The sequence below is a fragment of the Rhea americana genome, unplaced genomic scaffold, assembly GCF_003343005.1.
Source record: "Rhea americana isolate MKP2758 unplaced genomic scaffold, rheAme1 scaffold_110, whole genome shotgun sequence".
NCBI lineage: Eukaryota > Metazoa > Chordata > Aves > Rheiformes > Rheidae > Rhea > Rhea americana.
Genome location: NW_028185151.1, coordinates 594,235 through 666,323, shown reverse-complemented (window position 1 = coordinate 666,323; position 72,089 = coordinate 594,235). Strand labels below are relative to the sequence as shown.

The window sequence follows — 72,089 nt, the reverse complement described above, 5'->3', positions numbered from 1 at the left end:
GCATATGAAGTTTTTGATATTGGTAAACTTTTCTATCAGTTCAGTGAAAATTTAAAACACAAATTTAGTTCAACTAGCATCATCTAAAGTGTAAGTACTTCATTTTACAATCATTTTGTCAACTATACATCCCCCATACCATATGGTATGATACTCTCAAAGAGAAGCTAATTTTTTTCTGCACAGTAATTGTTTTCATTTCTATTAAAAGAGAAAGGCACAAATAATAGGTAGAGTGAAGGCATGCAATCTTTGGCATGTCAGTAAATTCTTGATGTCTATTAAAACCCCACCTAAACTTGCAATTCCTTTGACAGAGCACGTAGGAAGGCCTTTCTCCATCTGCTGTTTTTGCTGATGAGATGCCAAATGTCTTTACAGATACTCTCATAGAAAAGGAAGGAAATGCAATTACAGGAATCCTGCTCTTAAAAGCAGCATTAAAAAAAAAAAGTGAAGTGATTTGATATATACTAGATCACTTCAGAGAATGATTACAGATGATATTCATTTACAATGGAAAAGAACATTAACTGATTTTTATATATTGGTGTATATAAAAGATGATGTTTGAAATGTCCATCATCCTCTGCTAATTCTGTTGTCTTCTTACCTTTAAACTTGCAATTTAGCACAGAAGAAGGAGAATTTCCTATGGCTTTTATCAAATTTAAAATAAACCTATTGCAGCTCACTGAATCTAGTTATTTCAGTGGCAGGACCAGTGCTTTAAGTACTCTGAAAATGTTAACTCTTAAAATAATCTGAAATATTAGCCTCAACCCCATCTAAAACGATTTTATACGGTGGTTTTGTACCGTTAGATGTATGCATTCAGATGTGCTTGCAGAACAACAGCAAATTGTTACAAAAGACACATTTTTTGTTTTGCTGCTTTGTACTGCACTAGAATGGAATTAATGCATTTCCTTAGAGACTGAAATGATAATTATAACTTTTTTTTTTTTTTTTTGGTAGCACATCTAAATTAAAATCTCCAGAGCCAATCAGCTGGCATCTTTTGACGTTCGTGTTGACTTATTTTTTCCTGCACAGAAGTAAGCACGACAAATGGAGTTCAAGCAGTTTTACACAGGGATTTCTTTCATATTCATAACCATTTCCTTGAATTAAAGTACAGATCCTTTCTTAAAAGCGTCAAGTTGCTGAAAGAGTGTCTATGAAGATAAAACTGTCTTTGGGACCATAGATGATAACATTTGCTGTGTTCTCAAATACAGGTGTAAATTGAAACAGAGTAAAACTAGCAAGAGCAAACAGGGAAAGAATTAAAACACTATGTCTTTGTTGTTTCATTTCCTTTACTACAGAGTGCAATCAATGCTTTACAACGGGGTTAATACGGTCTCTTCAAACATGCTATTATTCTTTCAAAATAGCACAATAACTTTATTAGTTATGCTGTCTGCAGTCTTTCCAAAGTGACGGGATTGTGTGGGTGTGCAGAGTGTAAGTAATTTTCTTGGTGCCCTCTGTTGGAGTGTTCTCCGCGAGCGCTGACAATAGCGGCGAGCTCCGCACAGCTGCAGGAAACGCGAGTGGTGGAAGTTCTAATTCTAATTATACTAATTAACACAAACAAMAACAACAAAAAAAGTCCCGCACTGAGCGCTTACTGTTTCTGCTTCATAGTTAGTGAATATTCAGATCCCACATCTGCTAGTCCTTTACTAGGCAAGTGAGGCTTGTGGTGGTTGATTTTTCACCACCCGCCTTGGTTCCAGTGATGTTCAGGTGCACTGGAAGGTGCTTTTAAAGATAGCCTAGAGATTAATCTGGCAACTAGCTGTGTTCCTTGTCGTACCTTACTTTCAGAAAGCATCTGCTTTATAAGGAAATAAATGTAAGCGAGCATTAGCCCCATTTGACGGGGCAATGTCACTTGCTTTGGGCTTCAGACAAATTCCATGTTTGCAAGGCAAGAAYGGAGAAGGCTGCCTTTATGCTAAAATCAAGACTGAGCAAGTATAGATATATACAATAATCGCTGTGAACAGGGCACACCGTTGTATGCTTTAGTGAAACAGCCAAGGTGCTGATCCAGCCTTGGGGAGGGGAGGAAGGATGTCACCAGACTTACTCTCTGAGGAGATTCAAATATCCTGGTGACTTATTCCAGAACTGGCTTGGATCTCTTGATCCTTGGAACCATCCTAGGTAATGTTATCTGCACACATACTAAGCCTGGGCAAAAAATATATATGTATTTTTTTTTAGCTTGGCCAGATCTTGGCATATAGATAGCCTGAACACCACTATTTCACCTTATAATTCCAGAGTGCCAGTATTCTGGCAAAACAGTTGTTAAATTTGTCTTTGATCACACATATCACTTCAGTAAAATGGCAGGAATGGGATGTCCTTCTTCCAATGAAAATTACCTTGGATGTAAATAGTTGCATTTGTGTAGGAAAATACTGTTTGATCTGAATAAAATTGTTACCCATAGGATTGGTCTCGGTGAAAGAAATATAGCAGAAGTCATAGTCTGAGAGTGGATGAATTAACACAGAAAGCACAGATATGTTGGCTAGTGCTTATGAAAACAGAAGAATTGAAGAAAATTTTACCTTTTGCAGTTAGGTCCATGTGGAGCAATCCAGACTGCCTCACCTGCCAAAGCTGGAAGTGGTCATATCTGCATGAAGTGATAAATCTTCTATCCTTTTTCTTGTCAAGACTGAGTCACTCATCATGTGGCAGACCACCCATGTGTAGAAAGATTTATGCCTGGAGGGAGCTGATATAGAACCTGCAGATGGGCTTACTGGCTTTGAAAAGCAAATAATTTTCTATTAATACTTCCTGTAAAGGATAAGGCCTTGATATCTTTCAGATGAGCTGTAATTAGGCTATTATTTGAGGTCTCGGATACTGCAGCTGATAACTGTGCAAGTCATAGTCTTTTTCTAAATTGGCCTTTCATCTTGCAGTCTGGCTTTATGTCTGGATATAGCACTGAATGAATCACTCATGTTAATTAATAGTCAACATATTACCTGCATGAGTTGTTTGTAATTTTTTTCTCTTTGTGTAGGCGTCACCTCAGACATGCATTATTAATAGTAAACTATATTATAGAAGCACCCACTCACTGTTAGGTACTGTGCAAATATGTATAAAAACATAGACCCCCCAAAAGCACAAAATTTAAAGAAAAATAGAATTAATGATCCTATTACCCGAGCCTGAATCTCTGTAAGCATCAGTTAATTTTCGACACAGGAATTTTGACTGTGCAACTTACCTCTTCTGTAGAGATTTCTCATTCTTTGTATGCAGTCCAAAGAACATGTATTTCCTCAACTAGTTTTAAATGAAATAAGCCTGACAGGCTTTTTAATAGCCTTTTCCATGTAAGAGGAGCTATATATGACACTTACATAACATTTACAAGAATTAYGATATGTCACAAATGTACATTGCTCAATTATAATACTTTGAAATATTCATTTGGGCTCTAGTAGTTCATTTTTATTTCTATTCAGTTGTTTCTTACATGATCACTTACCCGTTAAGTAATTAGTAAGACCGAGCTCATCTGGAATAGGCAGAGYAGTCCTTGGTAGGGATCTCATTAAAAATGAGAAATTCCTCGAGAATTACAGAAAAAGAAAGAGTCTGATATACAGAAGAATGAAAAGTGCACAAGCATCAAGGAATTAATAAACACATACCTTCATAAGCACACTTTATTACTACGAATTTTAATGAGATTGGGGGTAAAAGATCTAGATGTTTGCAGGCATCTTCTGAAGGGCATAATTAGATGTGAAGAACTGAGAGCTGGAAGAAAATTTTCCAGAGCCAGGGTATTAAGGGCTGGAAGAAAATGAGATGACAGAGAATAGCAGCAGTTTGGAAGGCTGCAGGGAGGAAAGGGCAGAGCAATAGCACGTGTGACTGTGTTTTGGCTTTTCTTCTGGCATGGAGCTCGATGTCCAGCAAGAGCAAAGAAGAGAGGAAAGAGACAGCTCCTAAGGGAAGATCTGTTTTGACAAAGACTTTTAAGAGTGAATAGGACAGCGGCATGGTGCAAATGCCTCCAGCTGAGGTATACAAATTAGAGTTAAGGGAACATCAGGCAGAAAGTAACTCTTCTAAAGCATCATACAAATGGTTTGTTAAGGTGTTTTTTATTTATAGTTAATCAAGGTAATAGCAAGCTGAGTTCTGATTGATTAGTGCTGTCAGAAACCTACCTCCATGTGTCAAGACTTTGTTGTGTCTTAGCAGATAGAATCACTCCAACTGTATAGATTTTGTGTTCATTTTTCCTCCAACTGTTATATCCTTGATCTAGAGGAGATAAAACTATTAGGTGAGAAATGAAGTGTTAAAATGTATCTAATTACAACTGCATTAYACCTGCAGTTAACCTGATAGAGATTAAATAAAAAAATAGATAAACAGCAAGCAATTTCATGTGTTTTATTTTCCTCAAGAGGCTGGTTGCATGGGCCTCTGTCTGAACATACCTAACTACAGCAAAAAGATACTATAACTTCTCACTACTTGTTACTAAATGCTAAGAGAAGATAGCTGCACATTCCCTAATTCGTTATAGTCATTCAGGTAAGTTCAGTTCACCTTTACTGTCTTTTAAGGAGACAGACTTTGCACTGAGGCAGGTGAGAACTGCTCTGCCATACATACCGCCTGCTCAGTAGCTTACCAGGAGGTGGCAAAGCCTTAAAAATTCTCCATCCATTTGAAAGCAGATACATGTCTGTGTCCTATATAATAGTTGCAGTGGTGGAATATTTTCTGTTTTGTTCCTCTTTTGGTTTTGCAATACCCAGTAATAAATAACTTCAGTCAGTAGTGTTGAAGATAGAAAAATAAAATTGCAGCTAGTGTGCCGTATGTTGATTTGCAGCTAGGACGCAAACCCTGCACTCAATAACAGCTGTGTGAAACAGCTCTGCTATCCAGCTGCCATTACAGTTTTCTCTTTGGAAAAAGGCAAATGTGTTTCTATATTGGAGTTCATTTGAGGCACATGCTGTAGAGCGGCCAGTGCTAGCATTAAATTTTCTGAAAACTTCCACTGATCATCAATAAGACTTTAGATGTATCAGTGCTTTCTGTGAATCAGTCCTAATTTTTCACCCCTTAGATTTAGAAGTGATAGACATATGCCCCTGACATTGCTATCATCGCTAAATGTTTGCTGTTGTATAAAACTGGAAAGTGAATTTTGTGTTTTGATGAAACGGAGAAAATATTTAAATAAATATGTTGACTGGCATAGGTTACGAAGAGTCATGAACTTCCCAGAACCAAGGTTTTTATGCTGAGAATTACTGAGTCATATGGAGTAGATTTAGAATTACCATGGATGTGTGTGTCATGGTTCTGCAGAAAGGTCGTATCTTGTCAGTATTATTTCTTTTTCCTGTTGAAATGTATTGTTTCACAGATGTGTCAGCAAACTATTTTGAGAGAGGCTTTCACATCACTAGTCGTTAGCACAAGTGCTCGTAATGGAGGAGCTCAAAGTCCAGCTCTCTTCTGATTCAGGGCAGAGGCTTTCAAAAAGGTACTTCTGAATAATCTGGACATTAAATTGTAGGAGAGATGTCCCKTGTCCTAAGATAATATTGTAGCCAATGGAGTCACACCTGCTTTCTCAGTCAAGATATACCTATTAAGTCTCAACACTGTATCATTCGCATGAAAATGCTCAGGAAGTGTTCTTTACCTCCAGGACTGGAATAATATTTTTAAGATACACTCACAAATTTAATTTCATAAACTATAAATATTGGGGAAATCAAAGGTARGTCTAGATTTCCCCTTTCAGAAACGCAGGAAAATGTACAGCAGGAGAGCTACTGCTCTTGTGTCTTCCCAGAAACAAAGAAATCCAGTTGCTCATTGGCTATGATCCTATTGCAAGTACTTATTCCATACATGTTTCCATGCCTTTCTCTTCATGCTAGATCCTAGGATCATTCAAAAAAAAAAAAAAATCCAATTGAGTCATTTGTTTTTAAGCTAATCTCACCTCATGCCATAGTTGCCCTTCAGACACCCTTTTCTTTTAAATTGATTTCTACAAAGGATATTATTTATTTATTATTAATGTGTAGCTTATGGGACACATTGCTAGTATTACAGCATCTCACAGCCTCATCATGGGTTAAAGCCACGTGGTATTTCATCCTGTMCAACGCAGAAGAAAAGAACCCTTCCTCCAAAGATCAGGTGACCTAGAACAAGGGACACCAAACAGCTACAGGCAGGTCAGGAAGTAAAAGGAAATAATGTCTTGTTGGCAGAACACCCATTGTCTAACTGGTTTTGAGGATACCTTTGTATAAAAGAAATATTGTAACTGCTTGTGTACTTTGAACTGTGGTTTTCATATTCTCTGATGAAGAAAAATAGCTTAGAATAACAYTTATCTGCACCTACAAGTTCTCGATTTTGTTTAAATTCCTTTGAAGACCAGAAATAATTACAAAATACTTCTTCYCTTCCTCATGTGGAAAGGAGCTCTTTGCTTATTCTGCTGTTCTTTGTTTTGCTCTTTATGGTACTTCAGCTCTTGACTTGCATGGAATTTCTAACTTTTTTTCATATAGAAATACTTTCATATATCCAAGGGGCTGCAAATAGTAGAGAAAAGTAGTATAGAAAAACAGCTGATTGCTGCTCCTGCTGTTTTTTTTTGTGAATAGATGCCAATGACAGGCTGCTTAGGGTCTGTGGTGTTTCTGCCCCCTCTTTCTGGTGCTGCGGAAGCTGTAAAGGAACCCACGGAAAGGTACCTGCGTTATACAGGAATGTGTTATACCCACACAACCACAGAGCGCGCGTGTGTGCTTGCACACAGCACACCTACATATACACATACACAGATGGCCAGAGCTTCAGCTGGTGTAAATCAGTGCTGCTCACSTGGCAAACTCTATGAAGTTTCGGTAAACAAATATTGTGCATTGTATATCTGTTTCAGTGTCAAACTATGTTCTTGCTACATTGTGGCTGAGAACTGAAAATGCATAGAACTTAAACAAGTAAAATTAAAGTCACAGTAACTTGCTCCCTTTGACATACAAAATATGGTGCTTCATTACATGTTTATTTTTAGTGCATGTACAATGCAACATGAGGGACTCAAAGTTGCCATGGGAACCATAACTTTGATTTCATGACTTTTTATGCATTCGTTCTTTTCCTGCTATGTTTTATTTTAAGAAGTGTATAGAAAGATCAGGGACAAGAAAATATTGGACAGAGCTTGAATCAGTGGTACACTAGTGTGATTAGTATCAAGAGGAGAATAAAAAATGTAAAATAATATAAATCTTAAATAGTAGAAAAAGTTATGACTGGCACAGCTTGATGAATCTGAATACTACTAAATGAACCTGGCAACAAGATCCCAAACAGCTGTGTACATATGTCTAAAATTTTATGCATCTGCACCAAATTCTATTGAACTAGCACCTGAGGATTATTGTCTATCTGCCAGTTTGTTGCAATGGAGAAACAAATAGCTATGAAAAAGAACAGAAAAAGATGGATCTATGCTCCTATTTGGAGATTCAACCTCAGCTGCTGAAGATGGTAAAAGGTTAATTTTTTATATAACTCTTGACTTTTATTAAAGAAATCTTTTTTTCTCTCTCAAACCAGATGTATCCTAAGGCAGTTCTATTTTATGTCTTTATTGCACAAACTACATTGTTGTSTGCAAAGAAAGAGAACACTGTGACCACTGTCCCATTTTGAAACACTAGAAAGATGGAGAAGTAGATCCAGTAACAGGCGTTTTGAAACAAATTGTTTCAAATTTGGATAGTCCTTATCCAAAATCATCTCAAACTTCCTATATATCAAGACAAGATCCAGACACTATCCTTGGCAGAATTTAATTTAAGTTTTTTGATGGTTTGTTCCACCAGAGTCAAGAGGAGAGTTTTCTCTCCAGAGAAAAAGTGGAGAAGAAAAAAAAGTGRCTCTTCTTTCAGAGCCAAGAGCACTGAGCCAGCCCTGGACTTCTCTGGCAGAGGAACTCAGCCTGTGATAGCGGGTTTGTCCCCCTCTGGGGGACACTTTTATTTTAGCCACCTCGTTGCATTCCCTGAGAAATGGGCTTTCACTGCAACCACGTAGGCTCCAGACATAAAGTCACTGAGACCTATACTTGGCACTTATGCCTCAAAAGGCTGATACTGATGKACAGTGTTTGCTGCTGTACCCGCGATTCTTGTCCAGCCCCAACTCTTGCCTGACATAACTCCATCTGTGCAAGTTTTATGCCTTGTACAGTTAACTGCAGTGTGAGGAAAGTCCAATGTTATCTGAGAAGATTTATTTGCAAACTCTATGCAATCATGTACTGGCCTTGCTGTGCTTATAATGCTTTGGCTGGTTTCTAAGAGCTTCTGCAACACAGTGAATAACTGTTTACAGCGAATAAACTAGTTCATAAACTATCGGAAGCATACTAGCGAATGCCTGTACAGTGCATGGCTCTGACAGATCTCAGTAAACTAGTGCTTTCTTACTTCTGTGCTTTATTGAATAGCGATGTTTCAAACGACATTCCAGGTGAAGATGTGTGAAACCTTTAATTTAAGGATACAAACAGTTAAATATACATTAAAGTTATTAGCAAATATGCATGTTATGTTTACAAAGCAAAGATATGCATTGTAACATCTTTCTGCATAGCATCTTGTCAGTAACAAAGTACTACCTGGGAGAGTGTGCAGACATTGCATATCTGTACCAGGCATTCCTCTCAAGAATTTAGGTTGCTACTGGAGCCAGAGTTTCTTTGGTGGCATCACAGAAAATGTGCTGTAGGCTAAGTAAGTGTGTAATACAGAAATGATATCCAGAACTGTGCTTTCCACTGTGAACTGATTCCTACATGAACTAAGAGGTCAGTGCCACTTTTATCTGGTATAACGCTGAAGTAATCTACYGTAATCATTCAAGAAATCCGTGAATGATCTCCACATTCGCTCTCTAAGAAGATATCCATGACTCATCTCCACGTGTGCTCTCTAAGACCCTTTCTTCCCCATGAAGACTGTGCAGCTCTGTATAATTATTATTGGCCATGTGACCATACTGTTTCTCAAGAACATTTRTCTTAAGACTGTATTTAAACAAGCTTGGGCAAGTTTTTGATTTCCATTTTCCAAGCAACCCTTTGTGATTGAGCTGGTCTGTTACTGTTGCCTTTCTCTTGAGCAACATGACGTTCAGAGTTTTGTAGTAAGCCACTCACATCCTGAAACCGAGCAAGATTCACTTGTGGGTTTTTTTTAATAAGTCTATTGATAAATCTATCTTTGGCATAACTATAAGAAGATGACGTAATATTTTTTTCAAATTCCTCATTTTACAGACCATGGGTTTAGCTTTATTACCATTACTACTGCCAGTTTATAGTTTTATTTACCTTTACTGTAGAAATATCAAAGGAATGGAGGATTTCCCCATAGTGTCAGTTCTCCAGTACGAGTCGTCATGGGCACTCCAGAAGTGGCAATTCCTGGGTAACATTACTGCTCCTAGAAGGCATGCTCTTCTCCCGTGAAAGTRGTCTGCTACTCTATTGCTAGTATTGCCAGTTGTCTTTATCCTTGTACATATTAAAATAATGTGAAGAAGTCACAAGGCCCCTTGAAAAATCTGATCACCAGCATCTGATCACTTAGGCTAGTTTCTGTTGAGTAAAAAAAATTACAGTATATAAAGGATTATAAAGCAGCTCAGAGCATTTTAAAGAGATATAACTGTTTTTTTTCTATGCACTATGGTTCTTTTTATTGCATTCACAACCCGAGGCCCACCCTCCGCTCTACTGTGGGGCCTCAGAGAAAGTGCAATATAATGCGTCTTTGTGCTCTCTTCCCCCAGCTCTTGCTCTGCCCTCTGTYCCAGGCTCATGTTTGTACACAGAAGCATACACATCATTCAGAGTGGCAGCAGCAAATCTGGATGAGCAGAGTCCCTTGCGGATGTGGAGCCAGAGGGCATGATCAAGCATGCAGTTGCTGCTGACGGATGGCTCATTCACACAATTTGAAGTAATTCTTTCTACTGTGTACTTTGGTTTATTGTTAAAGCTGAATTGCTTGATTTTTATTTGGGTAATGTGCCTGCTAGAGGGGTGTGTGTGCATAGAAGTTGTTGCAGCGAGAGCATTGAAATGCATAATATTAGTGTGATGATGATGTCATCTTATTAGTAARACAACTTGTCCTTTTTTGTCAGTGAATTGCAAAGATTTGTCAAAGCCCAGTTTAATCTACTCCCTGTAATAGGATTTGTCTGTAGCTTGAGGAAATAGAAGCTTGTAATGCATAGGGTTATTAAGAGCAGGATGTAAGCTATTTCAGACTCTTTAATAAAATATAATATCAGTATATTCAATGAATATGGAAAGAGGATCTAAATATTTCTCATCCCAACCTCCATGTATCTTGGGAGAAGAGAATGCTACCAATTAAAAAAAGGGGGAAAAGCAACAGCTCTCTGGATTCTAGCCTTCACAAAGTTAAATATTGATGTAAGCTGGAGTTCAGTTCAAGAATCTCATTGCCCCTGCTGTAACCATTAAACTAAACCCCGCACCCATTCCAAGACAAGGTTAATGTATTTAGGAACCTGATGTACAACAGTGTTAGCAACTTTCATGTACACCCATGCGTAGCCCTTTTGCAAACAGGGCAGCTTTAAACAAGGCAAGATACAGCTGCCAGGAGGAACAAAGTATTCTGCCCTGTGAGTTTCCTCACTTCCTATCGCCTTTGAGACACGCAAAAGCATTTGCAGCCCCAAACATCCCTCATCTCCTCCCTCGTTGTCTTGGCAGGAAACACAAAAACCGAAAGCTTTAATTGCCTCTTTTTAGAAGGAGTTTTGGTGTCCCTCCCAAGCAAGCAATCAACACAAGGTGACTGAATTTGTTGTGCTCCTTCGGGGGAGGTGGGGAGGGTCGTTAGGGACAGGGCTCCTTTTTGTGCACTCCTGAGCGCTCTGGCGCATCACAACGGGAAACAGAATACTTTAACATAACATTTCTGATCCTCCTCCTCCAACACAGCGAGACCCGTTGCAACCATGCCAGGCTCACTACTGTGTACAGTCATATCCCTGATATCGAGGTTTCCTGGGACTGAGATAACTTAAAGTAACCAAGACTAGCATCTTTTAGTCAATAGCATCTCTGCAGCTCCTGTATTTTAGCAAATTCACTCTTTATCTTGCCGGTTCATATTTCCTTGTCTAAGTTAGATATCCGGATTGTCAGTCACTGTCAAAATGTCACTAAGTCTACTGAATTGAATTTGCAAATATCTTTACTCACTAGGAGTATGTTACTCAACAAGCACGCCTTGACTGTGGCCTTCCAAAAGTACAGTGGGAGAAAATACATGCTTTGAAACCAGACATCCTTGTTCCCAGAACTGGTTGCCTTTGAGTACAAAGTCTAGATTCAGATTGCTGACTGCCTGGCTCACCGGCTGTGCCAACATGTTAAATATCCATAGTTCTCAGTCTGGCGAAAGAGAGGGAGAAAGCAAGAGGAACAAATTTCACCTTCGCTTTGTTGGAGTGAGGGTTGTTTTATTTTTTTTAGGGGTGGTGTTTTGGTATCTGCAGAGTTTTGCAAGAATGGCAGAAGTGTGGGAGTAAATATGGTAAGTTTTCTTTTTTTAATTGAGAGGGAATTATTTGGGGTTAGCTATTATAAAAAGAAAATTCTCTTTGGACAATGATAAAAGAAATGAGAGGAGACAAAAGGGGATTTTTTTGTGAAAGGAATTCTCCTCAGTTTAATGACTAAGAATTTGCTATTAATTAACCTGAGTTAATCTGGAAAACAAGGAAGCTGAGTTCCCTATATAAAGAAGTTATTTGCTAAATGAATGAAGCCTCTCTCAGATAGACAGAAGGGAGAAAGGGCTCATGTCATTTTCACATTAATTATATTTGGGACAAGAGAAATTTAGACCAGTGATAACTCAGATATATTCTACCAAGGCTTTCTACAGGTCTTGAGTCCACTTCAAGGACTCCAGGGTTCCCAAAAGAGCTTGTAACCTGGCTTGTGGAGAAACAGCAGACTGCTGTTCTTGCAGCCTCACTCATCCTCTGCCATAAAGATTATTCACATCAGGAATTGCTGGAGTGGTAAGACTGCTCTTGAAGCTCAAATTGGGTCTTACCAGCACGTCTCCATCTGTACTCCTTCTCTTGAGCATCTCGGGTAACTCCTTTGAATTCTTCCCTCCAAAGAAGATATTGCCTTTTTTTTTTTTTTTTTTTAATTAGAGAACATGGAACATAAAACATCTTTGTTATTGCTACTCAGTTTTGGCTCCCAAAGGTTTTACTTATGATAAGCAACATGACATCCAAACCATTTCATAACTTCCTGAAGAAATTTGAAGACAGTAATTTTTAGTGACATCTAGCATAGCACAGAATTGAGCTGATTGAGAGCCCAGCTCACCAAGGGACCGGAGGCGCACAGCACTGAGCTGTGCTCAGGGGAGACTACAATAAAGGCTATGTGCCTTTTACCTAGCTCTAAGGTGCCTTGGCTCTTTATACACTCACAAAACTTAGCCAGGAGGGAATACCACAGAGAGAAAGAGGACAACTTCTTTTCTCCTTTCACAGAGATGAGTGTTTTTCCCAGCTGCAAGTCCCAGCCATGAATCCTCCGCAGTACTAGGGACCTAAGAACCAAGCACTTCCTTTTCTAAGTCAGGAAAAAGAAAGAGATGCGTCTTTTGCTGTTTTACTACCTTTGATAGCTAATGATACGATGGTAAAATAATCACTGGAGTAGAATATAGGGTGCAAATCTATCCTTTACCTGAGCTGCAGCAGGAATTTGAAGGTCTTTTCAGTATCTCAAACAAACACGTTAAGCATGGGCTATAGTGCAATTCAGAAATTACTTGGAAGCCTCCTAGAGTATGAGAAGCCAAGTCTGCCACACAGCTGCYCTGGCTGGTTGGATGCAAGTCATATGCACCACCCCAACCCATTTCCACATCTGTACACAAAAGCAAAAAAAAAGCCTCAAAGAGAGCAAAAGAGACCAGCTTCAAAAAAAATGACAGCCTAGTGAGAAGCATGCTTACTGACAAATTGAAATACCAGCAGTCAAATAAGAATGGAAGTTTTCTGTGCACATGTTGATTGAGTGGGAGGTTACGATCTTACTTATTGCCCTGCTTCCTCCTTGAAGGATCCTAAATTCTACCATYGCATGGTCACTGCAGCCAAGGCTGCACCGAACCTTCATATCTCCAACCGGCCCTTCTTTGTTTGTTAGTGCAAGGTCCAGAAGTGCACCTCTCCTTGTTGGTTCCTCCATCACCTGTGTCGGAAAGTTACCACCAGTGCTCTCCAGCAACCTTCTGGATTGCTTGTGCCTTTCTTTGTTGTTCCTCCTGCAGGTATTAGGATGGTTGAAGTCCCCCATGAGAACCAGGGCCTGTGATCATGAGGCTACTTCCAGCTGTCTGTAGAAGACTTCATCAAGTTCCTCTTGGTGGCCTGTAGTAAACACCSACAGCAGTGTCGCCCATGTTAGCCTGCCCTTTAATCCTTACCTATAAGCTCTTTACTCGCTCTTCATCCACCCCTAGGCAGAGCTCAATACATTCCAGTTGCTCTCTCACATAAAGAGCAATGCCACCATCTTGACTTACTGGCTTGTTTTTCTCTGACAGCATTCCAGCCATGCAAGCTACCCCACCATGTCTCTGTAACCGCAATGAGATCATGGCCCTGTGACCGCATACATATCTCTCATTCTTCCTGTTTATTCCTCATGCTGTGTGCGTTTGTGTACAGGCATTATAGAGAGCTAATTGTGCATGAATGTTTCCCAGGAGGGGTGCAAGAGGATCCTCCATAGCCATGTCCTGAATGCACTTCCCTGGTTGCATGCACTCGCTGGAGGCATCCCAACCTGAGCCACATTTTGCTGTCTGTTAACGATGACTCTCTAACTCTCCCCTTCTTCCCCTGTTCCTAGTTTAAAGCCCACGTTACCAGGCTGGCCAACCTGTTGGCAAAGATATGCTTAGTGAGGCGGATGCCACCTCTCCCCACCAGCTGTCTATCTTCAGACAGGGTCTCATGGTTGTATAAACCAAAACCCTGTTGCCAACACCAGTGGTGTAGCCAGTTGTCAACCTGGAAAATCCATCTACTCCTCCTCCTATCATTCCCCCTCACTGGCAGGATTGAGAAGAAAATGACCTGAGCTCGCAGACACTTGACCACTATCCCTAGAGCTCTGAAATCTTGTTTGATGGTTTCCAATTTGCCCTTGGTATCATCAGTGCACAAATGGGAGAGCAACAGAGGATACTAGGCTGACATGTGGACAAGCCTTGGTAGCCTTTCCATGACATCTCTTACTTGAGCCCCTGGCAGGCAACAAATCTCTCTAGASAAGAAGTCAGGTCAGCAGACAGGTACCTCCATCCCCTGCTGCAGGGAGTCACCCCCAATAATCACTCGCTGCTTCTTCTGGCTGCTCCTGCAAGGCACAGGATCTGTTGGCACAGTTACTTTCCTTGAAGCCATGCCTAGCTCCTCTTCAGCCTGGAGAGCACTAAACCTGTTCCTCAATTGTAAGTCTTCAGGAGGAGTAAGAGCTTTTCTCCTCTTATGAGAAATGACCAGTTTCCAGCCTTCTTCTACAGCATTGTGAGGTACTGTTTCACATGGCACAGAGCCCTCCGGCCACTCCACTGTTGTTGGGGGGTTGGGACTCCTGGAGCTCTATGGTCTCTGTCTATCTTGCTCATCTTCATAGATGCTACACAGCCTACTGACTTTCTCCCATAGCTTCTTTACCTGATGACACAACTCATCCACAACAGCACATCTTCTGCAACAGAGCTGACTTGTCAGCCCAGGCGTCATGGAGAGGCCCCAAGCWCTCCCTGCAGCCTGAGACCTGCAGAGCTGCATCACTGCCAGAGGGTCTGTCTGGGTCCAAGCCTTTGACACAGTTGATGGAGTGACTCCACCAGCTACTGGGGAATGTGCTCTGCAGCGTGTTATGACCATATCTGAGGAAGTGTACACTACTAGGATTGGAAACGAAGGTGCCTTCTTGTGCAAACTGCTGGTCAAACCACTGCCTCTGTTCACTGCCTCTATTAGCTATGCTCTGAACACGAGCCATGAACAAGGTGGGAACTGAGTTCTGCAAAGTTAGACTATTTCTGAATGTAAATTATTTTATGAAGGCACACAAGAGAGAGAACCTGTGTCCAATAAAATTGTTGAGGTTCTCAAATCTCAAAGGTTTTGAGATTTTGGGGCCAAATTTTGCTCTCATCAAGATCTCATATAATCTCAAGAGAAGAGTCATGGTTTCAAGCACAGTTTATAAACAATGGACCTGCAGAATCAAGATTTTTAACTTCAGAAAGAGAAATCCTTGGGTTAAATTCACCTATCCAAAGATGCCAGGAGAATTAAAGGAGAGCATGTACGCCATGGAACTGCAAAGGCAGTAATACTTCACACAATTTTTAATTTTATGTGCAACAGTAGAAAAAGTAGTCAATCTTCATGCACACAAGCTCATGTACAGTAGTCACTCTATCAGTGAGATACCATATACCATTCATTAAATGCAGCAGTAACAATTCTAGTAATTTTGGACAAAACTAAGCAAAATTAACTAATAGGAAAAAGAAATCCTACATTGCAATGATGAAACTATCAAAGAAAGGAGCATTTACACCATTTAAAACTATACTGGCTATTTTTCTTCCTACATAGAATCTMTCTCTATATATATGCATAAAAGGTTACAGTTAGCAAATGGATTTTAGATACAAATCTTAACCTTAGAAAATTGGGCAGATGAAACAGTAAGCACCAAAATTCCATTAACCCAGGGTTAGTGTTAAAAGTTGCACAGATCTGCAAAAAACTATAAGAGGTAAGACTATCTGGATAAAAGCCAAGTTTTTCTCTACATTTGGACCCCTTTGGTCATCAGGGRCAAGGGACTTTCACTTTGTGAGTAGTACTTGTAGCTGGATTAGGAGCTATTTCCTGCAGGACTTCTTACTGATAGCCTGAACTTTCCTTATGGATAATTTTTGTACAGAGAGGAAATGCTTTACAGGCCACTGTACACTAGTTTGCCAAATTCTTTCCTTTTCCTAACTGAGAGAGATATAAAGATATCTGCAGTTGTAGCCCTTTTTCTCCCTGCACAGTGACTATTAGGAATTTTTCAATTATATTTTCATTTTCCCCAGACAGCTGGAGGTAGGAGGTAGATCATGTCCAGTGCAAGAGAGAACTCTGTATTGCCTAGCAGACAGAACTGGCCACCTAATTACCTTCCTATGTTATAGGGGAAAAAAAATGTTGGAGTTTAGTCCCAGCATAACAATTTGCACAGCTGGTGGAAGATCAAACAGAGTAGCAGTGGATAAAAGCAAGGTCTGCTTCCTCTCAGTGGTTACAATCTCTCTTGCATATCATACGAATCATGGCTAAGGACCAGAAACCACACTAATGTTGTGTGCCACCAGGTGAGCTTACCACAGTGCACCTAGCTCAGAGTTAGCTATAACTGAGCTCTAGCGCTAGAGGTAAAGTTTAGACTTYTAGACTTAGTAAAGTCTAAAAGAACTTGGTTACAAAATGAGAAAGAAGTGTTTATCTTAGAATCCAGGTGCACAAAGTATTCATTCTGCGATAGCTTGCACATTCATAGGAGCCTGCTTCAGAGCCATCTTCACCTTCACCCTCCAAAATTCAAAGAACAATGATGAAAAAGCATAAAATCTGATGTGTCCATTATCTTTTCAGTAAAGGTATATAGACAACAGACACCCTCAGCTGAAGTCTAGTGCTGAACCTTGAACTGACAAAAAAAAAAAAAAAAAAGGAAAAAAAAGAAACATGTGAAGACATGTTCTGCAGAGAAGAGATCTTTTATAAGGAGAAAACAGAAATGATGCAGACACTAAGCAAACAGATAAAAGCTGTTCTTTGGACTTGGCCACAAACTTGAAATCGTTGTGAAATGCAGCATTAATCAGACATTGCAGAGATTAAATTCCAGTGGTGAAGTCTGCATTTTCAAGTATGAAAGTCAGTCTTTTTAGTACTAATAGACAAGACTTGGAACCTGTTATACCCACTCTGAAAACTGGGATTTAGTGGGGAGAAGCAAGAGACGAGCTAAAAGGCTCACAACACCTCTGTTAGCATCAGAGTACAGGATCGAGGCTCAGCATCTCATGACAGCAGCACCCTCCTCTCTGGACACCCTCCCTTCACTCCTCCCTGAGCTTCCTTCCAGCTCTCTACTTGTCACGCACAAGTCAGAGATCAACAGCTGAGTCTAAAAAACCAAGTGTTGATTTCATGTGCACTCACAGATATTTCCAGACATAGTGCAGATAATTCCCATTGTTCTCCATTAATTAAAGCTCTGGCTTAATGAGCACTTGTTTGCAATTCTGGAAATATCTTGGCTTTTCATTAGTGCAAAATAATAAGAAATAAGCATGTGCACTTTTGACACATTTCATCTTAGGAAGTCAGAGCCCTTTGCAAATATTAATTAATCTAACGCCTYACTTATTTATTGGAAGCAGTTCTCAAAAGTCATAAATGGTGTGTACTGTCTGTGCAGCTTGAGTTGGTGATCCCAGCCACTGCACCTCTCATTAATCATTCGGTTCCAAATAGCCCATGGCAGATAATTTCTTCTAMTTTATATGTTTGATAAAGATGACATAAATTAATAATATTAATTATTTTAAGTGGCTTTAGATCTCATAAATGCTAGACGCTTCCTTGTAGATTTTTATTTTTAAAAAGTATAAAAAGTATTTTATACCTTTATATTTATTATTTTTATTGTTATTAATAATTAAATTGCACTAAGGAAATTGAAGGTACAAGTATATTTTTCATACAATACCTTGTACCTCCACGTGTGAGCAAGAAGTTCCATGAGCTTCTAAGGAGCTACTCTAGAGTTAAAYACACCAGTTTTTTATTTTTATTTTTTTATTCTCAAAGTAATGAGTTTAACAGCCTAATCCAATAGACACTGCATTTGATGGTGTCTTTTTATACTGGCTTCAACCAGATTTAGATAGGATCTGATAGAGTGTATCCTCTTTTCAGCAACCCAGTTATTATTATTAACATATGCTTAAACCTTTTTGCTTAACAGTACCTCTGAAAAGAGATTATCTTGAGAGCAGGCTTAAGGTTCAACATGTGCTCAAGCACTTTGATGAACTTTAGTACTTTGAATAATTTAAAACATTTTGACAGGAATCCAGATATTAGAAGCATTCAATCATTAATTAATTATGTTTGAGAAACGGCTTTCTAATGTAACAAGTGCAGGTCAAGAAAAAACAAAATATTGATTCTTCTATAGAATCGTGGCACCAGGGCTGATAAAATTGTGTGTGATGAACAAAGAATAATTTTTAATCTAGATCACAAAACAAGCCTTTCAGCCCCTAGTTCCACAGAGGTATCTGGATGAAAAAATGGAGATGCTCACAGACCATGAGAAAGACTCAGAATCAGAAAGCTCAAAGTTGAAAATTAAAAAAAAAAAAAAAGGAAAGGAAAAAAAAATCACCTTGCAGATTACCTCCTAATCCTGAAGGAACCCCAAATACTGGGCTTTCCATCTTTCTCTTAGGCTTGCAAATAGTGTAGAGTCACAGAGTCCTATATTTCTGCCCTGGAGCACCTGGGCTCTGTGCTATGCAGAGCATGTCAGGGCCTGGGACAGAGGCTGCCTGGAGGCAATTCAGTGTTCAGGCTATGATATTTTTTGATAATCATTTGGGGTGCATAATGATCCCGTGTACTGTATAGGGAGCCTCACTCTGAGTACGTGTCATCTGTATACGCCTAAATCTTTTATTTGGTCAGTTTCTATATGTATAAAAATTACCTTCTTAACATGGCAAATTGAATTCAAGTTGTTATCACAGCAGTTGAGGAGAAAAAAATCAACAGAACTAACTGTTAGGATAAGTGGAAGAAGAAGTAGGAAAACACTCATTGGAAATTTGGGGCATATCCAGCTAATATATTGCTGAAGGAACTGAAACCATTTTATAAGAAATACTCTGATGTGTCTTTGAAACACCATTTCACACAGAGATAGCAGTCTCGGTTTTCAGCTGGTGTAAACTGTCAGAGCTACATTGAAGCCAATTTCCTCCAGCTTCTGATCTGGCCCGGAGATACCGTCTATGGCTATCTCTCCTCGTATCATCTGTACGGGCCCCAGTGCCAAGTGCACGTCTGCATATAGYTCTGTAGCCGACAAAGACTCAAAAATAAGCCAACAGAGAAGAGAAAGTTATCCAGTATGGAACAAAATGAACACTGACAGCTGAATAGCTGTGTACACTTGATCTTGCACTGGTTGTCCTTTAGTTTCTGTTTTTATTTCTTTAAGCAGTGCTTTTCTTCAAGCAGACTGTTAATTATGTTAGCTACACTTAGAGACTTTTTTCAGCACAATACAAGAGCATATTCCCTGTTAATGAATGCAGAAGTTGTAGTAACATATCTAATGTTCTGCTGCTGTCTCAAGTAGAGATGCAGTCAGGAAGCTGACGGTCAGGTGGAGTCATTGTATTGTTTTTGGCAGCAGAGAGTGGAGTGCTTTTCCTCCATTTTTGCACTTGGACAAAACAGGTGCAGCTCAGAAATCCAAAAATTTGCCATCTAGCAGTCTAATTTTAAAGACTAATTTGGACCACACACTGAGGCTAGTAAAGTGAAGTTTATTAACCTCAGTAGATTGTCCAAATTAGACTTTAAAGTATGTATTAAAAATTGCATATAAGCGTATGTATACGTGTACACATATAATGTATATATAACATTTTATCAAGAGTGTTATGGAGCCTCACAGCTCTCAAATAGATTTTGTATTGGAGTCTTCCTCTCACGGAAAACAATATGTTGGTATGCAGGTGTGTGCCTGGTCTCCTAAGGAATTTTTAAAAGATGTCTACRTGTGGATGGAAGTGATGCCAGGCCGCAAGAACGCAAGTTTGGAGATGTGGAGAAGGCTGGCACCAGTTACGTGCCTAGTGCCAGGGAGAGAGGGGCTGGCAGTATCCTGGGGTGACCCTGCTGCTGCAAGGTGCCCATTGCCCGGCCCTCGCGCCGCTACTCACGCTCACGCGGCTGCCGGTCTCATTCGGCCTCGTGCTCAGCTGAGCTGCCTCGAAGCCCTGGCCAAGTCTCGGTGTGCCACATGCAGAGCCAATGACTTGCCACTGGTACTGACTCGCCTGTCTCCTGTGACCAACAGCACCAAACACAGTTTGCCTACAGCATACAGGGCCGTATTTTTTAACATCTCTGCTGCCTTTCAGTACCTTGAGTGTGTTCTGGCCAGCACCTTTTAAATGGCTCTATTGCCACTGCACTAGCAGGCAAGCAGTTTGAAATAATGTGTGAGAGACCTCTAAACAGACAGACTCTGAAATCTGAAATTTATTTGGCTTATATCAGTTTGGCCTGGAGATGGGTGGAAATCTGAGTGGTACCATTCAAAYGGCAGGTCAGCATTAGTGCCACAGATACTTGAGGTCATGTTTGACTATGTTCTGGCATTCAGTAACCTGCTTTCCTGTACCTGCGATACAAGGGTGAGACGTGTGTCTGTAGTCCCTTAGTTTGATCTGTCTCTTTTTAAAAGGAAGGTTATAACAGAAAAGATTTTCATTAGATACATAGTGTTGAAAGTTTCATTCCTAAAAACACTTTTTCTTCTGAAAAATTCTGATATCAGAACACGATKAGCTGTGCTCGCTTAACTTGTTTCAGGCAGTCCACCGTAGTGCCACGGAAGCAGGAGAGTATTGTTTTATATAACATGCCAGTTTAGTATCAAGATGTATCCTAACAACTTATGTTATTCTCTATATAATAATAATAAATCTATGAATATCAAAAAAAATGAAGGCTGGAAAACCTCAAATATTCTTTTTACTTGATCTTTAGAGCTGTAGAAAATACATTTACAGTCAGAACTCCATTTTCTTTGCTTGTGCTGTGGTAGTAGACAGCACAATCCTATCCATATAGCTCTGGCCTAGCAAATGGACCTTTTATTTGTTTGTTAAAATACAACTAAACCCTGAGGTCCATATTCTTCTTCTTTTTTTTTTTTTTTTTTTTTAATTCTAGTACAGTTCTCCCTAAAGTTAAAAGATTTTTTTCTGAATATGATTTATTAAACATGTGAGCACCTAGACCTGCATTTGTTTAGTGCCAGAAGTGTGTTCAATACCACCAAGTACGCAATTGCTCCTATCTCAGRCACTTAAAATGTTTTATATACTCTAGCATCTACAGACTAACTCAAATAACTATAGGTTTTTTGATGAAAGACTTTTTCCAGTTTTCCATAGCACCATACCAATAACCCTAATTTCAGGATGGATTTCAAAGATTGTGAACAAGTGATCTCTTTTTCTGGTCTGGAAACCTGACGTGGGATTTCCTTTTCTCTAATTGTGGAATTTGATTATCACCAAGACAAGAAAATATAAGCTGAAATTCTAGACCTACTGAATGGCAAAAACTCCGTATTTTTAATGGAGCCCAAACTTAAGGCACAAACCTATCGCTTCATGTCATGCAAAGTTTAGTTATGTCAGGATGTCTACCACTGTGCTACTACGGATTTATATAGSGTTATATCCTCAAACTGGAGTTGCATTTTTCATCTGAGTTATTTCAGGTGATGCAAGGCAGCAGTTGAACTTGTTACAACTTTTTAGGTTTGAGGGGGAGGTTATCTTGCATAGCTCTGATGCAGCTGCCGCATAGGTTACCTTGGCTCCTAAGACCCCAGGACTGTAGGGGTGGACAGGATCTGCTGTTCTTCCTGGTCCCATAGGCTTGTATGTGTCCAGTTTGYATAAGTGGTTGCTAATTCAGCGCCTCACTCCCCCAACCACCTTTAGGCACATTGTGTCAGGGGCTTTAGCGTAGACTATGCCAAAAATAGATGCACCAAACAGCTGAGGACCTCAGCCCCAGGGTGTAGAAAAGATGGAGCTAGATCAGCTTTGGATTTGACTTCAGAGTTGGCCCTGCTTTGAGCAGGAGATAGGACCAGATGACCAATCTAAGTTCTTCTTTGGCTCTGTCTTTTACAAAACACTTTTTATGCAAGACAATTCATTTGAAAAACAAGAGCAATTTTTCCTGTAGCATCTATTTACAATTTTTAGATGTCCTCAACATTTAAAAGAAGTATCAGAACATCTCTACCACACAGTTCTTCAGCCTTGGGTTAATTGCAAATATTTCTCTTTTGGCTTTACCTCTGAACATTTTCCTGTTGTATTGATATATGGAAATCTGTTCCTGATGTCAGAGTAAAAGGGCGTATGCAAGACCTTGCTGAAGACCACTATGCTCCCAAGTCGCCTGTGTAATTTCGGAGCTGTATTTTCCATCGTGCAATTATTAGCTGAACATATGGGACCAATAAAGCTATACTGAAGTRCTGCAATTTCTGAATTAATTGTTGCAACTGAATGCGAAGAAACGAACATTAAAGAGGTGTTTATCCTATAGCAGAGCTATAACAAGTGGTAATAAGCATATATGGTAAAAAGCACATGACAGATAATCAAAGAAATCTGACGACTCACAGTTAGTATATTAGTATATTATTTAGTATGTTACTATATTTAATGAGTGAAATCGAGTCCCAAAATAAGAATTGTTTCAGTTCATCCTTTGAATTGAATGTAGTTTAATAGTAGAGAAAAACAAAGCTGAGCAGAGGAAGCAACCTATCGGCTAAATTGTGATACCTTTACTTTCAAAAAGCATTTCATTCCACAGATAGTTCTATTAGCTTGGTATAACAAATACAAGAGTGTCACAGTTAAGCCATGCAGCCTTTAGGATTGTAAGTGAAGACGTGAGACAAGGTTAGATTTCATATTGCAAGTTTTTCTATTAAGTCAGAAATAAACAGCATCTCCTCTCAACAGAAATACTGAGGAGAGCAGGATGTTAAGTTTTATTGTGTGCCCTGTTTCTGGTCAGCTTAATATTACCTTTAAAAACTTGCAGAATCTTCTGTGGGCTTTGTGTGAACAGARAATAGTCACAGGCAGCTATTCTTTCGCTTGTTGAAAATTAATATCAAGCACTTCTACAATACAGTCTAGACAGGAAATTGCCTTGTCCTTCAGCAGAAAATCGATTAGGCAATTCATTACATCAATCATCTAAGACACTCTATCCTTTGAAAATTTGTTTTCTGTGGCTCTGATAAAGGTAAGATCTTCTAAGCAGGTCAGTCATCTTACACTGGCCATTTTGCGCATGTTTTCTTAGGATGGCAATTCTTCTCTGTGGCTAAGGCAATTGAAAAAACAAAATAAAGTTACCTGATGCTTATCTGTAGGGTGCTCAGGAAGGAGCTGGGATAGAGAATCCTAGACAGGATTCTCATCCTGAGAAGAACTTTGCACACATCTGTTCCTCTCCAGCTCCCAAGCAACAGCTTTTGTTCACGTCTGCGACGTTTGTGCTCCCCTGAGAGAATGCTCTCCGTAAAAGCCAAATCTCCCCAAGAGATTTTCTTTCCATTATCATCTATTGATTTCCATTTATGTGTATAGATTGCAGCACAGACATTAACTGTGTAGATCAACTCAGAAAAATTCTTCCCTGTGTGCTGCTTCTGATACACTGGTATTTGCATATTAACCACAGCTATCTGACTTCTGGCATTTACACTCAGCACATAACTTAGGTGAACCTAAATACCAGCCACAGAAGAAATCACAGAGTAAATAAATGAAGAAATTTATACCAAATTATGACTAGGAAGAATTCAGACAGCAGAAAGCATGAACACAACAGTAAATGAGAGGAATGTGAGCATATCACATGGAAAAAAGGAAAACAATGAATAAAGTAGTCTTTAAAAAGTAGAGAAGCAAAGCAAGACAGTAAAAGACATGGTTTAAAAAAAGAATAGCATTTTTACCAGTGATTCACAAAAGGGCTTTGTCCTTTTCTTTCCTGTGTACGTAGTTTTACACACTTGATTGGGACACAAAGCAATTTTAACAAATGCTGTAAAAACTTCTGAAGAAAATATCATTAATGATAAAAATATCCTTCTAGTGTTGTAGCACCAGAAAAGCAGTAAACTGGAAATGAAATCAGATAGAAATATAAAAGGAAACAAACTCATTGCACTTCATTGTTTAAAACAATTAAGAGTTTAGGACAATCGTTCAGTATAAGTAATGAAAAGGAAATGATATTTTGTAAATGATTTATGAAGGGAAAAATATGACATGACTGACATTTAGCATCTTATCACTAGCGAAATCTAACTTGTTTAGGTTAGTAGTTTACATTTTTGTTTGCGATCGTTATTCATTTGTCCACTCTTCAGTATAAAAATCAAAGTCTATTTGCTTTAAAATAGGCTTTGAAGTCAGATGCTTACCATTAAGTCATGGAATAACAAGATAGAAATGAAACAAAAAAAATCATCAGCTTGGGAAAACAAAGCAACAAATAATGTGAATAAATAAAATCAAGTTGTGATAGCAGTTTCTTGAAGTAGAATAACTCTTATGGGGTGTTTTACAAGCAATGTCTCTTCACCTTAGCAATTGTTAAAAGTCATTTTCTACATATACGTGTTCCTCAGTCCTGGGTTGAAGTTATACTTATGTTGTGGGAAGGTGACAATGAAAGAACTGCTGAAAAAGCTGTGATTAGAAAGTATAATGTAAATGAAGCTCTCCCTATAGCCATRTTTTCATCTATTCACAACAAGCAAAGGCAAGAAGCACTTCTCCGCTTGGGATTTTTGCAGGGGAAGTAGCTCTGCTCGCTGGCAGGAAGGAGCAGGGACCTTCTCATCTCTTGGTCACCACTTTCCCCCTAATAAGGAGAGATGCCTTCTGTGCTTAACTGTCACCATTTGGGGCTAAAGTTGCACAAGCTAGCACCAAACTTGCCAGAAAGGTTTGTCTAAGAAAAATGTCTGCTGCGACTTGATTTTCCTATCTCTAGGATAAAAGAAAAAAAATAGTTTTTCATTAGTGATGAATTCAACTTTTACATAATTCAGGTGCTGAACAGCTCAGGGATGTCTTTGATAGGCCTTTCATCTGAGGAGCATGCTTCTCAGTACTAATCTCTTTTCTTCACTTCAGCAGCAGAAGCGTATATTGGAAAAAAGGACACAGCCATGGTTCCTCCTACTTCATCTTAGCTGAGTTTTCAAGGGAGCACTACACACACAACATCTGCTTAATGGGGTAGGCAGGAACGAAAGTATTTTTCAAAAAAACTTAAGCCGTGTCCAAGCAAGCGAAAGAGAACAGAGTGTGAACAGTGGCAAGTTAAGCATAGTAACACAAATCACAGGCTAACAATAAATGTTTTAGGGACTATTTGCTAAGGGCATAAAAACTAACAGCAAACTCTTCCTCAGAGCCATTGCAGGCAGAGAGCCTGGAGTCATTAAGGCTTATACAATTAATGTATAAACGAAAGGATAAGATGTAGCAGAGAGAAAAGAATTCTTGCAGGTTTATTTACATTGGAGGATCTGAGGAGATTCACACTCTAGAACTCTTCTTTACCACGGACATGTCAGAGGATTTGTTTTAAACTGAAATGTCTGTGGAGGAGGTTATAGAACAAATTTACAAAATGAACAGTAGTAAACTGCCAGGACCATATGGTATTTATCCAGGATTTCTAAAGGAAATTGAGGACGAAATAGCTGAATTGCTAACTGTGGTGTATAACCTCTTCCTGCCTCTATTTGAAAGAAATAGAAGGTGGTGAATGTGACAGTAATTTTTTGAAGTGTCTCAATAAGGGATTTTGGGATAGCAGACCAGGGATTTTGATTTCTAGACTGTAACACACAGGGTGGAAAAAACAATTCTACCTTGCATGCAGTGATAAGCTCTGTACTTCTGTAACAGTAGTTAYACTACTGTTCAGAAGAAAAAGATCTTGGAAATGTAACATCTAGTTCTGTGAAAAAAATCAGTTTCTTGTTCAGTAACAGTCATAGAAACAACTATAGAATAAGACAAGATTTTTCAGTAGGTTATAAAGTATTTCCATTACACTTATTTTTGGGTGCATGAGTCCCTTCTCAAAATGTGTGCTAAAAATTTATCTATTTTTTCAGTTGGTCTGATGAACATAATGCCCCCATTTCCATGCTGCTTGCTTTGCGTCACTGCAGCGAGAACAATGCTACCAATAAAAAAGCAGGAAATTATTACTGCAGGAATAGAGAACAAAACAGTGCGTCACGCTATGGCTACTTCTTAAATATTGTGCTGCGTTTCTGGTCTACCCTCCCGTCTCTCGTCCTCAGAAGGGACAGGGCAGAACTGGAAAATAACAATGATTAAAGAGATGAAATGGCTTCTGTGAGGAACAGCTAAATCAGCTAGGACTGTTCAGCCAGGGAAAGAGACAACTAACTTTTGGTGGTTAGCGTGGCCTGCAGAAGGTGAACAGTGACTTTTTCTCCTAATAGAGAAGCTAGTGAGAGATGAACTGATATTTGGGGGGAGCAGATTGAGAATAAACAAAATCGGTTTTATAGTAGAACTCTTTCACACAGGATAGCTTAATACTAAAAGTTTATACAAGTTCAAAAACTTCTGGACAAATCAATGGAGAAAAAATCTGCTGGAGCCTCTAAGCAAAAAGATAATACCTCGCACTCAGGAACCACAAATTGCTGGATATTGGAAATGTATGGTGGGAAAGGCTCAGCATATTCTGAGCCTCTTTTCGTATCATTACCAAGTACCTGCTATCAGCCACTGTCAAAGACACGCTATTTTTCTGAATAGACTTTTAATCTTATGCAGTACAGCCATAATTAAAGTGCCTCATTTATGTATAAGGACGCCTAATACAAAGCTAAGGGATACGAAGGTTAATTTCTTAAGTTCCCTACAACCCAGAGTGGGGGCAGAGTCTCAGTCAGAAGCTACCCTTTCATCTCTCTTAGGCATAAACGTGCTAGTTCTGGGTATGAAAGGAATAGCCTGGATACCACTAGGATCTGTCTTCTCAAGGATGCAAGCTGGTTTATCAGCACTTGAGTAAAACTACATAAACAAAAGTGTTTATCTGRAATAGTAAATTATTGTTTTGTATTTATTACACATTTGTGTAACATTATGCCTCTGAGGAGGTGTTTGAAATTCTAGGTGATCATTTAAAGAGAAGATAGGGCAAAAATAAAACATGTCAAGATGCCCATAAAGAAATGCTGGGTGCAGGACAGACAGCACTTTAGCACCCAGCATCATTAGAAAAAGGGTGAAAAGCAAAAAAGGAGAAAAAAAATCTAAAATCTTTCTTATGGTTGGATTTCATTTCAACATGCATCAAAATGGTATCTCCTCTAAGGCTGAATATCTGTAGACGTTGCACAGTTATAAATTCCATCAGGAAAAGGATGTATCAGTGCAACTCTATTGTCAAGTTAAAGCTGAAAGTTTTATTTAGWAAATGGTCCTCATATGTCTTTAAGTGTGGTGATTTTCCACACAGAGTTCCTGATGAAGGCAGTAGGAAAAATTGCTCCTTGACAGTTCACACTTTAACTGCTGATGAGTCTGACTTTCATGACAACCCGTACTCTCTAAAGGTAAAACCAGATGTAAACTATTACCTTTTGCTTTCTACTTGGGATCTTACAGGAATTAATTACAGCCTTTGTGATTTATAGAATCAACATTCAAACAAACAAAAAACTATATTTGGTTGGCAACTTCTGCTTGAAGCCTCCAATTGCTATGGAACAAGTGACTGGAGTCTGATCTCTCCTCTTTTTTGCCATTATAGCAAGAATGGGCAATTCACTTACTTAGCTGTTGCTTTCTTCTCCTCTTACGTTTTGTCAGCTTTATATATTTACATTGTCATGAAAATACTTTTCTGTTTGCACTGCAAAAATCCCTGATAACCATCAGGACCCAGTGGCTCTAAATTAATACAATAATCAGTTTTGGTGTAAGTGGACCGATTCTTTCAGGCGGATTTGACTTTGCTTAGCCCTGAGACTAACTGGTTACAACTTTGTAGTTCACTGTAGCATCAGAGTTGACTCTAAATCTTTGCTTGAGATTTGAGCACAACTGGTCCAATATGAARTGGAGGGAGAAAATCTTCATTTCTCTTTGCTGGACACCATGTCAAAGGTGGGTAGCATTTGCTCCTGAGACTGGGCTGGATCTTTCCAGGTGGCTGGTTGACAGATATTATGGATTTTCTGAAGAGTATCCTCAGGTGAATTTCTTTTTATCGATAAGCACAGCCCCCATTCAGCAGACTTACTTAAGAGAAGACAAATAATAGCAACACCAGCTAGTTTTTCCTGGGGGAAGCACCTCTGCGAAGCAAAGGGTGAACCTAGTGCAGAGAAATTCAGTTTCCTTTTTCTTCTGCCAACTATATACCTGAGTAATAAGGACAGAACTTCAGTACTAGCAYTAATCCAGGAGGACTTAATTTCACAGTGATGTTATTTTGATTCATTTCATGATAACTGGCTTTTAAAATTACTTTTAAAAGACGAAAAGTTCTGTGAAAGATGCACAGCTCCAGCAAGAAGCTAATGGAGAACAGCCCAAAGTATACAAGCCCTCACTTGCCAATCTATCAGTCCTTCCCAGTTGGTATGATTGGATTATTTCATTGGATTATTTCCCAGATGGGCATTAATGTGTTTGTAGGGCACATTCAGTTAAAGGGCCAATGTTTATTAAAGCTGCAGCTATTGCATTTGCTCTGAGCATGTAATTAAACCAGCAGATTGCTCTCTGTTTTGCCTTTCATACAGTAAGTTGTATCACAAAACAGCTCCGGATAATTTTGCCACCTGCTTTTGTTAAGAGCTTTAAAGTAGCATGTATAGAGTACCTTCTTACATAAAATGAAATAGTRTTTTTCCATAAAGCTAAGGTTTTCAAAGATCAGGATTTACACTGTRGGCAAGGAAATTCCATATTCCCTCAAAAACCTCCCTGTCTTGGTTTATGGATTTGTGTTACCTTCCTTTCTCCAGAGCTCACTGCTTCTGGTATTTTGTTTGAGGGTGAGGTCTTCAGTGAAATWAATATGACTTATGCCTATAACTTCTAAATAGATGAGTACATACCCATTCTTGCGCTTCAGCAAGATACTGATCATCCCGTGATTCTATCACACCTTTCAAAGTGACCAGTACTCATTGTCTTACAATTATTCCTCCCTAAAATGTCAAATGTGTCTGTTGTCAGAAAGATATAAAACTCTTTTCCCTTCCCTATCCTATCTTATCCAATTCCATTGTGTTTTACATAATATATTCTGATTGTTTCAGTTCATTGGTGAATGAAATTATGCTTCTTTTACATAACATACTATGTATTAGAAATTAATCATTGAGATGAAGCAATCTTTCATCAGTAATTTTAATAGCATTAAGCAGTAAAATACAGTAGTCCCAAGCATTAAAATGTTATGTTCACTGCTCCAATGCACCATTTCTATCACACAAAGTCAGTATTCAAAGGCCTTGTGTCCCTTATCTGTCCTAACAATGTGGACTCAGAACCACATTCCCAGGTTCATTCAATTTGCAGAGCTGAATAACTAAGGCAGAAAGACTTCTTGGTTTTCAAAGTAACCTCTTGACCAGATGTCATTAAATGCTAGTCTCCTCTAAGAGCCCCTTCCAATTTTACTGGCTTAGAGTTATTCCAGAAGCTTACCGTACCCAATCACTCTAAAAGAATCCTAATTAGTCCTTAGGCTAAAAAGCCGCATTGACAGAAGAGCTGGATACTAAGTAAGATGTTCCATTGGTTCAGCTAATGGCTTTGTCAAATAACTGCATTTCTGACTTTTAAAGTTAAAATAGATGAAATCTCATGGAAAATCAAGGTTAGTATTTTCTTCCTGGATGGTGTTTTGCATTAAATGCTTATTTAAGAAGTGTGCTTCAGAGTTGCCTATATTGTCCTAGAGGATGGAAATTCTTCAGGACTTTGGGTCCAAACCCTTTCCTCGCTGAAGTCCATGGCCTTAACAACTCTTGAGACTCCTGTAGTTTGTCTCCTCTTKCCCTGCTTCATGACCCTGCAAATAACCATGCTGTACGCCTGACTTCAGTAAGTCATTAGAGGCCTGAAGTTTCCTATAAGGCTAAATTATGGCAAGATTGATAAGACTTCTATGATGTTGATTTCTTTTCATTGAGGCAAAAGCTTGAAAGCATAAGAAAGTATGATGTTTAGCTGTCTGGAATTCATATTCCAGGGCCTGATTTGACGTCTCATCTGTTTCATGCACACAGCCATGGTGAAATATAAGCTACACAGTAGCTGATCAGAGAGACTGGACAGTTCACAGAGTGCAGACTGCCTTGTGCCCTGCRCCTGCGGCTGAGTGCACAGAGCTTCACTGCAAAGAAGCTGGATGAATACAGAGCCATGACTTCTATCCAGAAAGAGGATGTCTGCAGGATCCCAGGATAGTTCCTAGTAATGGTACAACAAAGTCATAGTTGCTTCAAAGGGCACATGTAAAAGAAGAAGAGAAGGAGTTATACACAGTACGGAAAATGTTTTCCCTATCTTATGGTGACTAGCGCATGGATGATAATATAATGCTGGACCTGAAAGCTGCTCAGCTCGTATCACAATGTGGAATGCCGGTAAATCTTGCTTCCACCTGCACGAATCAGCTCCTGGCTGGAAGCCCTGCAGCCAAACTGTTAAGGCTGCCTCAAGCTCAGGCTGAGTCTACCTACTATAACTCAAGCAGATACATTTTYTTTGGTAGTAACTTTTCTTGTTTTTTATGACTTCTGTTCCTAAAGAAAAAAAATTGAGCGCACCGCGGCAAAGCATATGATTAAGATGATTAGAAAGACGATGTAAGGATTCATTTCTGTTTTTTTTCATTCAAATGATAAGCCAGTCTCTAAGTTTTATTCGCCTGTTTGCAGTTTATCATGTAAAAGCAATACATAATCCATTACATAGCAGTGTGCCAGGAGAGAAGGCTGCCTGTTTAAGCTTCCCTTGCCCTGGCTGCTGCATGTGGTTAAAAGCAGCCTACGGAGGCAGAGGGAGGCTGTTTCTTTCCTGAGAGCTGTTGAACGTGCTCAGGGGAGCATCACCTGCAACGTGTGAAGGAGAAAGGCAAGCAGTCAGCAGCTCAAGCTGAGAACGAGGGACCTCCAAGAAAAGGAGGGCACAGACACCTCTCTGGGCCCTAACTGTGATGGAAAGTAGTCTTCTTCCTAGGACCAAGAAGAGAACGAAAGAATCTATTATGACYCAGGATGTGACCCTGCATTTGATTTGCAGGATGGCGCAAAATTAAAAGAAGGGGTCTGCCCTGAAATGACGCCTGGGGCAGAGGAGAAATTTGTTTACAAATCTTYTATATCTATTCCACTTCAAATGTATTTTTCCCTTTTTTGTTTGTTTGTTTAAGTTCCTGTGCTCTAATAAAATAGCTTTTGGAAATCAGTGCYCTGAGTTCGGTGAACATGCACAATAAGGAAAAGATTCAGGTTGACCCACCTTTAAATTCGACCCAATTCAAGATCCCATCACACCTTCCTTAATAAACTTTCTCCTGAAGTGTAATTAGCAAGACTGAGCAGATGAGATTAGTATTGACTAATAAAACTGATAATGCCTGCTCTGTGTTCCCATCTGATGCCTCAGCTGGCAACCCATTCCTCTTTGTAGCCATCCCTGTTTAGACTTCTGGGATTAGTTACCAGCTGATTGAMTCTCAGGAAAGCCCTTGTATCCGATGGCTTGGGTGCTAGCCATACCCCCTGCAAGCAGGTGTGGGATAAGATAGTTTCTGCAGATGAGTGTTATGTGTCTGCAACTGTGCAGCTTGTTGTGAGTGGTAGGACCAGAGACAGAAGCCACAGATGGCAGCRGGGGGATGCAGCTGTCTACTTGAGGCTTACTATCCCTGAAGCAGCTGCCCTGGGAATTTGGTAGATGTAGCATGGCTTACGGGTGCTGAGTGCTTGCTGTTAATCCCTCTGCCTTCACCTTGTCTTTGCTCATTACATTATTATTGCAAATTATGAGCATTGCTAAGCACTAACTGTATATGGCGATCTGTTGACATAGCCATGGGTCTTGGGTTCTCTGAGTTCCACTTTCCTAATTCTGGGGAACTGACAGATTAATGTGGTGCCTATTGCCACATGAGGGAGCTCACAAGGATGTTTTAATTTGTATCCTTTAGAAACTGCCTTCTTACACSTTGTGCCACCTGAGGAACAGCAAARCAACATTACAGTACTAYGTCAGTGTTACCTTTTGCCAGCTCCACCCTAACTGAGGTTTACCAACAGACACCTAGACCAATCTAGACCATTTCCAAACASAATTCTGCAGGGATAACTGGTTTGGGCCCAAGGTGCAGAAGGTCCTTTGTAGTGGTCATTGCAAGAGGACTTTTTCTGTTTTAGAATCTTTTTTTCACTGGTGTTCAGACTGCAAGGTGGTAACTGTTTAGGCCCAGTGCATAGCTCTGAATTAATGCAGTAAAGGAGGTCAGAAAAAGGGGAATAAACAATGACATACAGAGAAGTCAAATTTTCTTATAATACTATTTATTTAGCAGTTTTTCAAATTCTTTTGGAAAACAGAAAGCATTAAACGCAGAGATAATCCTAGAGAGATGATAAGGATTTTATTTTAAATGTTTTGAATTTGTGAGAGGTTTGTATAAGTCAAAGAAATGAAAAYTGATCACACACAGGCTATATTAACTTGCATCAACCAGAGAAGCTTGAATTACTGCTTGCAAGAAACTGTGGAAAATGTTTGCAGGCAACGGTATTCTTACAGATGTATTTTCYCTTTTTCTTTTTTATTCTCTCCTTTTGAGTTTTTTCCTCTCTATGATCTTCCTTTTCCTTCTTTTGTACCTTCCTTTCTCTCAGTTTCTCACTTTTTGCTAGTTGCCAGTTCACCCTTTCAGTCGCTTATCTCCCCTTTTCTCTTCCTCTTCCCTTTTGTCTTTTTTCTTGCATTTGCTTCATCTTAATTTCTCTCCCACCTGTCTGCTTCCTTTCTCATCACTTGCTACTTCCAAATGTGTATTTAGTTGTTTCATTTCCCCTAATCTCTTTGTATTTTATACTTTTTAAAGACAAAAAAGTTAAGTGAGAAAGGCAGCTCCCAGTTAAATATTTAAACCRTATAATGGGCTGCTCACTGTATTCTGTACTTTCATGGTATCTTGACACAAACTGGCAGAGAAAGGAAGGATGAAGAAGGTGGGGGGGGGGGAAAGGAAGCATTGACTATCAGGATCTCTACGAAGGCATAATGAAGCGAAGAGTATTAACCTGGAGCTTCCCAGATTTCTTAGGACTCCCTTTTGGATGCATATACTCTCTGAGCATTGGCCTCCTAACTGTAAAATGGAGGGGATTGGTATTTCCTTCCTTCAGAGAGGCCGTGTGAAGAAAAAAAATGTCAGAAATTTGAGAGGTGACTATCTAAAAAGTAAGAGATAGATAGAAAAGCAAAGTAAGAGTGATAATTAGTTAAATCCAAAGTCGTTACAACTTGACAAATATATAAGCATTGTACAAGATGTTTGCAAACTGTGTAGTTTCAAATTCATTACAAGCTACTACAGAACATGATTAATTTCCCAACATTTTGTTTCCTATACAAGCTTTTGGGACGGTAAATCTTGACATACCATCAAAACATATTTTGGAGGTTCATTTCCTTTACACTGAAATTTGGAAATAAATATTTTCTATTACATTTTCTGGGATCATTCAGATTATTAATAATAATAGAGAATATTATTGTTACATAGAAAAACTTGATAAATTATTTCTAAAATTAGTTATAAAATTTTAAAATGTTTTAGTTCTGAACAGAAATACTGAATACTGAAACCTGATTGAATGAAATATAGATGGGACACTGTATTTGTTCTGTTTTTGTCTAACTACCTTTTCAGAGTAATCAGTGTAAAATGAATGTTGTATATGTAGTTGGGGAATTCACAGAAAGAAAATGAAGTGAATGATCAAGGATGAAGYGTTAATGAAGTAGTTTTAGCCTCAAGAACTTCTTTTGAAAGCTTTTCTGACATAGCTCTAACATATCAGTAGCATCAACAAGAAAAACATTATCTCATTGCTGGAAAAGAGAAACCATGTGATAATGTGGAAAGTAACCCCCAGTTATGAAATAAAGGTCTTAAACTGGCAAGCTTTGGTGTAAAAATAAATTAAGTGTTGTTAATGCACTGTAAATATTAGAGCCTTGGCCCACTGAAGTCAGTGAGAATAGTCCCACAGAACCAGTGGAAGCCAGGATTTCACCCTCACCTCAGCTTAAGACTTTTGAAAACTTTCTTAAATAGATACTTGAAATTCCTCATCTTATTTGCAGGGCATACCTTATTTGGTGCCTACATTTTATTTTTTGAGTAATCTTACCGACTTCAAATGCAAAACTGTTTTCAGTACTAGGATTGATATCTGCCAGAAACTGAATTCATGGCTTGATGTTGGGACTACAATCCTTAGAAAACGGGAAAARTATTTTGCACAACACTAGTGATATTCTTGTTGAGGAAAACAGAATTTTTTACTCAGACTTTAGTAGGCACAACAAATGAAGCAAGACTGTTTGAAAATGTTTTTTTTCAGCCTATAATTTGTTCCTCAGCATTTGCTTCATGCTAACTACTGTTGGTTGTTTGCTTTCAGAATTAATTTTGATAAAGCATCATCAAATATTAGAAGGAATAATCCAGGAGTGCCCAAAATAGTGGATTAATAATACTTACCAAGTCTTTCCTTTTCCTAGCTTCAGTGATTCTAATGATTGGTACTATAAATTTAGTGACAAAAACTCCTGATAGCAATTTTACAGATGAATACAGTGCCTCCTCGTTCGTAATTCATTATAATTCCATCTTTACTAGATTCTCCGAACATTTTCGATAGGTAGCATTTTGTAATGCRGATGATAGTTACAAATACTCTATATGCATTTGCAATAGAATTTTGCCACTGGAAAGTATTCAGAAATAAGTCTATAACTGAGAGTATACAACTGTGTGTTATAGAAAATGAYTTCTGGGGAGTCAGCCTCATACCATGAATATGTATTTCTGTCTTTATCTTKTCTACAGGGTATGTAAGTGTATCTTTGACTTTCTGAGTTGGGAGGTTCCGCTAATCTTGGTGACCCTTGAAGACAGTTTCTCCTGAAACTGTCTGGCCATGACTCAAATGGGGAACCTCACCCCGCTTTTGTGTCCCACAGCAGTGGCACACAGTGCCAACCACAGAAAGGGAATCTTGAACTACATTTTCGCTATTATTCTAGTGGTCTCTGTTAAGTGACTTCTCAAAGCCTTTCCCTTGGATGACATTTCTTTCGCTTTTGTGCATTTACAGTTATATTAATTTGTTAATTATATTCCCTGCTTAATCATATTCTCTGTTGTTGACTGAGATGATATAAATGATTAAATAAGGACAATAATAGTACATGCCTTACCCAATATGCATCATCCTCTTGTAGGAAAAAGCTTACATAAGTGAGAAAAAATGACAGTGAGTGAGTGAGTGAGTGAGTGAGTGTGTATGTGTGTAGTGGGGGGAAATTATCATCTTTGCCTTGAAAGCAATAGACATTGGCTTCTTGAAAATTGGCTGAGAGAAGAACCCGAAGACCTTTTTGAATCACCCTGATGAGCCAGGAAATTCCTAAAATCCCTGTGAAAATAAACTRCTTAGCCCATCAATAAGCTTTTCCCAACAGTGAATGCACTGAGACAACTCCAAGAATTTCTGAAGAATAAGAGACAAAGCACATTAAAGAAAAGCAGGAGGTGGAAAAAATGGTGAATTGTTTGTGGAGAGTTGTTAAGTAAACTAGCTGAAAGAATTTTTATAAAATTCTTTGGACTACCTCATTCTGTCCTCAGCGATTTATATAGGATAAATACAACAAATACTGTTCCTGCATGTTTGTTTACCTCTGAAACTTCTCCACACAAAAAAGTAATGATACCCTTTCATTGACATCATCCGAGTAATAATATCCTTCTGACGATGTCATAGGGGTAATAATAAGCTTTCAACTACTTCACTGAATAATATATTTTTGTCATYCTACATAAAAATAAAAAAGACTCCTTACAAATACATTTTGTACCAGCACAAATCTCAATATCAATATCTTAAATTATTGTGAATTTGAGATGAGTGGAGAATATGACCCACTGTCCCAAAGCAGTAAAACAAATTCTAAAAAACTCTAGTTATTTCTTCAGTTTTCCTGTAATTTTGTAATTATACAATGAATTTGTTTTAATAACCTGWTCATCATTATTCCACATTTAACAAGCGTACACTAGGAGACAAAGGAAAAGAATGACATATACGGCTTATCAGACCCCTTCTCTAAGTTTAATTGCATGTTATTTATCATTCAACAAACTAGCCTTGAGAGGTCACTGTTGCTCATGCAGGCCAGAAGCATTAATGCTAAGATACTACCTAGAAAAATAGTACAGTTAAGYAGCTACTACTAATCTTTTTATTCTGTGATCCGACCTTACGTTGACATGCAGTCTTTTTAATATGACTCAGTAGAAGATAGTGTGAAACTGCTCATAACGAAAATGTAAACTTTCTTCTTTCAAATCATTACTTTAATTACCTAACATAACATAGATTTAGTACAATAAGATGATTTGTATTCATTAAAGCACTCCGATAAGACTGCTTCCTATCGTAATGAATTATCGTTAATGTGAAATACATTGTGATGTTGATCTTTTTATTAAGCCAATATCTTTTAAAGCTAAAGATGTAGCAAGTTGTACAGGAAGTTAACTGTGTGTCTGTTTATTGAACTTGATTTACTYCATTGAGCTTTTAATATCATCAGATAAAATAACAAGATCAAAGAAATTTCCTGCCTAAGAGGGAAAGTGAACTGCATATTAACTTTTTCATGCTACCAGTGAGACTTCTTGTAACCTAACCAATAGAATAACTGCATTGCAGAGGAATGAATCTTAGAAATTAGACTTGCAGAAAAGCTGCAGTCATTAGCTTTGGCTTCTTTTAGAAYATATTCACTTTTCCATGACTCTGAGTTGTTGGTATGCCTGTTTTGCTGACTTTATTCCCATCTGAGTACATGATAGAAGCAGGTTTTCAAAGCTGTTGTAAACTGAGTTCTGTTTTTGGCTACTCATTTAAAAAACAAGTAGTAGACCTCATCTTACATCAAATATGAAATTCCCTGATTTGCCATGTTCACATGTTGAGTTACATTCCCTGAATACTGTCATATTGTATTTCATCAGTTTGCAGTGACAGCTCTCTCAAACACTATCATAACTTGTAAGCTCAATTTGATAGTTTTGAGCAGACTGAACAGTATCTAACACAGACAGAAATTCTGGAGAATCAGTGAAATCACATGCAGGAGCAATTTTATGATGTGCAGGTCATGTATGAACATATAAAGGATTAGTTTTAGATTATGTTCCTGACAAACCATCTCAAACACTTTCCTTCCTGTCAATGTTTTTTAATAGAGGTCATTGCATACATTTTGTGTGTAGGCTAATTTTTTCAGTTTGTTACAGTCACATACTTTTACRAGTTAAAGCCCTGATCCTGAAAACTTTTAAGCATATGCTTGATTATACCTAGTGGCACAATTTCTTCTGTATTGGATTACTGCTTAGAAGTGTTTGTAAGACTAGGGCCCTAATTAGCTATCGGGAAAACTTCTTACCCTCCTCCAAATACTTCAAGTAGTCCTTTTATTGAGCAAACTACACCTGCAAGACTACAAAGGAAACCCAAAATAAAAACAGAAATATCTGCACATTTCTCTAAGAAGACTAATTTTTTCCATTTCAGTTTTAAGTGGAAAAGAGAAGGAAGAAGAAAAGTCATTGCAGCACCTGTTACACTGCCTGTTAAACCCATCAACAGGGCAAAATGTGGTATGAACATAGCCATCAGAAGAGTTAACAGGAGAAGCAAACCTCTTACACCCAGAGCAAATAGTGGAGATCTGTAACTGGGATGATTGCCTCTAGAAATACAAGCATACGCAATTTCCGTGGCTGCAAAAAAAGGCAGTGGGTAAGAAAGAAGCGCCTTGGTTAAGAGGCACAAATTCACTAGAGTTTGCAAAAAGGATGGCAGGTTGTCAGTAATCACTTCCTTTGTCTCTTTACCCCAGGTCAAGAACGCAATCAGTGCAAAGGCCGATTTCAACAYACAAGCAAAAAAGTGAGTCCAGTTCAGCATGCATCTGAATTCCACTGGGTTTTTCATGTTACCTTCAAGTGTAGGAAGAAATATTTGCGAAGTATAACTAAAAATGATTACACCCACAGAGACCAAGAAGTCCTCAAACTCAACAGGGAGTCTGAATTTTGCCCAGGACCACTGATGTGTTTGTGTCAGACAGTAAGTCATCACGACAAGGATGATAACGAAATGGACCAAGGAGCAAAGCTGGCTGAGTTTGGAAACAATTTTGAGAGTCTTGATAAATACACATGGCAGGAGTGTAACAAATGCAATTACAGACCAAGTTTTCTCAGTCACTGGTACATATGGGAAACTGTGTGACAGCAAGTTCCCACTAACAACCAAATACAAAATACATGTCATGATCAGTTCCATCATTTGGGTCACATTGACAACTATACCGCCTAGCCTGGGAAATAGCTTCTTGCAGCAGGCATTAGCAATGTCTTCATACGTGTCTCTCACTCTTATGAGCTGCCCATCTTCATTTTCTTCATACAGGCAAGCGATTAGGATTTTGCCTGTATAACAGCATAATGCTGCAGCCAAGATAATAAGAAACAGGCCACTGTATCCACTGTGGAGAACAGCATATGGCAGTCCTAGAACAAAGATTCCCTAAAGAGGAAAAAGAGAAAGAAAAGATAGCATAAATCCCTGAGGCAAAATGTTTACCAGAAGCCACATCCCCAAACCTGCCCTCCATTGAGCATTACTTCCACCTAACTGCATGGTGGAAGCACTGTTACGTTCAGCTGTCTAAGTGAATAACAATCATGAGAAATGTGTTTATTTATGATAAATGRAGTTATCAGCAAGAATAACTGCTCCTACTGACACCCAGGTAACGATAAGCTAAGAAAGAGAGAATGTGAGTGAATGATAGAGTCAGGTTCCTAGTTAATATTTAACGCTGATGGGATTAGAAGCACATTTTAGAAAGTTCATAGGCAGCTATTCAGTCAACATGCATATTAATGAAACAGATTCAATAACAATAAAATTAAGCAATTGTAGCATCATCTCTTTAAATTTCTTTCTAACTAAAAATAACACTGTAAGTAGATCCAGTAATGACAATYCTCTTCAATCTAAAAATTGTGGGTGGTCACTGTTAACAGATGTCTGTAAAGAAAATGGCATTAGAGTGACATCAGAGTCTGACTGTGTTTCTTYTGTGGCTTCTGTATAGCTCATACAGCTTTTGCTCCTGGTAAATCCATAGTTAAAGCAATTATTCTCACAGCTGAGACTCTAGAATGCGTGAAATTATTAGGTGTTTAAAAATATWCATGAAATATATAGACATGCTTTTATCTAAACAGTTTATGAAAAGAACAGAATTATATTTGTTTTATCCAATAAAAACAGCATTTTAGTTTCACAGAACACTGCATATATTTCCTTTTCTCTCTCTCTCTTTTTTTTTTCTCTCTTCCTTTCTATATTTAAGGACAAATAACACTTTTGTTGTAGTTTAATTTCCATCAGCACAAAACCAACAAAACCCTTGAACAATAGTCATTCATAAAAAGACCCAATCTGGGAAAAGAAGTTTCGATGACATTTCTCTTTTTATATTACAAAGTTAAAATTAATCAATACACATTAGTCAGACTCTAGTCGGGAGCTTTTTGTTCTTGACGACGGAAGAAAAGTAAGGAGGAAACAACATGCAGTTAACTAGCTTCACAGAAATTTTTACTTTATTATTTCTCATAATATTGATGGCATGGAGGACATATAAGTACTCGTGCATTCTATTTGCTATTCTGGCCAAACAGGATTTGATCYGGATCAATCCTGTCTTAACTCTACTTCTGACCAAACCTTAGCAGCCGCATTTTGCTCTACAAAACATGTGAATCCCAAAAAGATTCAGGCCTACTCAGAGAAGGTAGTCAGCTCCACCGTGTTATTTCTGTGACCCTCTTTTGTGCCACTTGATGGCTCTTCCTGGAGTGCTAAATTCACTGAGATATTACCCAGGGAAGATGYACATGAGAAATTTTCAGATGAAGTCATTCTACCATGTGGTTTGTGGTGCTTCAGTCACGCAAATCCCCCTATTTCACATAGTCTTGGCTTAACTCATTCTAATACAGATCTTGTGACCCAATTCACTTAGCAGTTTAATTAGCATTTCTTTTGTACATGAACTTCACTGAAGTGTTAAAAATTCTACAGTTTCTGCTGATTAACAATCTACTTTCTTAAAAAGACTATATGTCTGTCTGCATGCAGACAGCAGGTAGCACATGCGTAACAGCAGCTTTTGATATCATGCCATTTTTAATCATGACTTTCACTTAGTGGCTCAAGTTAGGCACTTGACTGAAGAACAAAATGTGCTTTCTTTCCTATGAAAACAATCCTTGGAGAACATTTAGATAACAGATTGAGTTTAAAAGCATCATAAATAAACCAAGTTTATGAAAAAATCAGTAGGATAAAAACCACAGAGCCATCTTCCATATTACCATATGAACAATGATGTTTTCTCGGTTCCTGCAGTTTGTGGCAAGCTTATCTCCTTTGTTCCATATTCATAATGTTATTATTTTGGCCCCTAAACTGCATTTGGGAATTCAAACGGTGTCTGCTGACCCAAAGGGTGACTGTATAATTAAGTTGCGAGTAAGCGTCAGCGAAGGCCTTACCCACACAATGGCTTCTCTCCTGCCAAATTTAGTCCACTAATGTTGATATGACTAGCCTCATCCTAGACCCACGTATAAGTCTTTCAGAGGTGTTATCACTTTTGACAGTCATTTACACTCCTCTCCACAGGTGTCTGCCTTTCCTTGCTTAATTGTTAATTTAATCAGACCGCAACATAACTCTAACCTCTAACATCCCCTTGCAGTTTGTTTATACCAAATAATTTTCGTATAGTTCATAATTCGGGCCACAGGAGGATCGAGAGTTTTTTTTTTTTTCCATTTTTCTGAACCTAGAGCTTATTAAATAAGGCAGTTTAAGTATTACCTAGTCTTTCTTAAAATTATCCATCAGTGATTGGCAATTTCAAATCACAGAGAGTGAGTTCAGAGGTTATAACTGAAAGCTTAAACTGAACCTTCCTACAGAAGCTGTAAGTTTACCTTTCCCCTGATGTTTCTGACATCTTCTTTTTCCCAGAGTTTGTGAAAAATAGCTGGTGAGATTTGTGTAAGAAACTTACTGTTTCTGTTTCCTTCAGCTTTGAGTTAATAATAGAAAACAAACATTGTGAACATAACTGGTTTTGCAGCTTTCTCGATTCAGAGCATGGTTAGTGAAGAGAAACAGGAGAACCCTGAACCTGTGCATAATGTATAGGGTATGTATGAGCAAAATGACAGTGTTCTTGCTGCCTTGTCAGTGATGGTTTTTTTCCATAAAGAGAAAAAAAATGGTTTCATATAGCAGGTTATTGGCAGCTTTCTACAAAAGAGCCAAAAAATGTTAGTGATGGCCATGAGAGTTGAAAGAATGCAAGATCCTTCGTCAGACTTCCAAAGTCATCTCAGATTTAATCTTCTGTTCTTACCTCTCCAAAAGCAATGCTTTCTGCTAGGACCATTTCCTGCACACCATCGRGTTTAAATAGCTTAGTTTCAAAGAAGCAAATATCTTTAGTARGCACTTATTTTACTGTCAATGTCACACAGCAGCACAGACGGTGAGCCATGTTCCCTGATTTAAAGCTGCTCAGCAACCTTAGAACATTGCTTAGGGTAACTTATCCATGGAAAATTCCTTCTCCATAAAGAAATGCTTGCATGGTATAGTGTTGCTGAATATGGCTTTTATGCCCCCTCACGAGGAGTGAGCGAAAAGAGAAGGTAGCTGGAGCGTGTCAATATTTCACTGATTCTTTGCAACCGGCACAGGGACATAGGTAATGCCTACAATGCATATTTGGTCCAGCCGAGCACCAGCGCCTCCTCTTAGTGAGTCTTCTGACCCCTCTAATCTTGTGCCCAGATAATGACACAGCGAGCTGTACTTGTGAGGCAGCAATGAAAAACGAGGGACAAAAGGAGCAGCTTCTCAAACTGCCTCCCAGCTGTTAGTTTTGGCATCTTGTTTGGGAGGTGTACCTGGCTGAGTGGGTTTATTTTCACTCTGTTCTAGTGCAAGCTCCAATAGGTTAGCTCTAAGTGGGCTGTTTAAAGGTGACCTGTTTACAAAACTGAGTAGCACAGAAAAGGAGTACTTATGCAGCCAGGGACAGTTGAGAAGTGGTTTTTGAAGCAGTCCTTAGCACAGCTCATCTTGAGTGGCCCTGTTCTTTGCCAGCGCTCTGTCCTCCCTGTGTAAAGGTGGCCCCAACTCACCCAGAGGCTGAGACTTCTCTGATCCTTCTCTCCCATGAGGACTACAAGACTTGGGGATTTTCACCTTTGGTCGAGGAGGTAGTGGAGGTGGGTCAGCARTCTGCATGGCCAATACATGCGCCTAGGTAGAGGGCCACGTCAAACATGCAGAGCGGACACAGCCATAGGCAACCAGGCCTCGAAAGAAGAAACCCTTGAGGGCTGAACGGGTGATTAGCCTTTGAAGAAGCAGCAGGGACAAGAAAGCAAAGAGGAAGGGGGGGAAGACGTCAATCCCACCCAGAAGGATTGTTAGTCCCGGCAGAGTACCCTCAAGCAGAAGCAGCCARCTATCACAGCTGCCATCAGAAATTACTGGTCCATCTGCGATACAAAACAAGCAGATCAGATTCTCCAAAACTATCCAGATGCCAATCCAAAAAAATTCCACATCAAGTACTTTGCTCTGAGAGTTCCTACTCTGACAGATTCACCTGTGCACATTAAGATTTCTCTTGCATCTGGATCTATGTAAAGTGCAAAAAGGGGGCATGTAACAGCATTTTTTTACTATGATAATTTTTTTTTGGCAGTGTTTCATCTCAGGGCAAGCACTTCCCCAGAGAAGTGTTTAGAAAAATACATAAATGAACAAAGGCAAGCACTTTGACAAAATACCAAAATTCCTCAATGTTCAGTTTTAAGAAGGTTTTTTTAATCCCRTATCACATGCTTCCTCTTATAGGCATTTTAACCTGGAATGTGACATTTTTAAAATATAGAGGGGGATACACAATTGAAAACTAATTAAAAAGTAAAGAAGATCAGATCATAGTCATAGAGTTGGGATGTGCTAAAGGACAATTARATAAAATGAAGTAAAAATCAACACTGGGAAAACAAGAGAGAGGGGGAAAAAGATTTCACCTTAAGACAACAAATTAAGAAATAGAGAACTTAACTGAAAATTATTCAGTTAGTAGAAGCTCTCTCATATGCAGAGTAATGCTAATATGCCAGAGTGCTGGATTCGCTCTGGTCACCTTTCTCACCATCTATAATTACTCCACTGGAATGGTTCACTTAAGCCTATATTCCCAACTAGGTATCTGATTCCCTGCATGAACTTAGGTTAGGCACAACCTATATAGGAAGAATTCCTCCCTGGATCTTCTTGGAAGAACAACGAGATAAATTTGAGAACTCTGCTTTTCAGTACACTTTCACAAAATGCTAAATTATGTTGTTTAGCATTTGTTGTCATTTAACATATATTTTGTTCTAGAACTGATACAAGCATACATTGCTTTCATATTTATAYGAAGATACAACTTTACTAGAACCAAACCTAGGTTCATAAATACAGTAAATCCCTTAATCTGATGACATTATAACAGAGCTACTTGCTTGCAGAGGTCCACATTCTCTTTCCTTTCTCATCCACCACTGTGATTAACAGTGATTTTTTTTATCTATTTCCAGATCATGGCTAACGGTATTAAATAATACTGGACAAGTTGCCATCTATCTTACTAGATATCCTACTAACTTACCAGAAACTCCTTTCCTGCATGCTGAAAACTCATTGACAGTTACATTTGGGGGATCTGTCATTTATATTAATTCATTTAAGATGTATTTTATTGTTGCACTAATTTTAAAGTCAGAATGTTGTATATTAATGCACCCAAATTCCTTTTAAAAATCTAAATATCTTAGTTATCTTTCACTGCCTATATTACAATCTCATCAAAGAATTATATCAAGCGTGTTTAATAAGGACTCTAAGGACTCTTTCTACAAAACCATAATGATTGACATTAATTATATTGCTACCTTTTCATTCTGTATCATTAAGTCCTGTACTAACAATTATATTATTTTGCCCAGAAATGTTGACAGGTTTAACTACTCTAGGTTTAACTGGCTTTTTAAATATTGGAATGAGATCAACAATCTTCTGAAACTTCCAAAATATAATAGCAATTGAAACAGGATATTATCAGGCTAAATACATCTTTAGCGAGGTCTCCTTGGTCTCCCAAGTGCAAGCTTTCCATGCATTCTGCTTTCAAAATGCTAATGAGATACATTTTAACCTCCATGTTAGATACTAACTGCAGACATCTAACAGCTAATTGGCCAAGTCCAAACTACTCATCTAAACTTCCTCTATAGACTGTAAGAAAAATAGGCACCTCCACTTATGACTCACAGCTATCTTAAGACAGATGGATAGCCGAACTGAGGTGAACTTCCTACTAGAGATGCCTTTATTTGYTTCCTGGGCAATAGATGGAGTGTAGACAAACAGCTTAGAAATTCAGAGAATTAACTTGCAAATAATGTCTTATATGAAATAGCATGATGCCCATCCTGGGAAATTATAAAGTGGCCCACTATTCTGCTGTGTTTTGAGCATATCATCTTGAKTCTCTCCCAAAACAAAATGCTAATGAAGAGTGGCATCTCTTTTTTACAGTTACAATTAATTTTAGAACCTCCTTCTACTGCTAATGTAGGAAATTAGTGTAGCAAAATTCAGTGTGTTATCATCTTATGGAAAGTGCTCTTATATTGCAAAATCTCTAAGTTGATTTTACCCCCTTGCACACTAACACCCACATACATGTCAGCTCCAAAGCATGTGTGTCCCAGTGGTCTGGCTGAGATCACTTGGGTGCAACAAGGTGAATGGGGTRCCAGCTGCTGAGCCCTCACTATGTCTTCAGTTCTTCTTGACTCGTGATAGCAAACAGATTTTAGACTTATCTTTTATACCCTTTTGGAGTGGGTGTTGTTTTGGATCTTTTGCGTTTTTTCTTTTTTTTCCCCTCATCCCTCATAAGTCTTAGACAAAATTACCGAATTTCACAGTTCTATTGYGTTCCTTATTTGGATATTTTATTAGGTACAGTCCTGTACTTAGCACCTGTCTTTAAGTTACTTTCATTACCTCTCCATTTGAATGAAATCACATATATGATGCTCTGCAACTGTTAAGGCATACCTTCCCTTTTAATCAAGTTCTGCTGTTTCTTGTGATGCTTTTACACTCACACACTCAGTCACATATACAGATGCACATTTCCATTCAAACTTAATTCATGTCAATATTAATATTTGTTTCAAATTTTTGCACTAAACCTCCCACCCTCCCTTTCTCTGCTTGGTTTTAGAGAAAGAGGAAGACAGAGAGAGAGAGAGAGAGAGAGAGAGTTTTAGTTGATATATTCACATCAAACCTGAGCGAGGAGGGGTTTTAACATTACTATTTCTTAATTGTGAGATGTGACTTCTGGCTATGTCATAAGTTCTTGTTAAACAACTTTCAAATTTCTTTCACAAATTGCTGTATTTGTTCTACCTAATCAATTATCCCTCATAATTTTCTCAGGTTTGTAAAATTCATTCTTTTGAAGTACCAAGTATATGTATTTTACTGTCCTCTGTTTTCCCATAATGAGTATAATTAGATCCACTGATCTGTTCATCTTTATTCAACATAATGAGGCTCAAAATAGATTTACCTTATGTTAGGTTCAATATCTTTTGTGTTAGATAATTATCATCTATCATTTTTAGAACCTTTAATAATTTTTTACTACAGACTGCGTACAACCTCCAGCACAGGTCTTCAAGATTGAAGTCTCTGAGAACAATAGAATTTGTCTTTACACAATAGCTTTAACACAGATAATCATCTCTTTAGAGTGCCACCCTCACCTCTTTTACCCACTCTTTTTCTGCAAATGTTTTATCTAATTATTTTAAAATTYTAGTCACATAAATCATCCCACCATGTGTCTGCAACACCAATTATAGCCTATTGTCATCAGTGAGAACTTTCAGCTTCTCTAGCTAGCTACGATGACTCCTGGCACTGTTCTACAGACACCTGGAAAATAATTCATCTGCTTGTCCCCTCACTCCAGTTTGTTCACAGCTCATCTGATTTTGAGTTTGAAAATACTACAAGCAGTTCTGAGGAAAACTTCAAATATTGTCCATGGCCTGTATGACCCTAGTGRCAGATCCATCTCCTTTAATGTCAGTGAAAAGTCTTCCTTTAACTACAAGGATGGTTGAATTAGGCCCCAACAATCTTATTTTACCCAATTTTTCTTATTATTTCCCTCTGCCAATGCCACTCTATTCTTTGCTGCAGGCAGGAAAGTGGCTAAGGTATTTATTCTGTGATTAATGCCTGCAATCTCTTATACWCTGAGAGAAACTTCAGACGTGTTGATCTGTCAGTCCCTCAGGTCCTGTAAACAGACCCTGACTGTGATAAGGCAGATAGACTGCTCAGGAGATACTGTGATAAGACAAGTGAAAGAAGGAAGTTGCCCAGTCTGAACTGCAAAACATATGTGTCCATTTGGCCAACAGAGAAGTCACTGATTTTGTTTCTCTATTAGTGGCCAGATTATTCTCAGGACTCTCCTAAAGATTAAGCAAGGGAATGGAGGAAAGCAAATGTCTCAACAAGAAAGGTATGGCTGCTACTGAGTGTGACAGCTGATCCCCTTGGTTTTGCTATTGGTTTAAATATTTGTTGTAAAAGTGAAACAATATACTCGATGCTTAATGTGGCATGATTTAATGGAAATTGTTAGTTTGCATAAATTCACAGTTGTCTGCAAGAATGCACTGAATCACACAAAGCAAATCTCCCAAGCAAATTATCTTTTAAGAAAATACATTGTTTCCCTTGGTCCCAAAGGAGAAAGCAGGCTTAGCTAATAGAATGAGGGGCTTTTATTATGTGTTATGTAGAGAAGAGGACAAAGAGATGAAAGAAGTAAGCAAGTCAAATTTAAAACAAACATCATTTTTGAAAGCTAGCTGTGGCCAGCAATATTGACCATCTGACTACTTACCTAATTCTCACTTCATAGCTTAGCACTGATTCTCAGGTTTTACCCAAAGGTAGGCAGGCACTCGAATCACCTCATACAGTGACATGGGAATGGGCTTCCATGAAAAAGTGGCCCAAAGAGCTGTAAGAGAGGGAGTCRGGGGACTTGAGCAAACTCTGGAAATGAGGCAAAGCTGTAGGGAACCATATAACTTTATTTGAGAGTGCACTGACACACCAAAAAAGTTGGAGAGCCCATTTGGATTGCTAGAAGTTTTCCTTGAATGCCCTCTATATGGGGGAGGCCACAGATCTTGTTACTCTGAAAAAGTAAGGCAGAAAAAAAAGAAGATTGCGTTGGAACAAATCTTATCTAGATCTGAGAGGTAAAAAGAAAGCTAGGTTATATCTTCTAGAAGCTGGATTGTGTCTTCTAGATACAAAATAAAAGGTGACTGACTGATTCCCTGGCTGATATTATCCTCTTCTTTTCTCACACAGATCCAACCACGAATTCCAGGTGGACTCCTACTCAGCTATTAAGATTTCTGCAGCCAGTTGTATAAAGGGGAAAAGGGTCTCCRCTGCCTGAGGAGAATACAGTTAATAGTCTAGGTGAAAAACATAAATAGTGGTATACTATTATTTTTTGTCTATGAATCGGTAAACTAATACAGAGTATTACAACATATTCTCCTCAAATATGTGAGAAAAGATCCTAACTTACAACTAGTTTGGCTACAGACAGCAATTCTCTACTATTTTTACTCTCTCCACCTTAACTAAACTTCAGTGGCACCTCCTGGGGGTTCTACCTTTAGAATAAAAGAAACAGCAGCTGATTTTACTGATGATGTTTTATCATACACAGATACAGATAAAGTTGAGATTGCAAATGAATTTCCATAATGGACGTGTCCTTCTCCTATAATGCCCCAAAAGATCAAAATGTTCTTAAAATTAACAAAGTTGATTAATTCACCTAATTTCAAGTAGATTAGACAAAAAAAAAATCTCCAATTAAGATAGTGTATATAAAGAAAAAAATTAAAGATAAGAAATGTGACTGAGTTTTCTGGCATCCTGAGTAATGTATGTAGCAAAACCAGTTACTTAATCTCTCCTTTCAGAAATGACTGATTTTTAAATTTGTAATGTTGTAATGCATTATGAGGCCAGGCATATGGCAGATCAGCTGTGTGCTGAAGACTTCTTTGTAAGGTCTGTAGATGTAACATAAAGGATTGTCACTTTCAGGTGATCTTTCTCATTATACAGGCACAGAGCATGACACAGCGGTCTTGAGCTTTATTGGCCCATGAATAAAAGTACTAGAGTTGTAAAGTCATTCCTTTTCTGTGTTTGCATTCCTTTATTCCTCCCTCTCTCCCATCCTTCCTCCTTTCCTCCCTCCCTCTCCCTCTCCCTCTCCCTCTATCTCTTCTTCTCTCCTCTCTTCCCTTGGTCTACAGCAGCACTGGAAAGACTTGGAGGTAAGATGCCATTTGGAAACAACAGCTGAGGACTGGATTAAYAAACTGCGGACTGATTATTGACCACTGGCAAAGGTCTCAGGATTATTTTTACACAGATAAAGATAGAAATACTTGTTTTTTTTACTAAAATTAAGTCTAGTTAGCAATTTCTGTAAAAGCTTTTTCCATTTAAGAAAAGAGCTGCTTTTTGTTTGTTGGTTTGCTTAATTTTAACCCAAGCAATTCCAAGAGTGCAGGGGAAATTTCTCAGCAATATGGTATTCTACSTTTTTTCAGACTTCTATGTTGATAGCTGTATCAACATCATATTTGACATATTTCATATGTCATCATATTACATCATATTTCAGAAATTTATTTTAAGACTACACTTTGCTTTTGTTTTCTTCTCCTAAATAACTTTTGTTTCCTCACATTTGATTTTTAGGCAAAATCACAGTTTATTTGGGGGCAAAATTCCCAGAATTTAGGGAACAGTGACTAGTCTTTTTTCCTCTAGTCCCCAAAGAAATAATTGCCTGTTAGTTACCAGGAATGGGATTCATCTCACCAAATTTTTGCTATCTAAACCACAGACATTTAATCAATGAATACTCACAGTCACAGAAAAGACATACATGACAAATTTACCTTGTTCTAATATACACTTAATTAGGAATAAGATTCCTACCATTATCTATTAAATATAGAAAAAAGCTAAATATAACTAATCTTCTAGCTCTGGAGAGGTTGAACAGAAACAGTCATCACCAGAGGGACTATTCATATAGGGACTCATTTTCAGGATCGGACACACTCTGTCAGAGGTGCCTATTTCTCTATATCATCTATGGAGTGAGATGAATTCCTCTGTGAAGGGCATGGAAGATGAGACTGTGAGGTGGCTGGGAAGAACAGAGGAAGAGCAGAAGGCTGGATATCATGGGAACATGACTGCACCAGGGCAGGAGGATGGGCCAAAAGATGTCGCTAGATAAGCTAAGGCATACTAGAATATGGGTTGGGAACCCTATGAGGCAGCAACAAGCAGAAGGAGAATATGATGGGTAAGAAGCTGTGAGGAAAAATGCCTGAATATGAGAAATATGTAACTAGAGGCAAAAGACAGGAGTCAGTAGGATGCTAGAGGGAAAGTATGAATTATGCAGCTGATTATCCATTCTGATTAGGAAAAGAAACTTTCAGGGATGGGATGGCAGCTCCTCACAATTTAGGAGATAACAGAGAGTCTCTGAAATCCAAACTAAGCAGCAGAGAGAAGCCTACAGTTTTGTGCAGGTATTTTATTTTTAACTTGAGGTGACAACAATAAAAAATACAAAAGGAAAAGAACTGAAAGCAGCTGGCTTCCCAGCAAAAGTGAAAAAAAAGTCAGCAGGCAAAAGCAAAAGCTACAAGAGCAGGAGTGGAGAACTCATTTTAGACTCCAGATCCCAATTAAGGCACAGAAGATTTTTAAGTCCCTTAAGGGAAAGTGGCTGGGGAGCTGTCATTTGGAGTTGAAGGTATCAGGCAGACAAAGAGAACTGTTCTAAAATGTAGCAAGATAGAATAGACCTTAGTGCCAGCTCACAAACATGGCATAGACAGTAAAATGAGGGAATTAACAATCATTTCAAGAGAAAAAGAAAATAACATTCTTCCATCATATACTTCTTTTATCCTTATTTACTTTTCTTCRCGCTTCAGGGGAATTATTCATAGCTTCTTAAATACTCAGATTTAATTTGATATAATCAAAGTTGAGTGTTTTTTAAAACGAAAAACCMCACAACCCTGTACTTATGAGGGAAGAACAAGTCTAAACTAGACATGCTTCTGGAGGGGAAAACTAAGCAATGAAGAAACCTGTCATGAATGGAAATACCCATGTACTGTAAAAGCAAAGGYTGAAACTACCTCTGCTACTGATATCATAAAATCTCAGAAAATGCTTGCTCTAGGGACTTACAAAGCATAATCTCTTGGTGCTGTTATTTGTCTCAATTCAAGAAATGGTCTGAGAGAAAATGAAACAGATAACAGAGAACGCATGTATGAGCTGAAGTAATGTTTCCTCACTTTGACTCATATGTTTACATTTTTGAGAAGTAAATATTAAATTTATTTTTTTTTGTTAGCTATTTAGTGAACACAGTATTGTACATATGGCAAAACTAGTGCCACTGGCCAAGAATACAGAGAAACATTTCAATCCAAGAAACATGGTGTGTGTGGGGAGAAGAGAGAGAATAGATGGAAATGGAAGTCGATTTCTTCTGTTTAGCTTTAGGGGCAAAACATTTTATATAGCTCACTATGCTAAGACTAGAGTGCAATTTATTTTTTTCAGTATTGTGTGTAATCAGTGTTTAGGGCTTTTTATTTTCTCCAATAGCTCCATTTGCTCATTCAGACAGAGCTTGTGCCATTTCAGTGTATCTCCTGCTGTCACGAATTACRCACATTGAAGAAAACTGTAGCTTAACTGTCTATGGATTGTGTGGAAGAAGCATTATCATTTGGAAAGTTTGCTACAGAAACATTACTATTTCTATTACTAACTCTATTGCTGCATTTTATTATTTTAGATGTCCTTCAATTTCAGTATTAAAAGATTTCATACACACCTGTACATATTAAGGTTGTCTTAATTTGTATTCCTTGATGAATCCTAAGGGTCACCCTTCTCTGTTATAAGAAAATTAAGTTCCTGCTAAAAATGTGCTAATTACAGTGAAGGGATTTTATATAAAAAAGGAAAGGACTCTGTTCTGGAAAAATGTTTGACTTCCTGCAGTCTATCACTATGTTATGGCAGCAAGATTTCTTGCTCTCTTGTGAGGAATGAGTTATATGCCTAAATGCTGTTTATTAAGGCAAATAAATTCTTTGAAGTTACATATCTCACAAATTTGAAGACTTCGGAACCATCAAGAAGGTTCTTGATGATGAATATTTCTATCAGTGATAGATGGTCATTGRTATGTGCTAGATCCTGTAGAGAGGCACAAATGTACACACAATATTTCAGCTAGTGAAGTCTGCTAAATAATTATAACAGGTGATTTGGACTTTGTTTTGAAAAGTAACTGTCAAGTGTAATATCACAACAATAAAGTGAGCAGATATAATATCTAACAGATACAGAAATCCAAAGCTGCCTAATAATAGTGGTTTTTTAAAGCATGTGACTTGCCATGAATTAAAAAGGGAGAAATTATGCCATCTGTTTTCATTCAGCTTGTTAAAAGCGCTCTTAGGGATTGATGAGATGAAAAGCATGGTAGATTTGATTTGGTTTTAGTGTAGATGGAAAGTATATCAGCTCTTCCCTTCAGCTGAGGGAGCTGGAGATCCTTGTTCTGCAACAAGTCTTGGTGCGTTGGGGTCTCCYGGGGAATAAAGTGATGGCTGCTTTCAAGCAGCTGGCAGTTGCTTGACTCTGTTTGGTAACATTTACCTTTTCAAGGGGTGTAACTTTTACAAAAACACAACCCTTTTTTGATATCACAGKCCTGTCGTTCTGTTGCTTGACGGCCTGGAGTGTTAAGATGGGATGCCCATTTTAATGGCAGGATATTCTAAAGATCTTCTTATGGCATTAACTTGCTGCTTTATCTCATACTCARCCCCTACAATGGGTTTCAACAGCAAAAAGAATCCATCCTATGCAGCAAAAAAAAAAGAGGGGAAATTGAATCAAATATCAGACTGATTTATCACAGACCACATTTAAACAATCTTATTGTTTTGTGAAGAGTCTCTGTAAAATAGAAAACATTTTGAGGCTTACTTTCAAAATTGTTTTCATTATTGGAGCACCTAGAAGTGCCAGTCCTTGATTAAAATCCCATTGTGCAGGGCATTGTGCAAGTAGAGAACAAAAAGATGGTCTCTTCTCCACAGCATTTAAAATCTAAGGATAAGATCACAGGAAACACATACAGATGAACAAGGGAGTCATGGAAACCATGAGTCAATACTGGAAACCGTGAATCAAGAGAATAGGTAGTGGTTTTATTACACATTATAACTGTGAAGTTTGSAGCACAAGTGTGTTTATGAGAGGCTCAGGAGACAGCAAATAAATATCTTCTTATAAGTTCATGGGAATGTTTGTTTTAATATTTAGCAATTTGACAAAGGTAATTGTAATAGGGATCAGAGTCGGCATATGCAGAAAGGTAAATGGCAGATTGTCAAAGAGAAGATAGATAGCTTATACTTGATAGGATGGATGAAGAGATGCCTGTCAAGAGCTGTGAAGAAACAGTTGACAGATGGGATATGGACCTGCAGCTGCTTTTCAGGTGGGTGCTCATGGGGCAAGCTTACCAAGGCCAGCGAAGACTGTATGACTGTGACTTAGATGGGAAATTATTAGAGCTCAGATAAGAATTTTAGCTTTGTGGATTGATAAATCAGGCTGTATATTGGTGAGGCTGTACACTAAAAATAAGCAGAAGCTGGACATAAGGATTTAGAAAGAGGTCTGAGTGAAAGACAAAATGAGATGACCAGTCTGAATGACAGGAAGGACAAAGATGTTCACAGAAAGCAAGAAGGACTGGGTTGGGCAGACTCTGGATGGGAGGTAGATGCTCTATTTAACTGCACCCACCGATTGCTGAAGAGACAGGCCGGTACTGTAGGGGGCAGGAATCTGAACAAGCTGYTAAGTTGAACTGTCCCAGGAAAACATTCTCCATCTTTGGCAGTGCTTCCTTCATTACATGCTCTTGTGGGCAGTGAGGGATGCAGCATCAGCAGCGTCTCTGGCAGCCCCCAGAGCCTGCCATAGGTGATGACCTCGGGAAGGAAGGCAGGAGGCAGACATGCAGGAGAGACCATCTCCATTCCTTGAGGGCATGGTTAGGGATGGCAGGGTAGAAGAAGCTGGTAGTGATCCTGTGTATTAAGATACCTAATACTTTTTCTTATGAATAATTCTTGCAATTTAAAATGCAAAATAGAGTTGCATAGAGCGTATTTGCTTATAGCTATCTACCTATTAATGCAAAAGCTTTTGTAGGCATTAACTCCCTCAGAGCAGACTGTCTCCTCCATGGCTTGAAGCTCCTCCTAAAGAGGTAAGGAAAGAAAAGGAGGGAAATGGCCTGGGAAAAGGCACAACGTTTGGGTTTTTGAAGTGTTATGCACATGTACCATTTATTTTAAATATGTCATGGGGGAAATACAAACTGACACAAGCTTTATGCAAATATATGTAAATGTTCATGTGAATCACACCTCTGGCACTTGGCAGGTTGTCTGTTAAGCTGTAGTAACACCATTGTTAGTAGGTGGCCTTTGAAGCCTGGCAGAGTTTATAGCTCTCGGTGGAGATGCACTTTCACTTCATTCATGGAACTATTTAAGCTGAGATATAAAGCAGTAAAAATACTAATGGCCCTGCTGGGGGAGGGTGGTCTGCTGAAAAGCTAAATTTGGCAGCATGCCAAAGAGACTAAAACATTCCAGTTAAAACAAAGGTTCATACTGGCTGGAAGCACCATTACAAGGAGAAAAGCTCAGCTAGTCTCTCCCAGCTCATCTACTGAACCAGCACAAGGGTGCAGAAACCCATTCCTTGCTCTGACAGCGTCAGCCTTGTCAGGAGCTCCCTCTGCCTGTAGGAGGGAGGAGGAAAGGAGGAAAAGAGCAGGAGGGAGCAAGTGGGAGAGCCTTAACGCTGGGCCCCTGCAGGGTAGAGCTTCCCTGTGCATGTCCCTCAAGGAAGCAGTGCTGAGGACGGTCACCTCTTTCAGCTCAGAAAGCAGTAGCCTGCCCTGTAAATCAACGACTCGAAAGGCTGCTTCAGGTAGGAATGCAGGTTGCCATAATCTAACTTTGACTTTTGAAAACGTAATTAAAAGATTCCYGTTCAAAGAACATCTATGTGCATTCAAAGGTCAAAGGTCAAGCAGTTCAAATTTAGAAAACTGTAGCTTTACCTTGGACCATAAGAGTTTTATCCACAGCTTTTATTGGCAAATGAGTTGGAAAGGTGGTAGAAAATCAAGGAGTTCAAGTACTTAGCTGTGTCTGTGCGCTTTTCCTCTCTGTCCTCAAATACATACTGAGCTGTAGCAAAACTACCATTTTSCTCTGAGATGTAGTAGTTACAGTGTAAGTTGCAGCAATGTCAATGTTACTTGGTAGTWCATTTGTCCTTTCACACGCACAAAACTACAAATTAGTACAAGCTATTTTATGTAGCAAGACGATATCCTCACACCTGTAACTGCTCTGAAAGAATAATATTAATAGATTTTGCAGGCAAAAAGAATTTCAAAGTTACACAAAATGCAAACAAACAATAAAAAGCTTCTCTTTACAGGAAACACAAGTATTTGCAAATTCCATAAGATTCTCCTGATCAGGCTGTGACAAACTGAACATGAAAAGCAGGAAAAGTATACTATACATTGCAATGACTTAGTTACTGGTCCTAGGTTAATTAGGAAGAAAATAATAGGGTAGCCCTAAAACTTAGRCACTGAAAGGTACTGCTTTCAGAAGTACTATCCAGGAAAAGTTTCAGCTAAAGTTGCTGGAAGTGATGGGTATTTGACACCTTCAAAAAGCAATTGTCAGACACCTTTTTGAAACTTAAGGTTATAAGCTAAGATTCCTAACAGAGTTACTCTTTTTAAAAACAAAAAAAACCCCAAAAAATAAAACAAACAAAAAAAAACAGTAAACTGTTTCTGGCTACTTTATCAAAAGGATTCAATGTTTGCCTTATTTCAAATAAAGTTAAGAATAAATATATAAAAATATATCTATCTTGCAGTCAATGTAATCAAGATATTCAAATCTAAACCTAAGCTTGTAAATCAAATTCCATGTTTATCAAATATTATGGTTTAGAAGGTCTCTCCCTCTTTTGAAATCTGTGATAATTCACTTATTATATACCAATGCCATAAATTAGTTATATATATAACGTATAGGCAGACTACTGTGGATACTTCTGCATAGGATAGAGTCACTTCTGAAGGGAAGAGAAAGAGATTTTTGTAAACCTCTTGCAATCCAGTCATTAGGAAATGCAGCTTTAGGCTATAGTATAGGCTAACATAATATAAGGACTGCTTAAACTTCCAGAGCTTTTTAGTAGGTCATTTTGACATTTAGAAGATTGCAAGAATTGCAGTACTTTGACCCATTACTTCTGTAGCCCATGTACTTGCTTCTAGGATGCTTAAGGAGCTAGTATGGTGTTTTCTAAACCAATTATCCATATGTTGGGGACTGTCTGTAGGTCCAGGGAACAGYTTGTGGAGTGTTTATGTTATTCCACAGGACCTATTTGTCGGCAAATCTGCCTCAGAGGAGCTATAGAAAACTGATCTGCCACTCCTTACATTTCCATAATAGTTACAATATTATATGTTGATGTAAATCCATTCAACTCTCCCTCCATCAGTTCATCACTTCCATGATGTGACAAATAACATAAAATATAAAATCTTCAATGCAATAACTTAAATCCTATCAGAATAAYACAAATATTTCTTCCTGAAACAAGGAACAATCTCTCTATGTGTAGAGGTCCTGGCTTCATAACATTTTCAGTGTTTCCAGTTGACCAAGAGAAAATTTGATTGATAAAGTGTGTTCTGTAATGAGATTTATAGCAATGGCRGTTAGTTAACTCAAGAGAGGTCCACTGCACAGGGCTTACCTGTCAGATAAACAAATTTCTGTGAAGTAAATATAATTGCATTSTTGCAGTATCACCTGTTTCTTATAAAAAGCTTTTGTGATAAAAAGTAGGATTGGGAATAGAGAGAATATATATTCTGTGAGCAGCATTCTCCATGCTGTATTCAGTTGTACATGAAAGTAAAGATATCTGTTGCAGGGTCTAACCTGAAATAAAAGGTTATATGAAGTAGTGACCTATGTCCAGATTCCCCCCCCCCCCCCCCCCCAAAAAAAAAAAATCTGAAGAGACAGCCAGGGTACAAGCATTAGCTACAGAGTCTTTTTCCCTGATGTACACCGTATGTTGTGTATTATATAAAGATGACAGTCGATCAAAGGAAAAACAGATTTGCGTTTAGAWGGTTCTCATTAGGCTCTAAGCTTTTGGGGGCTTTCTGGTTGTGGCTGTAATTGCAAACCTGTGAGTGAAACATACCTTTGGCTAGCACTCCAGGTGTATTTCAGCTAAAATCAAATTAACTGGCATCCCTGTGTGCACCACAGAGTCCTATAGTCTTGTMATTTTACTTTGTGCTGTCCATTTTTGACCAGCTTCATTTGGAAACTTGAATTACTCACTGCTCCTGGGTTAGATATCAGCATCTGGCATCTCTCTTTAATTCTCAGTACCACCCTTTAATGAGAAATGCAGCTGTCTGTTTCCCCCAGACATCTATAATTTAGTTCAGGGTATGATTTAGCTTCAATGTATAATTCAAGCAAGTTACTGCTCTGGGCCTAGTACAGGATTGACCCTTGCTCTCAAGTCTAGAAAATAAATACTTCAGATCAAGTACTGCAATTAACATCTAAGAGATTATTTAGTTAAATGTGCCTAAATTATTTAAGGTTAAGGATGAGAGGATTTGTATTGTGGTATATCTAATGACCTGATGGCAAAAACATTTAGCTTTCTAAACACRCCAACAGACACTTATTTATATTTAGAAAATGCTTAAGTATTGTGTCACTGAAGCTTAATGGGAGGTGTGTTTAGGCTCTGTAAAGAGATGTTTACCTGCCTATCTTTAGGGGTATGCCTGCTAATTCTGCTTCTCCGTGTYGCTGTGATTTCCACTTAGGTTTCTGGGAGCTGTTGATACTCAGTAAGCACTCTAAAGATGTAGTCTTTATTATGGAGATGAAAGCAGGTAAACTCAGATGAATCATGGTAGAAAAAATAAATATGAACTATTATAGTCTCAGGTGAATACTATGGAGTCACAGAAATAAAGTTGAGCTGGAATGGAACCAAACATGGAAATATATCTATGTTRGTATATATGAAGAAAATATATACCTTTATTTATGGAAACAGTGAGTTCTGAGCTGTTGAGGCTTTTTAAAACTACAATGTACAACATGCAGAATATAAATATAATAAGCATATTTATGTTCACTACTACAATCATTATTAACTTATTACTGTCAATTTTTTATTTTTATAAATAATGCTAATTGCATTACTGTTATTCCTCATAGCATTAGTAGTAGACAAGCATTCTACCGTGTAATTTTGATTGCGGAAAAGGAAATGGCTTCTGCCACAGGTATTTCTAATCTTTGTATAATCTGATCTCTGCAAAAGACAGGAGGAAAAAGATGGCTACAGACAGAACTGAGATAAAAAGGAAAGAGAGACAAAGATGCTCAGCCTAGAAGTCCATTGTTTCAGGCTGCCAATAGCTGTTGTCAAGGGTTTTTTTTTTAATATTGAGAAAAAAAAGAGTTTTAATTTGGGATTTGAAGGAGGACATGAAGCATCTTTGCACCTGGTGGCTCATAGGAACTTGCACAACTAGATAGTTAGGATATGTTGCCGTTATRTAATGAGGAAGAAAAAGAAAGACTGTTTCACCATATGAATCTATGCAAAAGGGGCTGGGAGTAGGACTAATACTCCAGAGACATTAAAAAATGTAAATTGGATACAAAATATAAAATTGATTCCTGTACATTATGTTATCAGATGTGTTGAATCAAACAATGTTTTGAWCCAACATCATGTTGTACCAAATCTACAGGAAAAGATCTTCAGCTGATATAAATTGAAAGTCCACTGAATTCATAGTGTATGTATAACTATGAACACATGGTGAATGCACATTGATATTGTTCATTTATATTACACTATATTCAAAAGATTATAAAAGCATCATAATTCTAAAAACACTTTAGAGCAGCCTGGTAAAGTGGCTGAGTTTTTGGCACCGTGAATCTTGTTTGTCTCCTGAGACCTGAGAGCAGTTAGACTTACTATGGTGAGATTACAGATATGATGAGATGAACTTTATTTCATCTCTTGCCAACAGATCTGCTTGCTTTCCCTATTCCTTTTTCTCTTTCTTGGTTTTTCTTCATTTTYGTGATACTCTATCCCTTCATGATGCTGTAGACTGAGAGGCTTTTCTTGCTTCAGCTTTCTCTTTCATAGTCAAACATTCTCCCTACCATTTGYCTCAAACCTCCTCCATGTGGCTGGCAAATAAATAGATTTTAGCCTCCTTTGGCTCTGCCGCAAAATGTTGTGCCATTATAGTTCAGCTACTTTCTTCCTTGCAGTCACCGCCTTGCACTAGCTTTTCTATCCAGCACTACTGTACAAGTTATTGCACAATTATTATATTGCACTACTGTACAAGTTATTGCCCCAGTCTTTTACTGCTAGATACAAACAAATACAACTTGCATCACTCTGCCAGATGATGCTTTTCATTTTCCCTTTTCAATTAACTCAGCTTTTTAGGCTCTGCTCTTACTTAAAGGTGGATTAACTGGAGACAGGTTTTCATTTGCATGTATGGTGTTGGAATATGAGGCATGTTTTCCTGGAAACTTTGAATGCCTGAAACAATCATTTATATAAACAATATAGTCATCAAAATTGGACATTCTTCATTTGAAGCGGAAAACAAAATAAGCCTGTCTACCTGTTTGTTTGAAAATATTTTCATTTAAAATACTCGAAAAGACCCTTGTGTTTAATTTCAGGGACCAAAGAGTTATCTGTTCTTAAAGCAATTCTGGATTATGAAGTAATTTCATTTGTAGATTAATTGTATTCTTTGGAATAACTGTTCAGAACACTTCAGAATTCTGATTAAACATTTATCTCTAATTGCCATGCAAAACACTGGGTAGGGCAAAAACAACTCTCATTTTAGCATACATTGTTTTCACAAGTCAAGAACATATGAATTGCTTTAATCATTCTGTTCATAACTCTTTCTTGTCAAAGCTATTCATAGAAATTTCTTCTAACTCTTGCTTTTTACTATGATCATTCAATAGTCTTTCCTCTCTTCYCCTCTCTTGTATTTCTTTCCCTTTCTCTTCGCCTCTCCCTCTTTCCCAAACCCAAATGCTCAGGTATTGGGAAGGATGCATACCTATGCACGTATATTCATATATATGCACACATATGCACACAATTTCATAACATTTCTGTTAGACCATTTCAACTGCACCATTAAGTAAACCACAATTCTTTCACTTTACTATCCTCAGCCTACCTTAGAAGCAAAATTCACTGAAATTATAGCCTATTGTCTGCTATTTTAATGCTGATTTCTAAAATATTTGATCAGATGAGACTGAATAGCAGGATGCAAAACTCAAAATGCTGAGAGTTTTTGCTAAGAGTCTAGCTACTGATCTGATTGGGTACTTTGGGTTAAACTTGTCTTATTTTTAAATAGTCAGCTGTATATTTGATAGTATTTTCACACTCTGTGACAGGTCTATTTTTGAACAGGAAGCTATATAATTAATAATTAATAGAAATTTTACATATAAAGACATTCAGGAATTTTTAGGCGTTTTGATGTTTACAGAGCCATTATTACTTTTGTTTTTCAGTCAGGAAAACAATGGGTAAGAGAGAATGTGACCTGCCAAAAGGTCATACAGCAAATATTGACAAAACTGACTTCCAAAATAAAATCTCAGCTTCAGTGAAATCAAAGGCAAAACTCACAGAGACCCCAATGGGCTTCCATCCCAGACTTCTGTCCTGATTAAGTGCTACTGCTGAGGGAAACTGAAGATACAGTGTGTTACTAGAATGTAGTTTGGGTATTTTAAGATTATATACTTTTATTCACAGCTAACACATTGTGAATATGATATCCTAATATTACTGCATTGGCTTTCCTGTGGTGGTGCTCATGTTTCTCAAACATGAAATAAATACAGCAGGGATACAAATATGTCCCTTTTTTACCTCCTTTGAGAACTGAGAGATGAACAGGATACACAAACAAATGTACATCAGCATAATCACAGATTTGTGTATCATTAGAAGGATTATTTTCCTATAATTGAAATACTATACAAAGTATTTAATAACAGTAACTGTGAATATACATGTTTCTGGATACTGCTTTCTTCTCACTGTGTCAGACACAAAGTTAGTGGCAATGGTAGAATTATGTAAGGAAATGAATCATGAAAAGTGATAAAGAGAATCTGAAACATTTAATGCTAAATTTAAGGATTCAGAAGAGTACTCAAATCCCACATAGGGAATGATAGGACCAAATGGTTCAATTGGACTACTTTCTTTAAACTTGAAAAGTTTTATTACACTTACTGTGCTTCATGTTCCAATCCATATCTAGTGTAACATGTCAGTAAATACATATCTGATGTCAGTCTAGCTCTTACTATGCTGTTTTTATTAAATGTTTATCTCACATTTATAGGAGCCTTCTCTGTCATTGAATTCAAATATACCTATTAAAGATAATTTCTACACTTCTGAAACAGATGAAATCATCACCTTTTCATTTTTACCTAGTTTAAATACTTTTGAAACGTTTTCTGTCTTTTTTCCCTTTAGAAGTATTTTTTCAGAGTGTTAGTCAAATGTAGAAAGGTTGAGCTACCTTAGTAATAAATTCTTAGAAATCTTTTAGAACATTGTGAAATGATGGTGAAATAAAGCAGGCTAAGTGATGACTGGGTGTTTTAAATGCTAATTATAATGACAGGGTAAGTAAAGGGTTACCTGAATGGCATTTGTTACATTCCATCCTGCTTCCCAACTAGTGAGCRGTTTGACCTGGGCACGCGGCAGGGCAGCCGGGGACAGGTGTCCCGCATCCTGGTGGCAAACATCAAGCTCAAAGTTCGGTGGTCCATCAGGTTCCTCTCTCTCCTTGCYGTGACTCCTGTTCAGTTCATCTCTTCTAGCAAAATTCACATTTTCTTCATCAGTGTCTAGGCAACTGTCCCATCTCACCAGCTTCAGAAAGAGAGAATGTGTTTCCCTGAAGCAGTTGAAAAGAGATGAAAAATTCTGCTTCACGTGACCCATCCTGAATACTGGATATTACAGCAAAATCTTTCCTTATATGTCTTTATTTTTTTTTCAGCAGCTGTACATTGTTAATCCTTTTGTTAGGCTAGCTACATATCATGTAGCTATGATTAACAGGTTTATTGGCCTTCTTTCATTTATTTGTGTCGGTTTCAAATGCCAACTAAAGAAATATCTCCAGAGTCTTCAGTATACTGCCCAGAGTAGTCTGCAATGAGATTATGTAGTCTGCAAGCGGAAATTTACAATTCAAATAATTTTTCCTTTTACCTATGGCATCTACGTAGATCAGTCATTCATGAAGCAGCTACAGGTAGCTGCAAGAACACCTTCTGGAAATTATGCATGCTTCTAATACGAGTAGATAGTTCTGCCAAAAGGAAAAAAATGCTTCATTAAAAACTAGAGTTGACGGACTGACTGCTAACAAAATACATGTAAATAAGTTCATTTTTCCAGATGTGAGAATTTCCTGCTATTTTTTTAGTGTCTACAGAGGTCAGTAGAACTTTAAAAATGTTCTTTAAAATGCTCAAAGTTACAAGAAAAAATTTTAGCTTGTTCATAACCATATCTAATTCATATTTGCTGGGGACAGCTAGGGCAATGATATAAAGCTGTGATTATGTATTTTCTATAGGAGCGCAAACAATGATACGTTATGACTACTCACACTGCAAAATCGTACAAAACGTATTTACCTAACTTTTCTTTTCTTCCCTTGCATGGCCCATGGAACTTGTGAAATAAAGAGAGAGAGTTTAGTTGCACAGTTTTAAGACTATTTATGCATGTTCTCTTTTGTCTGTTTCTCGTGCCTGCCCTGTACTTCTCTTCTCTCTTTGTTTCTTTAATAATAGCACAAGATTTCAAAAGCTATATTTCTACATCAGGGCACCACGATGTTGATTACACGGAAAGAGTATTTACTTACAAGGGGTCTGAATTTGACCAGACGGGATCAGTTATAATCCTTGTTTGCATTACTGTGATTTTCTTGTTAGCTGAACATTTCCAAAGACTCAAAAGAAATTCAGAAATGCATATTACTGAAAAACATCAGAATTAAACCGCTGACTCTTTAGTAACTCTCAGCTTTCACTCATTTCCAAAACGAGATGTTCTTCCTTTGAGCCTTTTTAGTTGTCTGTATTTCTAGTGTGCTCAGGATTAAGTAAACATGGAGACAACCTTCTCTGTTGTATCTTTTAGGGTCATACACTGGAATTGTCTTCTTGTCATGTAACCAATTTTCTGCAGCTCTCCACAATTTATCAGTATGATATATATCATCAGTACAGAATGGTGTTCCTCTACCTACCTAGTTCACATTGTATCACTGATACCTGGAAATGCTGTATCTGGGGATTTATCCCTACATGCTCTATAATATTTCTTTTACATTGTATGACATCTGCTAATGTTGAATTAAGCTGACCAACAAGTGGATCTCATCATGTCAAAATATCCTTTATTGATTTTTTTGATGACTGAAGTGAACCACACTAGTCAGCTCACAAACATATCATAATATCCTGAGGTGGCCTGGAAGGTGTTTGAAACACAGTTATGTTTTTTACAGCAAATTTTGACATTAATCTTGTCCTTTTCTCATTAAAAAGTCATTCCAACAGAAAGTTTCAGGCAGATTTCTGAGGGGAACTGCTCTGTGATGGGTCTATATACTGCTTGCATTAAGTAAATCTGATAGCAACATCTATAAAGTGAAAATAATAGCATAAATGTTACATGGTTAATTTTTCTAACATATATAGAATGGTTTGAGAAACCAAAATGGAACCATAAGAAGTATTAAATATTAATAATGTATTTTTGGTCTGTTTTTAAGTATTATTTATTTAGATGTTTACATTTCTGGACAGAAACATTTTGTTGTTGTCATTGTCTTTATCTTTTGTGAAAGGTATAATCTCATGAGATGCATAATTAGCATTTTAAAAGCCTTTTTTATTAGATAGAATATGGATAACAGACATTTTAGCATCCTGACTGAGGAATTGAATTACATCAAATGCAAAACTTCTGTTGTTCTTGTTGACTTTACAAATGATAAATTACATAAGAAATTACATTGTTTGTCTGATGTTTGTAGATTTTTTTCTTCTTTCTAAAAAAAGTTATTGAGACAGCAATCGGTGTTGCTTGATTTTTTTTTAATTTGTTTGCTTTTCCTTGTAAACTAGTCAGCGTTTCATGCTGCAATCTTAATAAAGGGAAGTGTGAGCAGGTTTAGGAATAGATAGATAGCTCTGGATCTAAAATTGCTTCATTTTCCTGTACATGGTTGGAGAGATATTGTCCAGTTTTAGCTACAGTCCACTGAGACCAGTGGAAAGAATTCCATTTTTAGCTCTTTTATTATCTGCCAGACACTTCATCTACATCATATCTGGAAGTCATAAAAATTAAATTATAGTTTTAGAATGTTCTTTCAYAGTTACACAAAAGATCTTCAAAAACAATGTAAACTCTATTTAAATAAATAAGTTTTAGCTGGTTTAAAATCACTGTTGCTTAATGACTACCAAATAGAAAGGCAAGTAAGTTATATGTTCCAGGAATACCTGAATTTTTAGTAAAATATTTATGTTAGACCTCCCAGGCTTGGTAGACTGTTGGGACTACCTGTTTTAGTGAACTATCTTTATTAATCTCTGACATAGAGCATAGTACAGGACAATACAGATCATCACTGTACACTATTTATTTATTTACATTGCTACCTAGGGATCCTAGCAGACAGCAAGATTCCTTTGGATTAGATGCCTTAAAAATCAAATAGTAGAAGACAGCTTCTTTACAGTTTAACAAGAGAAGACAGACAAAGGCTTGGCGATTTGGGAGTCTATCCTTTGTCTACTAGGCATGGATTTTTCACTGTATGTATTACTTGAAGCTTTGATTTTGCATGCAGTAGGACAAATTATGCTCTTAGTTACATCAGTGTGTATCCTCTGGCTGTTTCACTGACATTAATAATAAGTAAAGGAATGTGTATCAAATCTGGCTTTGTCACTACGTTAAAAAGTGCTGCCTAGGTGATTGTAGCAAATTTCATATTTATTGTGCTCCTTCCACATCACCAGGAAGAAGCAAATTGTAAAGACAGGAACAGAGAGCAAGATCAGTGGAAGGGCAGTCCAAATCTTCACTTTTGCCACACTCTTCTTCATATAGTCATTCTTTTTACAGACCTCTTAAGAGGCTGTAGATAGTCAGCATGACAAATTTGCTAATGTGAAAAGTAAAGCAGAGGTGAGAGGTAGGACATTAAAATGGATACTTTTGCCATAAAATGAGACAATTTCGTAAGTGTCAACATTTGGAACTACACAAGCCAGTATTATAAGCTTAATTAAACCTTATCCTTCCCTTGTTAAAAAAATTCCTAACCTGGGAGACCCGTAAGTACAATTGTCATCATCCTCTTCAGCTAAAATTTAATCCGTCTTCATCCTTATCTATTTCACCACCTAAATCAAGATTAAAATTTTCCTTAGTCAGAATGCTTTCTGTCTTTGTCTTGTTAATCTCTTCACTCATGGGCTAATTAGTGGGTTTGCCAGGTTTACAGTGTTTTCTCATCTCCTCTTCTTTTCTTGGCCATATCACACCCTCATCTAAATCCTGGGTAGGCTTTTTGTGCCTTTCTTTCCTCATCCATATAATCTGCCATCATTTTTCTTTTGCCATGTTCAATACCAATTCTCTATATCACTTTTTGTCTATTATCTACTCTCGCTCCTTAGCTTCTTTTGCCTTTTTTTGTTGAAATGAGGATCTGAAGTACTGCTTGACCCTTTCTTACCTCTTATCAGGTTGAGCCACTCCTGAGCTAAAATGAATAATCTAGTCAGGTCCAGCTAGTTGGTTAATTATGGAAGTAAAGCTGAAGCTATGTTAACAGTATTTTACCTTTACTTGCTAATTTTAATTATGCTTTTGTCTTGATTGTTGAATCCCCAGTGATTCTACCATCCTGTCTGACATTTTGATACACTTGCAGCTGGCTTCTATACGACTTTGAATCACTCTCTTGCTGGGGAGATCCCCCCTGACAGCACATCCCCCATATCCTGCTTTCCTTCAGTTAGTCAATCTGGCTACAGATGACTTTCTTTCTCTTAGTTCCCTCTTAAGAGGCTGTTCATATTCTCTGTTGATTCTCAGTTTGTGGAATTCACCACTGCAAGAGGTAAAGCTAAGGAAAGAGGACATTAAGAAAAATGCTTAGGCTTCCTATGAAGACTTCTGTGTCTCCACATAATTCTGTCTCTTGAAAGGAGAGCAAAAGGATAGAGAACCGTTGGATTCAGGCCAGGATTGATCCACTATGAACTGGGCTGAAACAATGTTATTCTAGATAGTTTATGGGTAAAGTTCTGGTCAATCACAATATAAATCAGATTTTAAATTTGTTTTTGGAAAAGTGCCTTTTGAGATATTAGTAAATGAAATATCTTCCCTACAATTAATCTGTATCTTTCCAAGCATACTGTCATGCTACCTGTCACCACTGCTATGACCACAGCAAAAGTTAGCATGATGAACTTAGCTTTAAACTAGTTAGGCTGAAGATTACCAGTAATTTAAAGACAGTAACATAGCTTGAAAAACAAAAATTCTGGCCGAACATTTACCTAGATAAACATTTGAGTGGTTAACTTTAAGTTAACCAACTTTTACACTACAACAGTGATAACGCTATAGACTTCATCTAACTGTGAACTCTATTTTAGGGTTTTTTTTCATTTTTCAAATAGAATGTTTTCATCCCTTGATTAATGCCGTTATAACTTCTAGTTTCATCCATTGCCAACCTTGTGAATGGACAGTGTCCTTGCAAAGTTGCCAATTTTTCTCCCAATAAATCAGTACCTTTCCTATAAAGCCTGATTTGCACACATTCTTAGACACTTATAGTCATCTTGACATTCTTAGACTAATTACGGCAATAACAGTCCTACCACTCCAGGAATGCGTACCATCCTGTCTGTTATTTCCCGTTTATCCCAGAAGCTGATATTGTCTGAGGGAGTGAAACAGAGTACCTTTTGGAAGAATTGCCCACAAGCAGAATGCAGATGCTTTTTTTTGAGGTGGGTGGATGAAGCTGCTCTCGTAAACCTTTGCGCCAGACTGCTGCAGCTGCTCCTTGTAGAGGGGCAGACTGCCACTGTGATTCATAAGATGAATTTCAGAAACAAGAAGAGCGGGTGGAAAGGCTTCAAAAACACATCTTTCTGGGTCAATAGGATCTCACAGTGCAGCTCCTTATTCCATAAGGGATGAGTCCTTCTAAGCTGCCACCTGCTTTGGACATGCTTCCTTTAGAATTTACTTGACAGTAAGATCTAGGTATACGCTTCATGCACAATGTTTCAGAAGAGCAAAGAAAAGAAGGTTAACAAAACAGTTTTTTAATTCCAAACACTGTTATCTTACATAGTACTGCAGTTACGGATCTTTTTATAAAACGGACAATGGTATCTCTTCCTTATAATATCACATTAGCCATGAAACTTGAGTTTGGTTCAAGCACTAGGGTAAAGGATGTCCTGGCTACTTCGCATAGTCTTTTACAAGGGAGAAGGTGTCTCTTCACAAATGAGTATCTTAAATAGTCACGCTTCTTAGTCAGGAGGCTAGCTGGGGCAAATACAGCACTTCTAGATTAGATATTAGACATCTGTTTTCCCTAGAAATAAATAGAAAATTTATTACTACTCGTGTAGAATAAATTTCTCCCATGATGGAATCAGTTCCTACTGAAGGACTTTCGCAGTCTTTTCCTTGTCAATTCACTAGGTTTGTGTGCAAACTTGGGACCAAGGGCATGAAAATTTGGGGATTTTGCAAAGATAGGTCTGTGGTGTATTCCAGTAGAACCATCAAGCTGCACAAAGGAGGGACAAGGAGTGCAGATGCACTGCTGACTGCTCATGTTGCACAGTTTAGGTACATCCTGGCTATCCTACTCTCCAGATAAAGCTTCATAGAGACTCTTCCTCAGTATAGCTTTTAGTAGCACCTGAATGACTTTAGAGTAAAATAGTGGGTACTGTGCAAAATGAAAAGGCACACAAAATAAAACAGAGAGTTTAGTTTGACAGACACATTCAGAAATGATATCACAAACTACCCATTCTCCCCTCACCTTATGTAGGTTAACTGTGACTAGGATGAGTAATTTTTTTTTTCTATACCGAAATAAGTGTTTCGGTTTTGGTACTGTGGCTCTCTAATACAAACATTTGCAACATTTCTCATATATATAACTGATATTTTTCATGAATGCTCAGGTATCTGATCAAAATTTATTTTTTTCTAGGTGTTTGTGTCAATGAAACTTGATTATATAAATGTAGAAAGCAAGCACAGAGAAAGCATAGTCCATGATGAAAGATAATATTTGTAGCTGATTGTATGTTTGTGGAAAGGTTTCTTCTGCACTTACTTCTTTCTATATTTATGTACGCTTTTGTAATGCTTCCTGTATTGTTTCTTGCTCTATGCATATTTTTCTAACAGCTCTTTAAGTAGTTATTTAAAATGCTATTTACACATGTGTATATATATATATATATATATATATATGTTATATATATATATATACACACACACACATATATATATGTATGTATATATATAACTGTGCTTGGTGCTATAGAAATGCATAAAAGACAAGGTTCCCCACTAACGCCAATGGGCTAAAATCTAATTTAGACAAAAAACAATTAATGTGATAATTTAATATAAAAAGGGAAGAATGGAGCAGTTGACAATGAACAGTCAGTACTGTAAAGTTTCTTGAAATAATTTGATTGTTAGCCAGGATGTATAGAGAATGGTTCTTGTCAGAGGAGGAGTAGGAAGCTATTTAAAGACCAAAGGACATGAAAGGAACTAAACCAACACTGGGTGAGATAAAGAAGATTGTAAAAAAAGAGTAAGAAGCATATATCTGGATGGAGTAAATAGGAGGAAGAACAGGCATAGAGACAGAAGGGAAAGTGGACAGATTGAGCAGTGAAGGGCAGGATGTCAAAATATGAAAAACTTTGTTACTTATTTACACATTATTCTACAAAAATCCCCATATGAAACAGGAATGCTGAATCCTTTTTTCCTGAGTTTCTCAAAGAAGAGATATGCTAAGATCATTTCTATTTTTTGCAATAGAGGGAAGTAGAATCAATTCTGGAAATTTTCATGGTTGATATTTTGGTGGAGAAGAAAAAGAAACTTGTGAGGACCAGAAAGACTGCAGAAGACATGCTTCATGAGGAATGGGTATTTGAAAGCATCACAGATATGACCATCAAAGAAATGTATTGTCTCCAAATCAAGATTATAAAAGATGCAAATGCCAAAACTAGACCTTTTCTTTGACCTTAACTCTGATCTCTACAAATTCTATAGCTGTTTATTGCTTCCCATAGGCTAGTTCACTAAACAAAGATCACCATTATCCAGTAATGTGTCATTGTTATAGTGCTAAAAAGACTCTGGAGATTATAACACTGAGGATCTCAGGAAGAGAGAAGGTAGTTGGGTAGCTAACGGGAAATGTATTCTCCGTCTGACCGCAGCACAAAGTTCATGCTTGGTGAGGCACACTGTGGTTTGCACTCTGGTTAAGATGGATGAGATTGCTCTGAGCAATTTAGAAATGATCTCAGTGACCTGATTAGGGCCCTTTTATATAGTCAGTAGAATCCCACACTACACAGGCTTCATTTCCTTCAATATCTGAGTGCTGCTGCTGCGATGGAGCCCATCACAGTGCTCTAGATACTGATTAAATTTCTCACATTTTTGGCATTTCTGAATATTGGMAGTTTCTGATATTTTCAGCACTTTTGCTGATAATCCTTGTGCTTCAGTTTAGACACGTGGTAATATGTTCTCCATACAGAAATAGTTCATCCTGTCTCCAAAGACTACAGTAGAAATAGATTTATTACTTTTTTAAAGAAAGAAAGGCAAGATTTTACACTTAATTTACTTGGGAGACCTTTGAGCCCACTGATTTAGAAAGTTAGATTCTTAAATGTCTTAAATACAGCCTATGGATAGCATGAATTTGATGATTCTGTATTTAAGGTATGGTCTACACGCAGTGCAGTATGCTGTGCATGAGGTTCCACAGAGATATTGAGGATTAAAGAGATTCTGAAAGAGATTTTTTAAGTGAAGATTGTCCCTTAGCACTGAATAAGTTGGAGGGGTGAAATGCTGGTAGGTGATTATGTAGTTAAAGACTGTTGTAATGAATATGCATAAAGGAGCTGAATTAAGACTATAATAGCACATCACAGAGCATTTACTGCTCTTCAGCACTGCTTTTTCAGGCTTATCCTTTTTAAACAGTTTTAGGGACATACAGCTCTGTAGAGGTGCACACTTACTTGACAGAACAAGAAAAAGATCCTAGGTTGTGTGAAATATAGTAGATATCTGTCATACAGCTTGTGCAAAAGCTGTACCTGTACAATGATTCAATGGAATAATTCTGTTAATGGATGTATAAAATAACATGAATTTCATTGTTAACTTTAGTCGCAATGGTAGAGGACACACAGCTCAGTTTTACTTTTGGGCTGCTGAATTTAAATGACAGTGTTGCAAGAATGAATTTAAATACGTATTTGTGTTCTAATTTTAGACAGTAGGATAAGAGCTATCAAGCCTGAAATATTGCCCTTTAGCCCAGTAACTCGCACCACACAGAGACTAAAACATTCTCAGTTACACATATGAGAGATGGTGATGTTAATAATACCTAATATCCATCGTCCATTCACCTACATCCTCCTCCACCTCCTCTCTCATGAAATGAACTCTGAAAAGAAAAAGATAAAGGGTTTGCTAATTAGAAGTGTAAAATTCCAGAAATCTGCCACTGAGGGCAGGGGATGAGGAGACAGTGAACCATATCAACAGGTAAAGGATGAAGATGATGACTATGATTCAAGTATTGAGCCAGCTGCCAAGGAAAATATTATTACGGTAATAAAGGCCAGCAGACATAAGCAATTTTTTCTCTAGCACATGAAGTATTCTTCCATCTTCTTTAGAAATAAGTGAGATTTACAACATGAAATGCACACTAGATACTTTTGTACATATGTTCCACAATATCCACAGGGAAACAGGTTTTTTTGCTTTGCCTTTGGGAAGAGAGCAACTCTGCATCAGAGCTACATCTTTCTGCGTCCATCTGTAGTGCCGCAGGCCCAGCTATATTGCTCTCTCAGCAATTTCTGCTCACCCAGTTCTCATCCATAGCCTCCCGATTCACAAAGTCATTCTTCAGATAAATAGTTTCTTTAGTTACTGTATGTCTTTACTGTATGTAGTGTCCACTATATATTTATATCCATGGCATTATTGTCATCTGTCTATGCATTCTACTTGCTGCTGCTTATCAGTGGACACTATGACATTCTGGCATAAGTTCAAGTTAACACAGAAGATGACTTAGTGCTGTAATGCTTACAGTCATTAGGCAATTAAGTATTTTATTCTGTTTAATCCTTGATCAGATACTTTTCAGAATCTGGGTGATAGTTCATTAAGACATTAGCCACATGACTTTCCTTGTGACCCCTTATATTTGATTTCTGATATCAAGCTCAAAATTTTAGATAAATAGTAGAATCATATAGCCTCCGAAGACAGACATCTGTCATTGAAAGTATGTATAAAAAAAGACTCGCATAACATATCATTGTCCTTTGCTTTCACAGGTAAACAGATTCTCTGAGGTGCTGTACTTGTTCGTGTTTTCCTACAGAGATTAAATATCAACACTTGTCAAGATTAGAATAAACAGTATGCAGTAATTAAATCAAGATCATACAAAATTATACAGGAGGTTAAATTAGAATAAGGAAAGGAAACAAAAGGTGCAGAAAGTAGCTGAATA

At 37.9% G+C, this 72,089-nt stretch overlaps 2 protein-coding genes across 2 annotated transcripts in view; both read right to left on the bottom strand.

Annotated features, from left to right (window-relative positions):
* The window catches only part of PTPRK (protein tyrosine phosphatase receptor type K), a 431,918-nt gene extending 418,423 nt beyond the window's left edge, over nucleotides 1-13,495 (bottom strand). The window contains exons 1-2 of the mRNA XM_085314395.1: nucleotides 13,234-13,495; nucleotides 12,881-13,063 (exon numbers count right to left, since the gene is read on the bottom strand). Of these exons, the coding sequence (XP_085170521.1) occupies nucleotides 12,881-13,063; nucleotides 13,234-13,495 (445 nt within the window). The remainder of the gene's footprint in view (nucleotides 1-12,880; nucleotides 13,064-13,233) is intronic.
* A 5,727-nt stretch (nucleotides 13,496-19,222) lies between these two features.
* Nucleotides 19,223-62,134, bottom strand: LOC146600983 (vesicular inhibitory amino acid transporter-like). The gene is made up of 4 exons (XM_085314383.1): nucleotides 61,826-62,134; nucleotides 37,935-39,082; nucleotides 20,238-20,361; nucleotides 19,223-19,378 (listed from the first exon to the last, which is right to left on the bottom strand). Exons 1-4 carry the CDS (start codon nucleotides 62,132-62,134, stop codon nucleotides 19,223-19,225), a joined length of 1,737 nt encoding a protein of 578 aa, XP_085170509.1.
* Nucleotides 62,135-72,089: the final 9,955 nt, after the last annotated feature.